The 71,901-nt window shown below is 45.1% G+C and overlaps 1 protein-coding gene across 4 annotated transcripts; it reads left to right on the forward strand.

Annotated features, from left to right (window-relative positions):
- The first annotated feature begins 1,714 nt into the window (after positions 1-1,714).
- On the forward strand, positions 1,715-38,890 carry Snx19 (sorting nexin 19). Of its 4 annotated transcripts, XM_006242747.5 has the most exons (12): positions 1,715-3,012; positions 3,304-3,906; positions 5,152-5,290; positions 6,270-6,370; positions 6,479-6,598; positions 7,928-8,058; positions 8,950-9,046; positions 9,513-9,693; positions 12,065-12,194; positions 33,954-34,138; positions 34,982-35,069; positions 36,102-38,341. In XM_006242747.5, the coding sequence occupies exons 1-12, from the start codon at positions 2,218-2,220 to the stop codon at positions 36,232-36,234; spliced, it is 2,703 nt and encodes a 900-aa protein (XP_006242809.1). In that variant the 5' UTR covers positions 1,715-2,217; the 3' UTR covers positions 36,235-38,341. The 4 variants fall into 4 exon arrangements, 3 of the variants coding, with proteins under 3 accessions (XP_006242809.1, NP_001101601.1, XP_063121423.1); NM_001108131.1 differs by having other exon boundaries at positions 2,359-3,906; positions 36,102-38,890; XR_005487808.2 differs by lacking the exons at positions 12,065-12,194; positions 33,954-34,138; positions 34,982-35,069; positions 36,102-38,341 and having other exon boundaries at positions 1,715-3,906; positions 7,928-8,042; positions 9,513-9,564.
- Positions 38,891-71,901: the final 33,011 nt, after the last annotated feature.

The following is a 71,901-nucleotide window of genomic DNA, read 5'->3' on the forward strand; positions in this document are numbered from 1 at the left end:
AGGTCTCTTGAGAGGTGAGTGATGGATCAGCCTCCCCCACCACAAGCACACACTATTCTGTATCAGGCACGACTCTTACCTCCTCCCAATGATTAATCTGTTTGGAGACTAAGATCTGTCCTAAGTCCCCAGGCAGAAGCTCATAGCCGTCCAAAAGACAAGTGCATTGGAACGTCCATCAACTGTGCTTCAGAATCAGGAAGACACTCTTGGCTACCTCAGAGCTCCAGACCATCTGGTCAGGTGGCACAGCGCCCATTTACAAGGTCAGTTCGTCGCTACCCTGCACTTTCCATCTCGTGATGCATGGGAACTTTTTTCTCTGAGCTACAAAGTGAAGTCTTAATGTGGCGCCATTAGTCCCTCAGCCGTTTAATTCTCTGCTGTAATACTCCAGTGGGCGGCAGGGATATTTACTTCTCCAGAGCATTACTGTCAGATAACTGTTCCCAGGGACAACATGATAGTTTGGGAGGATGTAACAGGCAGTATGCAGGTCTCGTTTTCCTTTCTACTGGGAGGAGGGTTGCAGTGAAGTGATGTTCACCATGGAAACATGGACTAGTGCTTTTTAACTTCAGAGATCACCTTGCCTGCTTAATAGACACTTTGATCCTAAATTATATTGTTGGCCTTAGAGGCCATTAGTTGTCAACCACATCCACTTGTAAATGACGGTTTCTTTTGTATCCAAATGAAGTTTTTACCTCAACACCAGCTGTGGAGATGAAAAAGACAGCTCTCTAATACCTCTCTTGGTGGTACAGGGTTGTTTTGGTTGGTTTGTTTGTTTGGGGAGTGTTTTGGTTTTTTGTCTTTTGTTGTTGTTGAGAGGTTTTTTTTTTTTTGTTTGTTTGTTTGGTTTGGTTTGGTTTTTGAATTTGCCTAAATCCTTCAAGGCTACCAGAAGAGGACAGAATGATAAAGAACCACACGAATAGCATTCATCTACGCATAGCCTGTGTCACTTTTAGATGCCGACTCTCTTTGAGGGTCACTCTTTTTGAGTAGACAGCTGGCAGATGTATTCAATGCCAAACATGGGCAGAGGCATCTTCCAACCATTTCTTGGGAAGAAAAAGAAGGCAACAGACAGAAAACTCTTCAAGACTCAGCACAAAGCCTACCTTCTTAACGGCATCCCTTAAACTATTGCAATTCACTAAAATCATTCCCCAACATACTTAAGATTTTGCAATTCACTATATCTTATATGGACTCGCCTTACCGAAAGCTGATTTACGTCAAACTCATGTTCCCAGTTAGCTTCAGGGGCCCACTCTTCAATCCAGTGACTAAACATAGGAAATATTCTCTAGAAACCTGCCCCCACATCTTAATACTTATCTTTTACTACTCCGGAAGACTGAATGGAGGAAAGTTGGAGGTGGGGGGCGGGGGGTGGAGGTGGGATGTTCTGGAGGAAGCAGGGAGAAAAATCCATCATCCATCGAGCTCCTGAAAGTATGTCTCCCAGGGAATTAAAACAAAGTTCATTGAAACTGAAAGTTTCCCTAAAAGGCTAGAGATCTTTACAAACAACACTTTATAGAACCTGGGAGAGTATTGAAGACTTCCTATCCGTTTTGGTGCTGGTGAGTACCGGCTCTGGGCTCTCAGGTTGGCAGAGCGGTGTGCGCACCAGCCGTCACCACCAGGGGGCGCCCCTGACGCTGATTCACCGGGCCGCTCTCCCAGCGTACCCCGCTCCCGCCGGCCCTGACCCGGAAGCTGTCGCCGGCTGGCAGCCGGCCGGCGGCTCTGTCCGCTTTGGAGTTGTGAAGTGCAGTACCCTGGGCTGCCGGAGCTTGCTGTGGCTGCTGGCCGCGGCGGTCGGAAGGAACCCCCAATGAGTTCGTTCCCAGGGGCGCAGTCTGGGCACGCGTCCCCCGGCGACCCGATCTGCCCGCTACTGCTTCGGAGTTCGTAAGTGTCCGTGGGCCGCGCGGGGCTGCGAAGAGACTCACCGCCTGGGCCATGATGAAGGCCATCAAACTTTTCCTCATCTCATTTGGAAGAGGCTAGTTGATGGGTTCTGTGGACAGAAGCAAGCAGGAGAAGCAGGGCTTTCTCTGTCGCTTTGCAGTGCCCGTAGTATCGAGGGTCCAGAGTTCACTCAGTAGCATCCGGACTTGTTCTTTTCTCGGACAGTTCATGCTCTCATCAAAATAAAACAGAAGGCTGTCATCTGTAGAAACCCACCGGTCCACGAAGGCTATGAAGGCACAAACAGTGTCCCCTGCCCAGGGGAATATCCCCGAGTCCAGTTATGTCAACAGCAATCTATGGAGTAGCCGGAAGCTAATGGTCGTAGGAGTCTTGCTGGGCTGGCTACTGGTCATCCACCTTCTGGTCAACGTGTGGCTTCTGATCCTTCTGTGTGCATCGTTGGTAGTGCTGGGAGGATGGCTGGGCTCCACTGCCATTGTAGGGGCTTCAGGTCAATTGCACCTGGAACGATTCATTTCAATTACCACCTGCCCTCCATGTCCCGAGGCAGAAAGGCATCTGGAACAGGAGATTAACTGCACCATCCAGATGATTATCCGAGACTTCGTGCTATCCTGGTATCGTTCTGTGAGCCATGAGAAGACATTCGAGGCGGAGATGGAGGCATCCATGAAAGGGTTGGTTCAGGAGCTTCGAAGGCGGATGAGCATAGTGGACAGCCATGCTCTTACCCAGAGGGTTCTGACTCTCTGTGGCTGTCACCTGCAAAGCTATATTCAGGCGAAGGGGGCTACTGCAAAGGAGCAGAGCTGTCCAGTTGAGCCCTCCCAGCTGTGGGATGCTTACTGCCAGGTTACAACTCCCCATCCTGCCATGAGCTGTCCCACCACTGAGGTCACTTACGCACGTGGCATTGTGAATTTGATACTAAAAGAGTTAGTGCCCAAGCCCCACCTGGAGACTAGGACCGGACGCCATGTTGTAGTCGAACTCATTACTTGCAATGTAATCTTACCGCTGATCAGCAAGCTATCAGATCCTGACTGGATCCACCTTATACTTGTGAGTATCTTTTCCAAGTACAAACAGGATGCAGCACAAGGAACTAAACCCCCCAGCTCACCCTGTGTCCTAGAGCAGCCCTCAGTGCCCACATCTCTGCCATTGATGGTTGAAGTAGAGAGTCTGCCAGTAGGAAAAGCATCTTCTCCAGTAGCAGCCCCAGTACACTTAGCCTCCAGTGAGCCAGCCCCCTCCCCAGAGATTGAAGAAGGCCACGAAGCTGTAGAGGGAGAGTTGCCTGGGATGCTTGAAGAGAGAAAAGTAGGGAATAACTCATCCCATTTTCTACAGCCAGATATCCGAGGCCCCTTGTTCTTGTGTGAAGACTCAGAACTGGAGTCACCACTGTCTGAACTGGGCAAAGAAACCATCATGCTGATGACCCCAGGCAACTTCCTTTCGCACAGGATTCAGGATGCTCTGTGTGCCCTAGACGATTCCCAGGCTCTGGAGCCTAGGGATGGCGAGGGGTCTGAGTGCATGGAAGGAGCAGAAGCTGAGGAGGCTCCAGGAGCAGAAACAGAGACAGGCACGCTGGTCTCCATGCTTAATTGCCCAGAGATCCAGATTGACCCAGCAGACAAGGAGGCGGAGCAAGGAGATGACGCGTCTCTTACAGCCTTGCTGGAAGAACCGGAAAAACCCTGTCTCCAGCGACCTTCGTGCTTAGACAAAGGTCTCGGCAGTGGTGCGTGCTCCCTTGAGCCTGCTGTGCCTCCACTGTCACTTTCTTCCTCTCCCCCTGGTCCTCTCAGCTCAGCCACCTTCAGCTTTGAGTCCCTGAGCAGTCCTGATGGCCCAGTTGTCATCCAGAACCTTCGAATCACTGGCACCATCACGGCCCGAGAGCACAGTGGGACTGGATTCCACCCGTACACGCTGTACACCGTGAAGGTAACAGGCTGACGGCTGTGGTCGCTCACTCTGGGGATGGGGTTTAGAAATGGAGTCCGTAAACAGAATGTCGGAAGGGCAGATAAGAGTGTCCCATGTTAATTAAATAAACGTGTGAGTGATTTGAGCTCCTTTCAAAACCAGGGTCGGCTCTTACGGTAGAACCACACCAACAGCCCAGGAAGCTCGGTGTTAGAACACTAGGGATCAAAGTTTTCATTGGTTCTCAGACCTGCTTCCACGGGCTGCTTTAAACCCAACTTTTTTATTTTATGTGTATATTTTGCCTGCATGTATTGTAAGTGCATTGTGTGCCTGAGGCCTGTGGAGGCCAGAAGAGAGTTCTAGATCCTCTGAATGGAGTTACACACAGTCCTAAGCTGCCGTGTGTGGGTGCTGGGAACCAAACCCTGGTTCTCTGCAAGAGCATCAAGTGCTCTTAACTGCTGAGCCATTTCTCCGTCACCACACATTTGTTTTTTAAATGAAACTTTCCAGTTAACCCATCAGCCCACAGCCTGGCCTGAGGGGAGATCTGCTACTCTAACCGTTTTTCTCCAAATCATCTTTGCACAGTCATTCCCAAGTGAATGAATTTCAGTTCATTTTCCAGAGTGACAGTTAAAAAGATTAATCGTCCTAAAGCAGCAACAACAACAACGACGACGACTAAGAAAGGAAGGAAGGAGGGAGGGAGGTAGGGAAGGAGGGAGGGAGGAAGGAAGGTAAGAAGGGAGGGAGGGAGGAAGGAAATAATTATTCCAGGCAAAGTCATGATTTACGCTTATCTGATTTTTCTTCCTAAAACTAGTACAGACTATTAGTGACTAGTTGTCATGACAATTTACTTCTGATGAGGTCTCTCCGGTAATTCAGCAGTCGTCACTTTCGTAGGTATTATGTAGGCATAATGTCTTCTGCTCTATAATGGCTTTAGGATTAGAAAATGTTACAGAGTTTCTTTGGGGGTGGGGACTTCTGGATAGAAGCAATCATAAGAAACAGTGGCAAGTCTTTCTGACTGAGCAAGGGGTAGCAGGAAGTACAGCTCATTCGGCCTTGGAGTTTGGATTGTCAGTTACAACTAAGGACGACCATCAGACATCAGACACAATGGGTTCTTCAGCATAAATGAAGCTTTTCCCTTTTTCCATACTCTACGATGACCGTTGAACCACTCATTAGCCCCAGAATAGATTCCGTAAACCTCACTGGTTGTATGAATAATTCTGTTTCTTTTCACAGTATGAGACAGCCCTCAGTGGCGAGAACAGCAGCGGCCTACAGCAGCTGGCCTATCACACCGTAAACCGCCGCTACCGGGAGTTCTTGAATCTGCAGACCCGCCTGGAGGAGAAACCAGATCTACGAAAGTTTATCAAAAGTCAGACGTTCCCCAAGTTCCAAATGCCAGCCTGCATATCACATCTAGCTGCTCTAATCTGCATGCTTGGTGGCCTGTGGGTTTGTGGGGAAGAGAAGGAAGCACTGACAGTGTCCCATCCCCAAGTTTCCTTGAGAAGCCTGGGGTCTAGAGTTGGACAGCTGGGATGGAATCCTTCTGAGGTTGTTCTTAGAGATACATGTTGCTCTAGTGTCCCCACATAGTTTACACTTAAAAAGCAGACACATTTCTACCTGTGCTCGTAGAATAATGCAAGGAGCTAAATCAGTGTTTCCAGGTCTGTGGATTATCCGTCTTAAATAACCCAGAAATCCTTCTCTTCAGCAACCAAGCCTTTGTGTGCTGTTTGACACATCCACCACTCAGTGAAGAATTTAAAATGTAATAGAACTTAAGTACAAGTAAGCTGAGAACCAGCTGTGTTGTTTTGGTTGTTGTTTTTAGTTACTAATGATAAACAAATGTTAAATGTAAATTATGCTTTCTTATGTGATTACATAGCTAATATTGGGGCAAGCTCTAAAACTGCCTGATTCTCTTCTCCACACTTTATGTGAGTTAGCGCTTGTAATCCTCTAACAGCCTGAGGGGTAGATAGTGTCATTCCTAATAGAAAAGCAACAGTTACAGGTCCTGCAGCTTGCCTAAGGTCATTCTCACAGCAGGAATTGGAGCCCAGCCTCATGCTTGGGCCATTGGGCTTAAGAGGCCTGGTGTAAGTAACTGTAGTGTGGTGTCTTCTCTTCACATGAGGAGAGTAGATCGCTGCAGCACAACCCTGAGGACAGTTGGAAGTCCTGAAGTTAACAGAAACCCAAAGCCAAAGCCTAGTGAAATACATCCAGTGATTGATATCTTTAATATTTACCGCAACAAGTAATTGATTGTTTTCCATGAAATGTCTCTGTGTGGACGCTAAGTGGATGAATTTGCTGTTTTGATTTGCTTTGCTTTGTAGACGTGAAGGGTCCAAAAAAGCTCTTTCCAGATCTTCCATTTGGAAACATGGACAGTGACAGAGTAGAAGCCCGGAAGAGCCTCCTGGAGTCATTCCTGAGGGTCAGCATCTTCCCTTCTGGCCCTGCTCACATCCTCAGCCCACACGCCCAACCCAAGGCTCTGAGACTGGGCGCCTGGGATTTCTTCTAAGATGTTTTTCTCTTGCAGCAACTCTGTGCCATTCCTGAGATTGCCAACAGTGAGGAGGTGCAGGAGTTCCTCGCTCTGAACACAGATGCTCGGATTGCCTTTGTCAAGAAGCCGTTCATGGTCTCTCGGATAGACAAGGTAACAGCAGAGCCACTGTGCTCATCTTTGTTCCTGCCTGCAAGTGTGAGGTGTGCATTAGAGTGGACACTGCTGAGGAAATCAGAAGGGCTTAGTAAGAGGGAGCCCAGAGAAAGAGACGATAGAATATGAGGACTAACATTTTCAAGACCTGTATGTGTGTGTATATATACAATGATATGATATTGTTCTAATGGAAGCATTAAGGCTAGGAGTGGGTCTCCTCATCTCGGCTGAGAGGGACAAGAAAGATGAAATTCCATATGATAGGTATTAGGGGACATCCTTCATGGAGAAGAACCCAAACCAGAAAGATCAACTAGGTAAAACCCCAGAGTTCTGAGCACATGTGTCCATTGGCTCTTTCCTCGTTTCCTTATGAGGAACTTTCCTTGTTATTGCCTGGTTCTTTGCTTTTGGCTTTTTGAGACAGATCTCATTAGAGCCTAGTCTGGGCTGGAACTACCAAGAGTTCAGCTGCTCTCAAACTCGTCATCGTCCTCAGCCTCTCAAATGCTGGATCACAGGCAGGTGCCATCACATTCAGCGAGGCTATTTTGAGCAAGGCACTGTACTAATTTCCAGTGAGGCCAATGTGGAAGGCACAGACTAAGGCCCTCCCATCAATTGCAACCCTTGCGGCTGGAAGGAAAGTTGTCTTACATGTGTGTGCTTGTGCAGCTAGTGCATTCACCCGTATATAGGTGATTCTTGTTTTGTTACAGATTTGTTTTTCTTTATAGCAATTCCAGATAGCTGAACCACAGGCCTGAGGGACTTTTATTCTTTCTGTACCTAAATAAGAGAATTGCTTGATTTGACTGCAAACCCGGCTTGTTACTCAGAATCCTTGCAACATGCTTATGTTATTTAAGCTGCTAAACTGTATTTTGTTTTTGCCTTTTATCATCTTCATTTTTCTTTCCTTGGGTACCTTCTTTATTTCTACTAATTCACACTTTGCTGTCAGTAATTCAGAAACTAGGGGCCCCATTTTCACATTAAAAAGTAAAAAAAAAAAAAAAAAAAAAAAAAAACCTAATTAAAAGTATTCTGTAGCCTGAAGAACTCTCTTGAGTTTTTCTTTCTTCTTCTTGTCCCTTTGCCTTCTTGCCCCTTGGTATGTCTTACTCTGTAGAGAACTGTTCCAGACACAGAGACAAAGTATTGATGCCATTGGTTGGTGGCTGATTTTTTCAAAGGCTCAGGCTCTGGATGGAGAGCTCTTTTCAGCCTGTGGTAAAGCACAGAGGATGACTGTGCTTCTCTCTAGCACTGCCCATCAAGGATGTGCATAACCAGACTAATCCTGTGCCTCCAACCCTGCAGATGGTGGTGAGTGCTATCGTGGACACCTTGAAGACAGCGTTTCCTCGCTCTGAACCCCAGAGTCCCACAGAGGAGCTGAGTGAAGCTGAGAATGAGAGCAAGCCCCAGACAGAAGGCAAGAAGGCTAGCAAGTGAGACGCCCTTCAGTGGCCCAGGGCTCCTTGATCCCCAGTCCTCAACCAAAGCCCCCTTCCATTCTCAAGCCCTAGAAGAGAGGAAGTGCTTTCCACCCACCAGCTTCTTAGCAAAGCCAGAGTCTGGCTTCCACAGTGCTCTACCCCAGGAGTCTGAGGTGCTGGGAAGGCAGCACTACTAAGCGTTTGCTCCCACTCACGAAACCCTGGGCCCAGATCACTGGAAATTTTTGACTAGAAGGGAAAAGTGTAGAGGCTAGATACTCTTCTTTTTGTAGAAATTGAGATGTTTCTTTCCTACTAAGAATCGAGGCTTATAATTTATGTGTTTGCCATCATTTCTGGAAATTTTGGCTCAGAGAGTACTTGTCCAAGCACTAAGCAGGAAAGGGCTAGGACGGAAACCTGCAGGGTGTATTTTAGTACCTGTTTGATTGCTGCTGCTCTCTGCCACATTCCCGTCCCAGCTGGCCTCTGGAAGCACTCCACACCAGCATGTGGAAGGCAAGGAGGAAACAGCACCATTCCTGAAAATTCCGTGTAAATGTGGCCCATTGAGGAAAGAGACAGAAAGAGAGAGAGAGAGAGAGAGAGAGAGAGAGCGCCACGACACATGACAGACTAACCACTATTTTACTTGACAAAAGTCCTTTCATAGGTACCCTATAGACACAGTAGAATATGACACTGCCTTTGAAGAACTGCCACGTATATGTTGTTTGGTAGATTTCATTTTCTAGGTAGTTCTGAGCACACTAGGCCCCAGCCCTACCCCAGAGGAAGCATGGATGTTTCTGTTTTAATATGTTGTCATTACTTGACAGCTTCTCTTTTTAGGGAGCAAGATCCTGAATTGCATTCTGTTCTGCCTTTGTTTTTCTCTGCCAGGTCCAGACTGAGGTTTTCATCCAGTAAAATTGCCCCCGCACTGAGTATAGCTGAGGCACAGGACAAGATTCTGTACTGCCTCCAGGAAGGCAATTCGGTAAGAACCTGAACCCAGAGAACTAGAATTTCAGCCTGAGGTTTTGATCCTGCAGACATAGTATGTAGAAGGCATCTCTAAAGTCAAAGAAGAATCAGGTGACCAGGTCAAAGACTTAGCTGAGTCTTAAAATTTTATGGTAAAAGCATTTCCTCTGAGTGCTTAGAAATTCTATCAGGTCTAGATTGGCACGTTGGCTTCTTTAGGTAATGGGTTTGAGATAATGGTAACAGGATAAAAAGGGAAAGCAGTTCCTAGGTGAGGACAGGTGATCCATCCGTGTACAAAAGTGATTATCCCAGAACTTGCAGCTTGGGTAAGGTGTGGAAGCTTTCCTGAGGTGGCCATGGGTTAGCAGGCTCTGTGCATGGGACTTTTTCAGGTGACAGACAATGGGAAACCCAAATGCTACCTTTATTCCAACTTGCGCATTCTTGCTGACCTTTGCCACTTGCTGTTTGTTCAGGAGTCAGAGGTCCTGTCCATGTCTGGGATGGAATCTTTCATTGAAAAGCAGACAAAGTTACTGCAAATGCAGCCAGCGGAAGTCCCAGATAAAGAGCCCCAGCAAGTCCCCAAAGAATCTGTGGATAGTGGTTTGCTGGATAAAGCTGTGGTATCCCAAGAGCTCAACAAGAGTGACCCAGGTGAGTGGCAAGACCTTTGCTTCCACAGCAGAGAGCAAAGGAGGTGTCCGCTAGGATCAGCATCGGCAGACTGTAGTGCTGACCTCTGCTCCACAGAGATCCACGTGTTGAAGTTCTCCAGAGTTGGAGGTGCTGTGTTCCAGAAATGGAGATGGATTTTTGATCTAGTCAGGCAGCAGGGAAAGATTGGCATGTATAATATCAGTGTGTTATTGCTGGCATGAGGCTACTCTTTTTCTAGACAACTCCCTCTGCCAGTGTCTGTGGTACCACTTTCCTGATGTCTGTCTGTCTGTCTGTCTGTCTGTCTCTCTCTCTCTCTCTCTCTCTCTCTCCCTCTCCCTCTCCCTCCCTCCCTCCCTCCCTCCCTCCCTGCTTTCTCCCATTTTCTCTTACCCTCTCCATCTCCTCTCTTTGTTTCTGTCTCAGTCCCTTTCGGGGTTCCTTAACAGCATTCTTGAAATTAAGTTTGGGTTGTGTTCTTATTCTGGGTCCTCCAAGTGATCACTTCTGGACTGTCAGCTTCTGCCTTTGATGTGTACTCATGATGCCTAGCTACCAGATGGCATGCATGCATCTACATGGATAGACCACAGAACAGCTGAAACACGGCATCATCACATGGATTCATCTTCTCCCACATCTGCCCTGCTTTACTTCCTGTCATTGCAGATGAAGCTTTCCACTTCCCCAGGCACACAAGCAGAAGAGGGGAAGGGCCTGAGTCCCACTTCCAAGCATTTTCTTCCCAGATGTTTCCCACAGAGGGAAAATTCTAATGTTTAGTGACATAGAACTTTAAAAAAAAATTTTATTGATTAACTAAAACAGAGACCTGCTAAGACTAATTGATGATAACATCTTGAGGGAAGATTTTGTGGGATGAAGAAGAAAAACTAATTTCATATTTACTCCCAGATGCTCAAAAACAAATCACCTGGCCTCTGCTATGTGAACCTCAATTTAAGTATGTGACACAGTGGGACTTCTAGTTAGCTATAATTGTCAACATGACACAGCCTAGATGAAAACCTCAGTTGGTTGAGGAATTGCCTAAGTCAGATGGCCTGTGGGCAAGTTTGTGAGGTCTGGTCTTGAGTACCAATGTATTTGTGTTGTGGAGTTTATCATTTTCTTCAACAGGACCTTGTGATTCTGTTTGCTTTACTTTTACTGCAGTGACTACATATTACCACAGGGTGGCAGCTGCAGACAGATGGCTGAAGACTGGTGGCATTGAGGAGGTGGTTTCCTGAGGGAGGAATAGTCTGCCTTTGAGCAAAGATCTAGAAAGCAACTCATATTTTCCAGACTTGACATTCACTAATTTCTTTTGTATTTGGAAGACTTTAGGGGCCACAGATGAACTCATGTTTATGCTGGGCTGGGCTTGAACATCTATTCATTGCACCTATTTACATACATGCATACATCACAGAAAAAGAAAATATGTCCTGGGCTGAGTCTAAAGTGAAGTGAGATTCAGTGTTAACAGATCTGCCCAAACCCCAAAGTGGTCTGTGTTCTAAAATACCCTTGGAGGAGAAAAGTTGGTGCAGGCTGGTCCAGAGGATCCCCATTGAGCCTAGACTAGAAGAACATTGATGATGATAATGACGATGATAGCATCAATCAATCATAGCAGAAATGAATGCCAGACCCCCTAGTCATTGCGGAACATCAGCATATCCTGGGACATCGGCATGAGGTGGGGATCCCGCACAGATTTAAAGAATAGATACTTCTTTCCAGTGAGTAGATGGTCAAGATAGTTCAGCCCAGCATAAACATGAGCTCAGCTGTGGTCCCTCAGGTCTTCCAAATGGGAAAGCAATCCGGTAAATGTCATGGCATTTTACTGGAGGTGTGGTACTCTTCCTAGAACCACATGTTATCGCAAAGTCAGACTCTAGCCTGCTGCGCCCCACCCCACAGCTCTGTGTAATGGAGGTGGCTCTCTAGGAGAATAAATCCCAGATCTTTCCCTTGATCAGCCCAGCTCTTTCCATTGTCCACTGTGGGGGTGAGTGGAAGGCACAGAGCCTTGCCAGTTCCAGTTAGTCAGCAGTTGTGAGCCCCTACTTAGAGTAGAACAGAGCCAGCATCCTGGAGAAATACAGGGGAAACCGATGCCAGATAGGTAAAATAATTATGTACAAGACCTGTCCTGACAGAACATCAGAAACTAGTTGTAAAATCATACAGAGCACATCACTGAGTGATAGATAAAAGCATTTCTTGATTTACATTGTGCGAAGGGATCTCTCTAAACTCAAGGATAATGGCAAGAAGCTAGAGAAGACCTGGCTGCACCAAAGCTCTGAAAGACGAGAGGTCTCTTCCTGAGTTACCTATGATGCTTTGTTCCCAGGAACAGAGACAGAGTTAGCTGACACGGCCTTCGATCTGATCCTCCTGCTGTTAATGGAGCAGTGGAAATGGCTGTGTACCGAAAACATGCAGAAGTTCCTCCGCCTTGTTTTTGGAACGCTAGTTCAGAGGTAAGGTTGCTGAGCACTCTGTCACTTTAGAGCCTCGTTGCTAAGAAATTGGACATGAAACTTGCTTCTGTACTAGGAAGATTTTACTATAGTATTTAAAGAGCCTGCGACCTCAGCATTCTGGGGATGTGGGGAAGAAAGCTTTGTGTGACCACCACCTTGTCTAGAGTTTGAGTGTATATAATTCTCTGAGGTTTCTGACCTAGATAGCACAATGAATTACAGACATCGCCTCTGTTCCTAGTGCTTTACCTCAGTCTGTCTACTCCAGAACATCAATGTAACACATTAGAGATTCCTCACATGAGACACTGATTATCTCAGTCACCACTATGCATTGGTGTGACATTAGGAAAAGAAATTAAAGCCTTTCCCCTTGGGTCATTTAATCAAAAGTGAGCCCAATTCTCTCCCAAGTCTTCTGTCTCTCTATAGCCTATGGTTTCTGGCCTAGCTGTGTCTATTGTGTGAGTTTAAATCTGGATCCCTATGCTTTGTCTGGATGCTGTTTCTTTGTCTGTATGTCCATAACAAATGGCTTCTGCTCTGACTGTATCAACAGCACAGAAAGCATCACATGGGGAAGGCATGATGCTTTGCAGAAATCCTCAACAGAGTTCTACAGGATGAAGTCACTCACTCTAACTGACCCCAAATAATACAGTACTGAGTTATTCAGTAGCACACATAGGCTGCTTGCAGTGTTTATGGTGGATATTTGTTTGATAAGGTTTCTTTCAGCCTACTTTCTGTTTTTAACTTTATTACCATAGGACACATAGGCACATGAGTTACCTTTGGGTCAGGGCATGAAAGAATACATAAGATTAAAGCCATGCATTATCTCAGGTAATGTAACCTTGATTCCATGGGAAATCCAAGGCAAGGAAGGTTGGTTGGTACATCGTTCACTTAAATCCAAGTTTAAAAGGTGGAGAATATAGTTTTAAGTCTCATGTGACCTCAGAGTGTATTATTATTAACTCAGCTGCAAGGACTAGCAAAAGTTCCAGCGTCTTAGAACGTAAAAGATAATCTCGTAACAATATGGAACCACGCTCTGGCTCTGGGCTCAGTTTCCCAGTTTTATATCCCAGGCCCTGTGTCTGTCTTTCATTGCTGGGCAGTGGACATTTCTCTTGATTGTACATAGTGCTGACAGGACGGTAAAGCAGAGAGAGAAACACAGACTTGTAGCTTAGCTTTGTCAGGGCCTTACAGAGAGCCTGAAAGATTTATGAATAGCTGAATGCTTCTATGACTGACTTCTTATCCATCTTTAGGACCTTCCCTGTTCTCATGCTTGACATAATAATAAACACCTTTTCAGATCCTGAAGACCAGATGTCATTCACTTTTTTAATGCCATCTTCTCTCACTTTCCCCTGAATTAAGGAGCCCCCTTCTCTACTCACTCTTGTTGACAGTGGTACTTGTATTATATAAATTAGCCAGCTTCCCCAACGTCATGATTCACAGTAGGTTTTCTTGTTCCCAGGAGACATTTAGCAACACAGGGGGAGGTTTGGGTTGTCACAAAGGGAAGGAGGGTTGAAATGCCCCTTGGAAGGTATCTGGTGGGTAGAGATGCTGCTTGCTTTCTTAGTTACATAGAACATCCCCTGCTGTACTCCCCCACCCCACCCCTCTGCACACACAGTGATGACATAGTCTTCCCACAATGCCTCTAATGCTAAGATTGAGAAATAACTCCTTCACTGTTATCTTAAGAGCCACGAGGACCTGCACAGGTGCTGGGCCTGTTACAACCTCTTGAAATATCTGGCTGAATAAACATTTTCCCTCTTGATATTTTGTAGTTGTAACTCTAGTTCTGTTGTGTTTTACTCTGTTACCTGTGAGTGTTGCTAATTGGGCTTTTATTTCTCTTCACCCTTTATTGAACTTCCCTGTATTGATCGTAATGCTTTCAAGAGTGAAAACGTCCTCAGTAATGTAATCTGAAGTCTGGTAGAGTATGTCTAAATGGCATCTTGTAATATGTGAGCACTGGGGACCCCATTCCTCTGACCATGTACATGGTGAGTTGGCTTATGAACCAAGAAGCTATTCGGTAGGAACAAGACAGCATAGAAACATGAGGAGAAATTGGAAAAGAGATTGAAATCCATAATTTAGAAGTTAGAAGAAGTTAAGTTGCAGTGTGAATAACCCAGAATATTAAAGGACTTGGGCCACTCCAAACTCAGAACTCAGACCTTTATCTAGTTCCAAGGAGACCACTGAAGTCTTGCTATCTCAAAGGGAAGTTTGATCCACAAGGCACACCCCCAGGGATACATACACAGAAAAGGCCAGCCTCATTTCAGCATTCAGGGCAAGTGCAGTACCTCAGCTGGGGCAAATGGGATAGGAAAGGTAATGATTTGCTAGTCTGAGCTTTCTCTTGGCCCATTGGTAGAAATTTGTCTACGTAGTCTTATAACGTTCAACTCTACTTTAAAATACTGTCATACTGTCCAACTGGGATTCATTTCAGTCTTCTATCTTCAGTCATTTTTTTAAGTATTACTAAAGGCTGGCCAATAATGTACAAAAAAGACACGGGCCCTACTGTTTTAAGTTTTAAGATGTAATGAAGGTGAGCACAGAAACTCAGGTGTCGCCTTAGGTTGAAAGTGAGTGGTAGCAGAGCCAGCATTCAGCCCAGTGCTCAAAGCCTCGTCTGCACTGCCACAGGCTACCCCCGTGTTTTATACCCTCAGCTTGGTTTCCCCATCTGGAAAAGGGATCAATAATGCTATTTTCCTTTATATATACTAAAAAGTATCCAAGAATGATATTTGTTCGTCAGACTAGGAAATGATTAAAACATGCCTCATGTTTCTAATGGCTCCAAATTAGTCCCACTCTGTATTTAAGATCTCCACCTCACTTGAGTCTTCTGTTCCCTACTACAGTCATCATCACGTTTGTGCCTTACTGACCAACACAGAGTATCCAAACAATAGAGGCTTCATGAGGCCTTTGAAGCTGATTTAAACCAGTGGGTTCTTTTGTTAAAACAGCAACCAGCTCCAGAGTTAACTCTGAAGCAGAGCACCTGTGCCCTAGTCCAAGACATACAGACATATACCGTACTTAGTTTCAGTCATGTTTTCTAGATTTACTGTTCCTGATGAAAAGAGTATGAGAGTCAAACTACGTACCTTCTCTTTCCATCCCTCCACCTGGACACTTCTGTTAGCCCAGTTAGCCATACAGACAGCTGTCTGACGAGTGCACAGTAGTGACGCCCGTAAGTGACTCTACCTGTAATGGAACCCAAGAGGATGCACCTCTGAGTGCCCCTGACTACTCAGCTTTTCACTTTCCATTCTCCGGGATTCTGTTGTTTGCCTCTGTTTTGTTTTATGAGGTGAAGATACTATTTGGAAAAGCAGGAACATTGCCATGTGTTTGGTAGCAGTAAATGGCCTGAACAAAAGAATCTTGTGGCCACCCTAGAGAAATCTGTAACTCTGGTCAGTACTATTGTTCACGCAAGCTCGGTTGTTGTTGTTGTTCTTCAGGGAGCTTCTGCCAGAAAGGTCTGCTTTTTATCTACCCACTTTCTTCTTGGCCATTTTACTGTCTGTTAGTGCAAAGTTTAGAACTGTGGTGGTTGGCACTGTACCGCACCCTTCCATAGGCTAAACTTAAATGAGAACCACCTCCTTCCCTGTTTAAGACCCCTTTTTACTTACAAATTGTTTTCCCCATCTTTTTATTGTGTTTTTATTTGGCTCTCAGAATGCAGTCTAGCTTTATAATGGTCTAAAGACTTTTGTAATAGGAGGAAAAAGAGGGGGAAATCATGGTCTTTGAAGAATGGACCATTCCTCTCCATCTAGAGGCTTCAAGGTTTGACTCCTATAACCCACAGTCTTCCATTAACAAGTCCCCACATGTGTAGTCACATGAAGAAAACAGGGCTCACTTCAGAAGTTAGTATTTCAATGGATAATCTTATCGGCTTATATCTATTTACAATGTAGCAAATGTCTATTGAGAGATTAATTCACGCAGACATTAAATGTGACATTTTGAGCCTGTTTTACAGTTTAATCCATTTAAAGAGCTCTGTGAAAGGCTGTTACAATCTCTGCTTCTAACCTGGGGAATCTATGGTTTGTAAGGAATTGGGGTTCTTAAATCAAACCATAAAGTTCATAAAGAACACATGCATAAGCCAGAGTACGCTTTCCACTTTCCATCTGTAGTGACTCAACTTTCAGGATCAGATCTTTGCCCCATGGCTTTAAGGATAAGAACCAACCTGAAAATCACTGTTCTGAGTGGCAAACATTGCCTAAGAGGAGATGATCACATAGTCTATAGACTCCAAACTGCATGCACATTTCTCCAAGGAGCAAAGATAGCACCTCTGACTTCTGATGATAACCTCCATAATTGTCCCCTGGGCAAACCGTACTCATTACTTTTAAAAAGGTGTTTGTGTGGTAAGCAAAGAGGCTGGGAATTTGATCTCTACTGGAGCTGCACGAAACACACACCCGACACACCTACCCTGACCCCACTACAAGGGATGGCATGTAAGGTCCTAGTGTCCCATGACTGTCACACACATTTCTGTCTGAAACCTTAAATACTGGAGCCATATCCTTTTGCTAGGCACTTTGCTAGGCTCCTGCCCTTTATGTGCTTTAAGAAACATGGTGGCCATCACTGGCCACAGATGGCTGCTGTTGCTACTTTACTTTTTCTGAGCACTGTGCAGTCTTGGTGTCCAGGAGGGGAGAACCACCTAAATGTAGGTGCTGTGCCCCCTTAAAATGTCCTCACTTCCCCCATGTGGCGTCATTATCTCCATGCAGACACGCTTCCTTCTGCTGCTTCCTCACTCCCTGCTCCCTCAAAAGACCTATATCCAGAGCTGCCCTGACTCCAGGGACTCCCGCCAGATTGTAAGCACACTCTCGCTAGCTGCAGAGGCGGGGCAGGGAGACACAGAGTAAATTCAACCTCATGACCCCTCCTTCTGAGCCAACATTGGAGGAGTTCTGCTCTGTGCCAGGCTTATAAATCTCCCTTGATTGTTGATGGTGTGGAGAGAGTGGGGGAGGAAAGCTCAAGAGAAGTTAGATGCCCAAAAAAGGCATCGTTAAGTCAAAGGCAAGTGTTGCACGCATGCGTGGCTGACCTGATGTCGGCTTCTGTGTTGGGAACATCCAATTATGTAACAAGGAGAACTCCTTATTTGGGAGGAAAGGGGAGTGAGGATAGCAGTCTAAGCCAGGGAACGAATGAATCCAGTTCGTGCAAACATCTTGTGTCTGAAAACAGAAGAAATTTTACAATTCCCTGTATGCATCAGAATTGGATGTAGGAAACTGGAAAAGTACTCAGAACTAGTCTGGGTTGGAGGGAAGGAGAGATGGACTGTGCCCCATTGATGGTAGAGGGTTTGTGGCAGGAAGACCCAGCCAAGGTAAGGGGTAAAATTATTTTGGAGCCCTGATGTAGAGAAAAGGAATGAGAAGAAGCTGGAGCTCCCTGCCGAGATGCCCAGAGCCGTGCCATGATAAAAATAGGAGCCAGGCCAGCATCGGAGTACGTGAGTGCCATGTCCACGGCTCTGCCCTCCCTGTGGCCCCACAGATGGCATCAGACCCTGTGTCAGAAGGGCAGCAGACACATTCCTGGCGTCTTTGTCTACATTTCTTAAAGTGAGAGTGAGAGAAAATGAATGTGTGTTTGTGCAGTGGGGACATCTGGAGATGAAATTACCTGACATGGTAGAGAGCAAAGTTTCAGTGACCTGGGAGGAGAGGAGAGTAAAAGTACATGAAGTCACTAAGTACAGCAAGAAAAAGAAAAGGACATGACAGTTGAAATCCAACAAGCAGTAAACTGAGGAGAAAAAGTAAATATTAAACAGCAATTTCTAGGGCTTATGCTAGGTCATGGAGTCCTCTTAGGAAAGCTATTGCTCAACAAGCCATCTCTCAAGAAAGTGTAGAAGGTGGTGGCAGAGATGGGACCATTGGAGTTTGTGGGCTGCCCAGTGGGATACCCATGTGTGTGTGTCTCCCAACGACAGTCAGTAATGGCTGATGTGAACACTATTGCTACTCTTCCCTTAGGTCACTCTGAAGTCATAGGTGTTATCTAGGTAGAACTCTGCTCCAGCTGACTTTCTTGGTGCATATTTAACAGCCCAAGGGGCCCTTGTGACATTAGTTACTTATTAAGGGAAACCCAAGGCCTGCCACCCAAAGAACACAAGCAGTTACAATAGGAAAGAACCTGGCATTTATTACATTCTCACTAGCAGGTCAGCCTACTCCTCACTGTATGTGCCGATGTGCAGTTCTACCTGATAGACATCCCACTCACTGCCTGAACAGTTCCTTCCGCACATGCTGCCTGCCTCCCTTTTGTACAGCTTCCTCACAAAACACAACCTGCTAAACTCTGCCTCACTACCCGCCAGGATCTTAGTCCCTCCTAGTCTTTAGTTTTCCCCAGACTGGTCTCTGGGTCAGATGCATCTGATGGTACTACATACATCCATTTCCATCAGCAGGCTCTGACTTTCCTCTAAAGCACTCCTGGGCCAGAGGTTAGTCTGTCCCAGTCTTTCTTTTCTACATCCTGTCCACAACTAGAGAAAGAATATCAAAACAGTTCAGTCACCGGGAGACAAGTGCTATGTCTCTTTACTCTAAACCTCACTCCTTCCAGTTCAGCTCCAGTGTCGTGCATTGTGTCACACCTGACTTCTTCCTGTAACAGCTTCTCTTAAAAAAGCATATGCTTTTGTGGGAGCACCAGATCCTTTAACTCAAGTAAGTCTTCAGTTTCTTGTATTAGGTCATTTCTGGCCTACCGTATCATTGACTTGGGCTGATTTTAACAGTGCTGAAATTAGAAGTTCTGTGCAGGGATAGCTTCCCTCAAATCGTATCGTGTCTCCATGATTGGAAGGAATACCACGCCTCATCCACTAGGCCTGTTACAGGGAAGCCCTCTGTGGCTGGGCCAGGAAGGACCCCAGCAGTTTTGTCTACCATATACACTGTCTGCTTTGCATTTGGGGGATGTCACTTGCTCTAAATTCATATTATGTTAAAGACACCTATTACCTGAGAATCTCCACTTACTGTGGTAATAAATAATATTTCAATATGTTATAATGTAATATAAGATTGTAATAGATGTGCAGTAACTTGAGTTTCTGTTGCCTGTGGATTGTGTGTTCTTCTGTGTATTTTGTAGTGTTCTTAAATTCTCATATATTCCAATGGAAGTACAGCATAATTTATAATAAAATGAAGGAGAAAACCAGAATATTGGGACATTTAAACCCAAAGAGACTGTCATTTCTCAAGCCACATTATTGGTACTTGGTCCCTACCTGCAACTACAACTAGGAAGCTGACAGTCTGAGGTTTTGGCAACAGCATTAGACTATGTAAGATTCTTGAGGGCAAAGATTCTGCTTATTCAGAGTTGTGTCTCGAACTCCTACTCTGACACACTGAAGACACTGCCTGAAATTACGTTAAATGAGCAGATGTGCAAGATCAGATGCAGTTTCATTTGTCTCAGTACGTCTCATGACTAGTGAGAACTCCAGACACCCTCAGCAGTGCCAGGGGACAAGAGGCACGAAGAAACAAAGTCCTCCCAGACTTTTCCCATAAAATATCTGCAGCTGATAAACTGAGCATCTCTAGTACCCAGAGCTGCGGTTGGACCTGCTCTCAGACTCTCCTTTAGGTATCTCCCACAGCAGGACCATTCTCCTTCCTGAAACAGCACAGTGCCCTTGCTCATCTTGGCCCCACTGTGAGGACCCACTGATGCTATGCTCTCTGGGAGCTGACCCTGATGTTGCACAATGTCTGCTCTCTACCCCCATCCACATAGAGAGAATGTAGGCATTGAAATCAGGCAGACTGCCTCACTCGCTGTGTGACTTAGGGAGCAAGTCTTACTCACTGGCCGGAGTTGCTGTGTGACTTAGGGAGCAAGTCTTACTCACTGACTGGAGTTGCTGTGTGACTTAGGGAGCAAGTCTTACTCACTGACCGGAGTTGTTTGGGAGAAAGCTAATGTGGAATAATTTTAAAGAGGAAGGTATGTTTGGAGCCGGACCTTATCAGACAGGTATTGTTTAAGCTAAGTAGTATTTCAAATGGTGCAGCACGTGTAAATGGAGCACATTACTTATACTTTTAAATAGAAAATAACTCATTAATTTTAAATGTTTTTAATCTAGTTCTCTGAATGATGCATGTCTGTGGCTTGGAAAATGAGTGCCAAAGTTCTCCCTCTAAGCACCAGGTGGCACTGCAGGTTAAGAAATACCATTCCCTTCTGTAAGGAAGACTTAATTTCGCAGAGTAGTTCTGCCCGGGTGATGATAATACCTAAGTGTTGTTCCATAATTGAGAAGCCACTCCACGGTGTGGGTGACATCAACAGGCTGAGTGTCCTTCATCTTTCACATCCCCTCTTCTCCCTGGACCTGGTGGGTTCCAGCACACTGTTCTCTGGTGGCCTTTTGAGTGGATTCCATCCCTTAAGAGTTCAGTGCTGGAACTGTTGCATTCAGAACAGAATGAACTAGAGGTCTTTGGTAATAATGAGTCTGTCAGACATCTGAATTCTGGAAGAATTTTGTCAGTACTCTGAGATAGCCCATACTTAGGCCCTTTGGATCCTAAAGCCTTAGATATGCATGCATGAGACTGCCCTGGTGCTAGGAGCCTTAGGAACAGATCATACAGCCATGGGAATTTCATGTTTCTTTCAGCCAGGCACTGAGAGCCCATGGCTCACGGCTGTTAGCCTGCCTTAGAGAAGCAATCCATATTAATGCTCACTTTTGATCCCCTTCCCTCAGATTCAGCCTGGGGCTCCCACATGCTAGGCAAGTGCACTGCCACTGAACTGTACTCCATTATGAGCCTCACTCTGTCCTTAGAGTTGCCATCAAATGCCTGTCAGGGAAGAAAGTTGGACAGTGGAGCAGTGAAGGAACAGGTGTGCACTGCCAGTGAAGGAGCAGGTGTGCACTGCCAGTGAAGGAGCAGGTGTGCACTGCCAGTGAAGGAGCGGGTGTGCACTGCCAGTGAAGGAGCAGGTGTGCACTGCCAGTGAAGGAGCAGGTGTGCACTGCCAGTGAAGGAGCGGGTGTGCACTGCCAGTGAAGGAGCAGGTGTGAATTCCAGGGATGTGCTTCAGTCTCACTCCAAGGGTATGGCAGCAACAATGGGCTGCGGCTCTCAGGGAGAAATAGGGTTCCCTGTGCCTCAACCTTCTGCGTAGTGCAGCATCAAGATTAGCCCCCAACAGCCCTTCCTTTCTTCCTGGTGTCTTTTCTAGTTTTACACATTATTTCCCTATGCTTTCTAACTATAGCAGATTCACACAGAGTGCCACCATGCAGAAGCCCTGGAGCTGCTATAATGCCATCCTTGTGTCCTTAGTATCTTTCCTTGGTGTCAGGATAGCCTTCAACTTGAGAAACTTTTGAAAAATCATCCTAAAGACAGGAAAGCAGAAGCCAGGGCCATTAGATGACACCCACACCAAGTGGTTTCCCCATGCTGCTCACTTTTCTTCCTCTCCTGCTCTCCTGCTAGGATTTCCTGTATTTTTCTCTTGCACATCTGTTTCTCCTGTTGATCCATTTTCTACAAGACTGATATTTTCCAGCCTTCTGTAGCCATTTTCACAGCCTGTCTTGAAGTCTTGTGTCTGCATATTTAGACAGCATCCCAAGTAATTCTCTTCCAAATCTTGGCTGTGCATACTCTGGTGCTTCTAACACTGGTGACATTTGGAAGCAGGACCCCTCCTGATAAAGAGCTCACAATTACCTAGCTCTTTTTCCTCTGCCTCCTTTCTTCTTTCCCTGCAGTAGCGACTACACCCTCAGCCAAGAGGGGAGCACCCCTGTGAGTTAGTTACCAGGAACAGTAGGGGTCCTGGTTGTCAGGACAACTACTAACTTTCTGCTTCTTCCTTCCTTTGTGTCTGGCCTTTCTTCCTGGTACTCCAGTGCTAAGGACTTCCCACACCTCGCTGCCCTTTCCCCTTGGCTGACTCAATCTTCCTTTGAATGAGTGGCCCTTTTTACCTTCCCACCTCAGCCACCTCCCTGTCTTTGCCCTCCACTGAGAAAGGCAGGCTCAGGATTACAACCTGAAGATTGAATGAACCAGACCTGCAGTTCACATGGGGCCAAAGAGGGGACATGAGACATTGTGGGTCCTCTAGTCTCTGTAATGAAAGTGTCCTTGTTTAGAAAACTGAGATTAAACTTTGAGGAGATTCTGACATAACTTTCACTCTTCACCTAACAGGCTTCTCTGCAATCTGGTTAGTTACTCTACCAGTGGCTTACTGATCTTGTCTGTTTTCCTCAGCCTGCTGGAAAGGAGGGAACTGAGGCATGAAGTGCAAAGCTCACTGTCTTCTGCTGTCCTATTCTCTGGGTCTGATAGGGTTCTTACTCTGTCACATGTACAAACACAGCATCTTCAAAAACATTTTCTGTTTTCATTTTTCTCATTTCATCTTGGTAACTTTTTGAAGATGGAGTAGGAATTGGTCCTGTTTTAAAAGCCAGTCAGAGGTGTTTGATGTTATGCTGTGGTTTCTAACAAACGGTGGCGGGAGAGGGCTTGGCCATCATCAGAGGCAGATTTATGTAATACATCTTCAAATTAAAATCTTAAAAGTATCACAGTGTCCAGCTCTGGAACAAATAACTTCAGACCACCTCTTGCAGTCAGTCTTATTTCTGCCAGAATCTACAAGTGTCTCCTTTCTGTGCCGTATTTATTAGAAAGGGAGCCAGCTTTTGATATTTGTCTGTGTCCCCACCCCACACCCCTCTGGCCATATTCTTTTCTTCTTTCTAATTTCAAAAAACAGTTTGGAAGCAGCTTGGCGTTGTTCCGTCCATCAGAAACGCTTCCTAAAGCACATGGTGACTTAGTCATCATAGACATCTCTCTCATGTTTGACTTTCAGTCCTTTCTGTCCTTGGGGCTTATTTGCCAAGAAAACCAACAGAAAGAGGCATAGGCAGCTGGCAGCTGTCTCCCTTCCCCAGGATTTATAGTGTGTAGAAGAAGCCATGGCTGGGCCACTAGCCCTCGCCTTCACCCCTTGTCCTTCTACTGTGATGCATAAGCACATGTGACTTGCCTGTGGCGTAGATTTTTTATAATAAATTCTTTATTCTAGATCACCTAACTTATTACCACCATATTCCTGACAACATCCACCTACAGCTGGTGTACTGGCACACAGGCTAACTTGATTGGTGATTGAGCTTTCAAAAAGTTCATTACTAGGAAAGTAGATCTAAGGTCTATGGCCAAACATTTATGCAAACACATAAACAAAGCATTTTTATATTGTATACAGTCTACTGGAGTTTTGTTTTGTACGGGTTGATTGGTTGGTGGTCTGCTCTGGGAGTTTGTTTGGCTTGTTTTGGTTCTGTTCACCACGGGTTCACCATGTAGCCCAGGCTAGCTTCAAACTCTTGATCCTTCTATCTCATTTTCCAAAGTTCTGGGATTGCAAGTCAATGCCACCATGCCCATTGCTTGCTTTTTTGCTTGTTTTGGGACAGTCTCACTTTGTAGCCTAGGTTGGCCTCACTGGGATTCTCTTGCCTCAGCCTCAAAGTGCTGGGATTACAGGTTTACACTGCCATATTCCTTCTTGTGTTTTAAACCTGTCACTGGCCCCCACCAGTGTTTTGTGTTGCTTTGGTCTTAGTGGTTTGTTTTTATTTGTTTGTTTGTTTTGTGGATCGTTTATCTGTATGTCTGTTTGTTTAAGATGGGGCTTCATGTATCCAAGGAGACCTCAGATTCAATATGTAGCCGAGGATACCCATGAAGGTCTAATCCTGTTGCCTCTACCTCTTGAGTGCTGGGATGACAGATGTAGGTCACCACACCAGGTTTGTGTTTGGTGTCATAGTCTGCAGTAACTCACAGATTCTGACCACAGACACCAGAAAGTATAGAAAAGAAGTTCTGCCGAAAGCCATCATTCAAGGACAAGAGAGGAGTTGAAGACAATAGATAAAGTAAAAACTGGAAAAGCATTGCTTCCCATGGAAAATCAAAGCAGATGAGAGAAACTAGGATTCGCAGAAAACAAAACAGAGTGAGACTTTAAAGCATACTGCTTTATGAGCTATTTAAGCAATGGAATTGAAATATTGGCACCAGAAGTATTCATGAAGGTTATAGACTAGAACTGGGTAGATATTGGACAGATCACTATGTGTTTGTCACTGCTTTGATAAATGCTCCATGAGGTAGCCTAGTAGGTAAGCTAGACTCCTGCCCTCCAAACTGTAAGGCTTATTCTTTGGAAACATACAAAAAGCTGTACTCCAGTACAGAGGTTTGGTGAATGTGTGAACAAATTGCACACACACACACACACACACACACACACAAGTCTAATGAGGGGAAACAAGAATCAGCATCAAGTGAGATGAAGATTGATACTGAGATCAGATCTAGGTGAACACTAAGAAATGGAGCGGGGATGTAGACTGAGTAATGCAGTTCAAGTGGTGATGGAGCTGATGGAGCAGTGGCCGGCACACTAGCATACAGGAGCTAAGGTGTGGCTCAAACTTAGGAAAGAATGGCTTTTAAAGAGAGCCAGTAATGGATTTCAACGTCATGCCGATTGGGATAGCTGGACTATGAGCTACTTACACTGAGAAAGTGGTTATTCAACAAACAAATGGTGTGTAGTCTATGTTGTATCACTTCCGTTTTGGTTTCTTTGAAAGGAAAATGGTCTAATAAGAATGAACAAACATGATGAGGGTAGACTTGAAGTCTACAATAAAAATGGAAATAATAATAGAGAATTTAAAGTATTTTGTATGTTTTGGTTTGTTGTTGTTCTTGTTGTTGTTTTTGCTAAGAATTATACCTATGCCAGGCATATAATAGACAAGCATTCTTCCCCTGAGCTGTGTTTGCAGCCTGGAGATACAGCTCAGCTAACCTGGAACCTGTGATCTCCTCACTGGTCCTTGTCAGCAATCCCTTCTTCATGTACCACTACAACTGGCTTTATGTATCCATGTACCTAACATAGGTAAATCCAGTCCATGAAACTGGATGAATTTATATCTGCCACTAGAGATCCAAGATCCATAAAAAGGATGGGTTGTGATCATTTGGAGATGAACTGCAGATGACAAATGTCTTGCCTTAAAAAAAAAATGGTTACAGGTTATGGCTCCTAACATTCTATCTCTGGAAGTTTCTGAAGCACATTATGAAATAGATGTTATCTGAACATTCAGGAAAGAAAACAGTGAGTTCGAGAGAATGGAATAGACTCTGTAGGGAACATGTTCTGCCTGGTTATGGTAGCTTCTTTGACAGGATTATGAAAGGAAATAGTGTCTGAATTTTAACAGCTAGCTGTTTCTTATGATATGTGTATAGAAAAGATGGGCATACTAGACACACACATATAGATGGTGATGATGATGGTGGTGATAATGATGGTGGTGGTGATAATGATGGTGATGGTGATGATGATGGTGGTGATGGTGATGATGATGGTGGTGATAATGATGATGATGGTGATGATGATGGTGGTGGTGATGGTGGTGGTGGTGGTGATGATGGTGATGATGATGGTGATGGTGATGATGATGATGTCGTCATCCGGGGAAGCAATTTCTAGTGATGGAGCAATTGTTCCTCCCGGTCCCCTCTTCTGTGTTTTTTTTCATAAATAACTTTGGAAGCAACTCAACCCTAGAGGAATGACAAGGCGAATACTGCTGACATTGCTGGCTTAACTGAAGGCTATGAATGTTTTAATGTACATGTGTGGACTGCAGATGCAGGATCAGTTAGTGCCTTTGTGTGTGCCTAAAAGTCATGGACTTTTGACAGAATTTATCCAGATCAAAGAAGGTCTGGCTGCTAAGCAGGTCACTTCTCAGGCAAGCTTGGTTCTGGTGAAGAAAGGAATCATGAAGCAACACAAGTCCACAGGATGGAGTCTTTTTCTCCATCACTCAAGACATCATGAGGTGGCTGATGGGTGTCCTGCTTTGAAGTTAAAGGAGTCAAGTGTGTATAATGTATGGAAGAAACGTAAGAGAGGAGTAAAACTGCAATGCACCCTCCTTAGAGATTTACCCAGAGGCTAGAACCAAAACAAGTGACTGGAATTCACAGAGACAACATTTTAAAGGTACTTCTAATATTCCAAAATTATACTTTTAATTAAGCTTCCATAGAATCACAATGCTAATGGATGGCAGAAGTAAAATAAAAGCCAATTTCTAGACTCAACAGACAAGCCCTGATTGTGCCTTGAACTTATAGAGAGGGCTATGCTTCAATGGAAGTTGAATAGGAGTAAGTTCCCTATCAGTTCTTAAGTTGTTTGTTCTTTTAAGCCACCTATTATAAAGGTCTTTCACTGTTCCCAGCATGGACATGTGTAGAATTACTGAAACTGAGAAAGTCACCTCTATGGAGGACCTTGCTTAAGATCCTCAATTTTTTAATGAATAATAGCTTAGCATTTCTAACTTGTAGATTCCTAATATTTAAAAAATAAAACAATAACTGTTAGGGGATAGAGAGATAGCTCCAAGGCTAAGAGCATTTGCTGCTCTCCTAGAAGTCCTGGGTTTGATTCCCAGCACCCACATAATGATAACTCCGATCCCAGAGGATATGCTGCCCTCCTGTGACCCCTACAGGTATCAGCCACATATGTGGTACATAAGCAGACATGGAGGCAATGTACCTATGCACATAAAATAAATTAAAAAATATGTTACCTGCAATTCTTAATTATTAAAAATATTTTTTTTACTAAAACCATTGCCTGTTTGCCCTAGATATCAAAATACAAAACCAGATTCTTAAGTTGTAGTGTTAAGGTCTCATTTTGGTGGACATGACTTAAAGATGTGGCCCATGAAGCGTGGATCTGACCACAAAAGCAAAGGTCACCGAAGGCTTGTGCATACTCGGTAAGCCATTTTAGATTTCACAGTAGGTGCATGGAGGAAGATGCTAGGGCTCCTCACCCTCAGACTTCATTTCCTCCTGATTCTTCTCCAGTGGAGGACAGGAAAGGACGCTGACCTAAATCCACAGTCAGGGCAGCAGAAGTGAACTTTCTCAGACAGCTGAGGAACTTGGTCTGGCTGGGTTATCAGACTGAGGGCAGTAAAGCTTCAGACTGATGCGGGGCTTGTGACTAAAACACAAGGAGGGGCCGTGGCAGGAAGACAGGCTGAGACAGGAAGCAGAGGGAAAGAAGCTGCTTTATCAAGTGTGAAATTGACAAAAGCAACTTACTTAATGGAAAAGGCCCTGAGTCCGCACTGTGCCTCCCCAGGGCCTGCTTCCTCTCCCGCTCTATAGATCGGTGCTGCTAAGCCAGTGTGCAGCGTGCTAAGTATATAATTTGCAGGTACCCTGAGGTGGCTGATGTTTCTAGGAAATTAAAAATGGCTTGGGATGCCTCAAAATTCCTATTCCATTATACTGTATTATTGTATTAAAACTTTTCTAAAAACTTCTATCCACAGTAAAGGAACAAATTCTATATTGAAACTGAATGCACATGTATACAGACATGCATACAGGTACACATGCATATTTATTTTTTTCCGTTTTTTCTTTATTAACTTGAGTATTTCTTATTTACATTTCGAATGTTATTCCTTTCCCAGTTTCCGGGCCAACATCCCCCTAACCCCTCCCCCTCCCCTTCTCTATGGCTGTTCCCCTCCCCATCCTCCCCCCATTACCGCCCTCCCCCCAACAATCACGTTCACTGGGGATTCAGTCTTGGCAGGACCAAGGGCTTCCCCTTCCACTGGTGCTCATTGCTACCTATGAGGTTGGAGCCCAGGGTCAGTCCATGTATAGTCTTTGGGTAGTGGCTTAGTCCCTGGAAGCTCTGGTTGCTTGGCATTGTTGTTCATATGGGGTCTCGAGCCCCTTCAAGCTCTTCCAGTTCTTTCTCTGATTCCTTCAACGAGGGTCCCGTTCCCAGTTCAGTGGTTTGCTGCTGGCATTCGCCTATGTATTTACTGTATTCTGGCTGTGTCTCTCAGGAGCGATCTACATCCGGCTCCTGTCAGCCTGTACTTCTTTGCTTCATCCATCTTGTCTAATTGGGTGGCTGTATATGTATGGACCACAACACATGCATATTTAATCTGTATATACTTAGGCACATACATACATGAGAAACAAAAGTATCCATATATATACTCTTCTATATTTTCTACTCTGTTTCTAGATTTCTTAAAATGTTGATACAAGCAATAACACATGTTCTCCAATGCTGTTCAATCACAATTTGAGGGATATTGTGCTAAACTGCCAAGCTTTTAAAACCACTGTGAAAGTAGCCTGATATATTGGCTATGAAAGACCTAAGTCTAAGGCGGTGATTCTCAGCCAGAACCATTTTATTCTCAGGGGACATGTGGCAATGTCTGGAGATGCTTTTGGTTGTCATACCATCTAGTTAAGGTAGAGGATCAGAGATATTAGCTCAATATTCCCTAATATGCAGAATAGCCCCTCACAGTGATGAGTTAGCAGTCAAACCATCAGGGAGTATTATGCTTGAAAACCTTGCTTCAGGGTCCTAAGGTGAGTCACCAGTTTCAATTGACTGTAGGTCTATTTCACATGGTAGAAAATGTCCATACATAGAAGGACAGGTCCTTAAAGGTAATCTCTAACCTGGTCATTTTCTTCTCTTTTTCTTTGAACCAGTAGATAAAGAGATCTGATATTTTCTTTCGTTTACAATGCACTAGAAATTTTTGTTAGAATATTACTATTATACATATTTTCTATTTCATGAAAATATTCACTTTCTCATGTATTTAAGCCACATCAATCCAGAACCTCTCTCACTAAGCCTGCAGCTCTGTTAGACAAGAAAAGAGAGGCAGCTCAATGACTTCCATTAGACAGGGGCTCCAGCATCTTCTCCCTTCTCTCTTGAGACTTGATTCTGCTGTTTGGATGGGAAGTGACCTTCTACTCACCTTGAAGTGCCATCCTAAGCCCTGGTATTAAACTGTCTCTGTTTCAGGCCTGCTCCATTTCTCTATTTGTAGCTATTTTGGACCAGGTTCTCCTGAGCATAGAGTAGCATGCATTCCTCTATAACTACAAGCCCTAATTTTCACACTCTCCTTTAATACCTGGCCTAACAGAAGGCCCTCCAGTGTCCCAAATGTCCCAGTGCAATCTATTTGTCCTTTTTTGTTATTGTTGCTTTGTTTTGTTTTGAATTTTGGTCATGGTATTTACTATTTTGGAGTCTCCCTCCCGTTCAGAAGTGGCTTGACAGACTAAGCTTGTGAGTGACAGTTGGGGTTGAAGCGATAAAGGTGGAGTGACAGAAAAAGACCTCTCTAAATGAAATATCAGACCTGGAATAGTGACGGCAAATAAAACCGGTGCTGCTGAGGCTATTCTCTACCGTTTATTTCAGTGTGTTTACTTCATGTGTCTTGTGTTACATAAACAATGGTATTTGTGTTAATAAATAATGCAGCAGAAGTGATTTCTGATAACCTGTGAAGAGATGTGTGTGTTTATAGCCACCTTGAAACTTAAGATTTTGGTTAGGCAAAGGGTAAGTGAGCTGGTAATGGTGGAACATTCCCATAATCCCAGCATCACAGGCTGAAGGTAGGAAGATGACAGGTTCAGGTCAGTCTGCCTTACATGAGGTTAGAAACCCTACTGCTGTACAATGTCCCATCCCTTTCTTTAAGGGAGCCGTACAATACGTATCTTTTTAACCTGTCCATTCTGCTGTTAAGAATAGGAGAAGACAGGGCTGGAAAGATGGCTCAACACTCAAGAGAGCATCATGCTTTTACAGAGGGCCCAAGTAGGTGGCTCACAGCTTCCTGTAACTCTAGCTCCAGTGGAGCCAAAGTCTTCTTATCTCCCTGTATGCCAACATGCATTTATATATACGCAGACACACATGCACACATAATAAATAATAAACTATGTTTCAAAAAGAGAAATGTTAAAAGACTAGGGTAACATGGAATATAGAGAGGAAATGAACCAAATAAGGAAGGGTCACAGGTCATGTGATCTTGAATGAACCAAATAAGGAAGGGTCACAGGTCATGTGATCTTGAATGAACCAAATAAGGAAGGGTCACAGGTCATGTGATCTTGAATGAACCAAATAAGGAAGGGTCACAGGTCATGTGATCTTGAATGAACCAAATAAGGAAGGGTCACAGGTCATGTGATCTTGAATGAACCAAATAAGGAAGGGTCACAGGTCATGTGATCTTGAATACTCTCGTGTTTCTCTTCCCTGTGGTAGGTAGCTCAATCTCTGACTGAGCCCAGTGGGATGTAGAAGTTAAAGTTTGATAGAGAAATGGAAGGAGCTGGAGAGAGGGTTCAGGGGTGAATTGCCTGGCAGCTCTTACAGAGGACCTGGGTTAAATTCCCAGCACCACATGGTGGCTGGCAGTGGTCTATAACTACAGCCCCAGGGGATCTAACCCCTTCTTCTGGACTCCACAGGCCCTGTACACACATGGTACACAGACTTAGATGCATGTAAAATACCCACACACATAAACAATCTCCAGACAACTTTTAAAATGAATGATGTATGAAACTTTAGAGGAAAAAATACAAATAAAAGAAAGGGACCTTGGGAGAGAGAATCTCATCCCTCTTTATTTTCAAGAATCTCCTGGTGTTTGCCTCTATCTAGACACCAAGAAAGGCAAATTATACCACATATCTGAATCTACAGGCTTTGAAATACACCCTGTGTAGTATTGAATGAAACACGTCTCAGAGACTGGATTCAATGACAGTCTAGACACTGAAGCAGCAATAGTACATGAGGAGCATGACATTTAGGCAGGAACAGTTATGGTGGCAGTCTTCTCAGTTTGCACTTAGCTGTTTTTCTCTGCTGGACTGAAGTACCCATTCAGTCCTCCGGTTCAGAACACAGGATTTGTTGCCTAGGACCAGGAAGTGAAATGAGGCTTGGAAAAGCAGGACCACAGGAAAAACCTGGAAAGAGGAGAATTTGCGATTGTAAATCATCAATGCTGGTAGAGTAGATAGACCACTTTAGAATAGAGGAGAATGCTGGGAAGAACAAGTGTTTAGGTCACATGTGATCCATGTGATCTGAGATCCACTCTAGAACCTTCTCCCTTTGTAGACCTGAATCCTTCTGTTTCAGCCAGTTTGCCACAGGCTTGCTTCAGACATTGCTAGGGCTGACTTCGGGGCCCTCAGCTGATCAGCTCTGTGCTCCAACTTTGCCCTGCCTCCCAGTGACTGCGTTTCACTAGCTTGGAGCTTCCAAGCCTCACTGCCAGTTCCACGAGCTGAATTTTACCTTCGTGGACTTTGATTCTTCTTCCCTACATTCCTAGGATTTGAAGAATCATAGTCAGACTTGTATCTGTTCATGCTTTATGACATACTAAAAGTTGTTTGTACCCTACATCTGAACATGAAGACGCCAAATTCCTGTAGAAGAAAGCAAAGCAGACATCCTTGCCATAATGGAATTTGAGTTCCTATCCTCATTGGATAAATTATTATACACTCAAATGTATCCAACTCCTGTTCTCTGAGACATGGCCAGAGATGCCTCAGGTACTCAGGTGCTTCCTCATGTGAGGAAAGGTTCCATGGACGCAGAGGTGGCTCGGAAGAGTTTGGATTCTTGTGTATTACTAGCCCCAGAAGACAGAAATAGAAGCAAACTGCTCATTTCATGCTCATGATAACACAAAGCTGAGCTAAACTTCATCCTGGCTAACGAGTCTTCTGCTCAGATTCCCCAGTTTTCTCTAAGTTAGCACAGCTTCGCCCATTTCCTCCAGTCTCAGATGAGAGCAGCACACGTGAATCACCTTAGTAACAATTGCGTAAGTGTGTGTGGCTTTCAGTGAAGAGGGAGGCCTGAATCACTTTATCCCCCGAAAAGAACCTGATCAGGTCGCTGCAGCCAACTCCCTCGGGTACTGCTCTTCTATAAACAGGGACAGGAATTCTTCTTGCCACCAGATCCCTCTCGTCAGGCGGCTTAGGAGCGCTGAATGAAAAGCCCCGTGGAAAGGAGCTAGGGCCCTAATAATAACAGATGCGGTCCTCTTGGCTATTCTGGGCAGGAGCGGCTTTGTGCCGCTCTTGATCTCTATCGAAGCTTGCCATTCTTGCCCTGCTGTTACCTTTGGACTTCCTATTCTTAGAATAGGTTGTGAGCCCTGGGCTTGGGGGACTGCAGCCCCCAGGACTGGAATGCCCAGCTTGAGTGGAATGCAGACAGTCTGACAGAATGGAGGTTAAATAAAGTTTGTCCTGTCAGCCCCTCTGCTCTTGGATGGATGACAAGTAATTTGGATATAAGAGCAATGGCATGAGCTGCCACGCAGTATGGTTCTAAACAGCCCTCTGGACATAAGTAGAAGTGGTTGGTGGTCCTTCAATGGTCAGCATAGTCATGCCAGTCCCCAAGGAGATACATACTCAGAGGCCTCAACAGTGACCATTTGTCACTATGAAAAAATGCAGAAACAAAAAGAATAATGTTGACACACCTTCTAATTTTTGTAGCTAAGCTCCAGAATTGGCTTATCTGCTCCTTAGAGTTACTAACTCATATTTGAAATGAAAACAAGGGGGAAATCTTCATAACCATGAAAATAGATGTCAATCAAACACATCTTGAGCTGTAAGGTACTCTGGGGGATTTTTCAAGTAGTCTAAGACATAGGACTCCTGCAATAGTGGTAATCTGTTAGAAAGCAAAGCTATAAACACACGGTAAAGGAATTCATATTCGAGAGTGAGACATTAGCTACACACCTTTCCCACAGCAGCAAGTGCCAAAGGAGACATCAGGAGGAGAGCTCTTCTGGCTTGGCCTCTCAAGGGGGATTCCATGTACCGGTGTTCAGATGCAGAGAAGAGAGGCTAGAAGCAGCGTGTGGTGTAGAGCATCCTGAACACAGGTCAGAGGCCTTGCAGGTCCCCTACCATACCAGAATGGCAAGGAGAAAAAGAAAGGGAATGTGTGAAAGTTACCAAAGCCTTAACTCTTAGGCAGTGTCTACAGGTTACTGAGGCCACAGTGATTTTCACTAGAGCAGTGATAAAGTTGGGTGCAGCCCTGTTCCAACATGGGGGCCCTTTAGCATCTTCCGTGCAGTGCCTAGTATAGTATTATCATAGTTACTTATCTTGAAATGATGGGATCCCAGTGTTGAGCTGGCTTGGTTTCCATTATGAAGGCTCGTGCTGGCAGTGTCCATTTATCAGGACAACTGTAAGAAAATACAGTGAAGACCCTAAAGCTTGTACCAGCAGAAATCCACTTCTCACCCTTGACTCTGGGTGAGGGAGGGTCCAGGCACTGACAGACTCAGTCAAAGATTTTGATTCACAGACTCTATCTCCTGCCAATGTCCTTACATGGTAAAAGGTGAAGTATTTGTTTGGAGGTTTGGATCTTTTTAGAAAGGGCCCTATATTCATATTCACAAGGGCTGTGGCCCATGCCCTCATTACCTCAGAGGCCATGTGCACAAATACTGTCCATTCACCATTGAGATTATAAAATATGAGTGTGAGAAAATAAGTAGACACACACCCATTGTCTAGAAAATGCTGGGTTTTCTGAGCTTTCTTCTCTCTTCTCCCACAGGTGGCTAGAAGTACAGGTGGCTAATCTAACATGTCCCCAGCGCTGGGCACAATACCTCCGCCTTCTTCGGGAATCTATCTGGCCTGGTGGAGTGCTGCCCAAGTTTCCACGGCCTGGAAGGACTCAGGCACAGAAAGCAGCTACTGAGAAGCAGGCTTTGCAGAGTTTGATGGGTCTCCTTCCAGGTAATGGGTCCAGTGAGATGGTGATCATGGTAATGTAGTCTTCCTCCCTGCCTGCTCTGTCACCACTGCCTGACAGCCCTCCCCTTCTCCAGAAGAGCAATCAAAGTCCACACTGCCTGACAGCCCTCCCCTTCTCCAGAAGAGCAATCAAAGTCCAACTGAGCCATTTCTCCAACTGATGGAAAGGTGGTCTTGGCTGCTACAATTCTCCTGTCCCTCACCCAAGTGATAGCAAGGAGTGGAAGGTCACTAATGAACAGTCCTGCAGACATGTGGCTTTAAAACTTTGGGACAGTTCCAGACAAGCTGTTACTGCAGCGCCAGGTATCAGCACCATTCCCACCAAATGGAGATGTTGGGTTCTCTGCTGCCATCGTGTTTGGGGACCAGAGAAGAACATGAGTCTCCTGCAGAGCTCACACTTGATGAACTGTGTCCTTAGCAAAAACACAGACGGGTGTTTGTCTTCTCTTGAGTCGCTTTTCATGGGCAGGGAAAGCAGTTTGTTGCCTGTGGCTGTTGTAACGGGAAGAGTAATGAACTCAGCCCTGAACAATCAGTTTGAGTTAACTTTTTCCAACCTAAACAGTGACGTGAAAAACACCCCTGCACCTTTGTGGCAAATTATAAAGCCATTTTGAGGCTCAATGTCAGTTACACACTCCAGAACCATGTTTTTCACAACTTTCCTCTGTTCTATGGGGTTTCATTTGGCTGTACAGCTTAGGGCTACGTCAGAAGTAGCTGACCTGTGATATGGCAAAAGTTCTAGAAGATGCTCTTCTTTGATGCTAAGGCTGAAGTGGTGACACAACTGTCTCATTTGTTTGTTTCTTCCTTCAGATTTTTTAGTAGAAATCTTGGGGGTGCACAAGTGCCAGCTGAGCTGGAGTCTTGTCTTGGAATCATTCCAGCAGCCCCTCATCAACAGGTAGGCTGGAACACACATGCCTAGCAAGCATAGGTAAAGCTGTCCACTGTCGAGAATAGTAAGGTTGGTAAGCACAGAGCCCATTATCAGAACAGGACTGCACTTGACGTGCTGGCCAAAGGGTTCAATAGCCTGATTCCGCACACACTCGGAGAAAACCAGGCTGCCAGCTTTGGAGTGGATTGGTGGTAGTAAGCAGCTGTGTGACCAGCCACTATTTCTACTTGAAAGAACTCAGTGCAGACCCAGCATGAGCTACTAAAAATGCCCTGTTAACCTCCAGGCAAGAATATTCCTCGTATCTAAATGGCATAAAATGCCATACTGTTGATACAGTTACATCAGCAGTTAAGCACTATGCTGAAGAAGTGTGATCAATGGTTTTCCCCAACATCTGCAAGTCCCTATGGCAGGAACCTACCCTGGCTTTTGCCATTCAGGTTACGTGGCGACTTGTAGCACAAGTTCCCAGACTCACAGCAAAGCTGTGGTTAGAACTGAGATCAGAAATTGTCATTGTTTAAGGGGATAGTAAGAGCAGAATCATGTAAAGGGACTAGAACCTAGAAATTTTCAGAAGAGATAGCTTCCATTTCTAAGGCTTTGGGAAGTATCAAGTGCCCTTGCAGCTGCCCTCCCAAGCCTACACCAGAGTGTTTGTCTAATCTCTCAGCTCTCAGTCCTCAAGGATTCAGTTCATTGAGAGTAAATTCACAGGAATGCATCATCACAAGCAGGAGTCAACTGTAATCTGACATCACAACAGTTCTCAAGTTCTACAGAGTAGTGCTACTGTGCTGACGTAACTGTAGACAATGTTATTTCATGTAGCCTGTTCTCAGGTACTGTCCTTGATGTACTGAGCTGTAGTGTTTGGAGTGCAGTAAAGACTGATTCATGGCAGCTGCCTCACAGACTCTGCAGCTTCTGGTGACCTTGAGGCCTCTTTGAGTTCTCTATAAGATGGGAGCTGTCAGCTTCGCTAGAAGGCAGGCCCTCTTCTCAACTGGTTGTTCTATGCATTCGTTTCAGACATTTGATTTACTGCCTTGGAGACATTATCCTGGAGTTCCTAGACCTCAGTGCCGCTGTTGAAGAGTGTGCCCCAACCACCTCTGCCTCAGATTCCCCAGGCAGCCTCAAGAAGATGGCGGTCTCCACTTAGCCAGGAGTTATTCACACCATCTTCAAAGACTTGAAAAGGAGAACTATTCCACTTCCAGAGCAGCTACGATGCCTGTGCCCTCTGGAGCTAGGCTAGCTTAGCTGGCCCCCGTCTCAGGGACTCAGCTGCCCTACCAGGCCTCCCTCAGTAGCATGTGACAGAGCTGCATAGCCTCCTTGCATGTGTAGCTGTTTCCACAGTCTTTGGCGTGTGGATTGCTGTGAGGAGGTCTTGTTTCCTTGGGAACAGAAGCTATGAGGCAGAGGCTTTTCCTTTGCCATCTCGCCATCGTGGTTTGCCAACAGCATGGCCCTACGCGTGCATGCACTTAATCCACAATGTACAAGTGGTAGGTAATACAGAAGAAAGACTGTAGCCAGATTTCCTGGGAGGAGAAAATGGTCTCCTGAGCTCTCTTTTCCTACCTGGAAACTAAACATTCGTTCAGGATCACTCCCTCACCCTGCCTAGTTTCCCAACAATTCCAGAAGAGGGAAGGAAAGTATGTCTCCAGGGACTTGCTATTTTCTAACACAGAGGACTTCTAAGGGGTTTCAAGAACACTGTTTCCTTGGGTGGCTATACTTTTCCTGTCCTTCTGGCCTCAAAGCACGATGTCAAACTTCTGGTAATTCCACTCCACCCTTCACACCCTTTCCTGCGATGGGATTACACAGCAGATTTTCTTAACTTTCCTCCCAGTCCATACCCAAGAGCAAATGCGTTTTGAATTTGTAACTTTCCCTCTATCAACAGCATCACATGGCAGGTTACGTATTTGGCCTCAGTATTTCCAAAGAGAAGGGAAAGTACTTGTTCCAGGGCTGAGGGTGTACAAAGAATAGAAGTCAGGGGGTCTGTGGGGATCCTTCCACAAGACTTTGGCAAGAATAATATAACAGACTTGCAGGAAACAGATTGTAGTTTCTGTTCCTTAAAGATTGAGTTAGTCCTTAGGAGTCCAACACTAAAAGCAGAGCGCTCTGTGTCCACTGGAAAGAAGGAACAACTGAGAGCAGTTAGAAGGAAAGGGAGTTGGAGGAGAAGTCACAAGAGAAGCTGCTGCCCGGGAAATGCAGGGCAGCCATAGGAGACCATAGCCAACCCTCAGCTCAGTAGACCTGTGTAGCTCTGGCCTGGCTACACTAAACTACGGGATCCACGTGAATTAGGGTTATGGAGAAAGCCGGTGAGAATTGGGAAGGCATCAAGAGCCAGCATCAACACAGACTCTGAAGTATGTGATGAACACACAATTAAAGTTGTTCATAGAAAAGGGGTTGTGAGACTGTGTTACTCTCCTGCCCTGAGAGATTCCTAACTGGACATTGTAATGTGACTGGGAGGCTTGCCATGCTGTTCTTACTTAAAAGGAGAAAACAGTGAATGAGATAAAGTTTCATTGCCTCTTCTGGTCTTGAAGCTTGGCTTGATGTCTCCACAGTTCTTGAAGTATCCCCTTCCCTAGGCCTGCAGAGACAAAGGTAATTCAGCATGTTGTCCTCTGAGTGCCTGCTAGGGATATGGTTTCCAGGGATACCTTAGAGCTGATCCTGTGGCTCCTGGAGTCAAGGCTACTTCTGTATTGGTGGAATGAGCAACCCTGATTTCTGAAAGTCTTCTCTCCCAACGCCCACCCCTTCACATGGCCGTAGCCACCCGTGTGCATTTGAGTCTGCTGTCATTTCTGGTGCACACACCCACAAACACTGTTACTAACCCAACGCACCATGAGTTCCTGTGGCAGTGAAGTCTAAGGGGTCTTTTCATTCCTGCAGCCCAGAGAACATCCTTATGTTTCATTTTATATAAGAGGGTCCATTTTACTCCTCCTGCCCTCAAAGGATAAACTATCCTAAAGAAAGAAATAATATCAAAACCCATCCAGCTTTGAAAAAGACCTGTGAAGTTTGATAGCAGCTTCAGGCCACAAGATCTCCATCCTATGGGAGAGAGCCACTGGCGTTAGAATGATGCTCCAGGCTGGAAGTGGAAAAGCAGGGAGAACTGAGCCCACATTGGTCCACTTCATTTCTTTCCTGTTTGGCCGTTTTAAGACTCAGTTTACTCATTTAAGTCAGAATATTAAAATCTGAAATAAGACCAATACCCATTCTGTCTTGATTGCCCATTTGTAGAAAGATGAGGGCTGAGTGGATACTGAGCTCTCTCTGGCAATTTCTAATTGCCGTCATTGCTGTTAATTATTGAAGTTCAGGAACTCTGTATGTAATTATGTAATTTTATATAAGTACAATATATAATAGCCCACAATTTTTATTTCTAAGCTTTTGGATTAGGTTTTGTAGAACCTAGAAGGAAAACACTCTCCTAAATCTAAGCTTAGGAAATGTGAAATTTTTAAAATTAATGGAAGTTTCTAGCATATAACATGATCTTTTGTTGTAAGGGTGCCATGGAATTTTCTCTATAAACACTGTTGTACACCACATCTCTAGAACATTTCCCTTGTGGATAACACTATACTCAGTAAACAGCAAGCTCCCCTGTTCCCTGGAGGGCGGTGGTATTTGACAGTCGCCATTCCACATTCTGTGTATGTGCATCTATAAACTGCAAGTGAGTGGAGTTGTGTAGTGTTTGCCCTGTAACGGACTTATTTCTCTTGGCATTATGGCCTCAGGTTCATCTATGCTTCACCATGTGAAAAGTTCTTTCTTAGTCTTGACAATGTTCTATCATACGAACATGCTCCATTTTCCTCCTTTGTCCGGTGTGGACATTTAGGCTGCTTTCATTTCTTGGCTATTGTGAATGCAATGGAAAGGGGACTGCAAGTATTTCTATGGATCCCCAGATTCAAGACACTTTCTAGATGTACGTACTGCAAAGTAAGATTGCTAGATGATATAGTTGTATTTGAGTATTTGAAGCATCTTCACACTGTTCTGTGTAGCCGCTGTATTTCCACCAAGAGTGCCTAGAGGTGTATGTGCAGTCACACAATAATGCCTCCCTCACATGTGGGGTGCCACTCCACTGTGGTCTTCATCTGTATAACCCTGATCTTCTTGAGTCCTCTGTTGTTTTACTCAGTCCATTCCTTTCCCAAAATCTATATATATATATATATATATATATATATATATATATATATACATGTGTGTGTATATATATAATTATTTAATTATATACAGCTTTCTTGAACTTCAATAAATAACAGCAAGAATGGCATTCACTTAATCCATTCCTTTCCAAAGACCAAAGTCCAAAGACTGGAGCGATGATTTGCTCTTTGGATCCTTTGCTCTTAGCACCTAACAGCTGTTAGGTCCTAGATGAGGTGACAATGTAAACACAGTCCCTGGCTTGTGAGTTAGGGTGTTCTCGACAGGATTGAAGGTGCTAGGAACATCGTGTTTTCTTCCATAAAGTCAGTGCACATAAGATAATGAGTCCCAGGGGCTCACTGATTCAGCAACTCTGGGACCACACAAGAACTGTTTTTGTTGTTTGTTTTTCTGCTTTCCCATCTTAAACAGTTGAGGTCTGCCCTGAGACTCCCTGATCCATGCTTACTATGCTCCTGACAAGGCATCCAGACCTACCGACTGAAAGGATAGGGCTTCTCTTTCCAAGAATGAGGGATCCATTCAGGAGCCCCTCCCAGGATTCGTACTTAATACCCAACCCTCAGTGCCAGTCCATGCACATTAAGAATGGTTGGCTTGTGGTAGTACTTTACTTCCACAGACAAGGCATGTGCTAAATGAAAGATAAGAGTTTATCAAGAAGCAATTGATAGGCATTGTCTCCCTCAGGAGTCATTCTACCCATAAGTCTCCACCAAAGTCTAAGAACTGGCATCTGTTGAGGTCATTGCTTGAAGTACTGCATATATCATTGTTTACCCAGAAGTCAACACTGTGAGATTAAGTTCTGCCATGTTCTATTTTATAGATGTGGTACAGGACACCTATGTGGACACATGACATACTAGTTACTTGCCAGGAAGTGACAGAGCCTAGAAACGAATCTCATCAATCCCTCTCCAGATACTGTACTAAGCTGCCTTTTTGTCTTACAAAGCAAGATCCAATCAGGTTCTCATTTTCTGAGGCCCCTCTGGCCTACTACAGTAGCCAGGAAGCTTCTGAAAAGCATCAGAAAGCAAATGTTTCAGGCATTGTGACTGCGTCCTAAGCTGTAACCACTCAGTTCTTCACGGTAGCATGAAAATCTCCATCAACAATTCATAAGTAAGTGAGCAGTGTTCTAGTAAAGTGTGAATTAACACAGGCAGCTGGCCAGACAGTCCATGAGCAGTAGTTTGCACATCCCATCCAGTGCATGAGAAGAGTGCTTCTCAAGCTGTTGCGCTTGCAATTCACCTGGAATCTTGTTTCTTTCCTTTTGCTAAAAAATAAATGCAAATTTTGACTTGGTAGTCTGGGATGAGACCCAAGAAAATTACAAACGAGATGAGATGTTGATGACACACTTTCCACCCCTGGACCGGGGAAGCAAGTGAAAGGCTTCCTTCAGAGACCCTAGTAGCACCTGTCCTGTGTCCTTCCTAACTCACTAATATGACTTTCTCCAGCCGAAGGCTAGTCTGTCCTGAATAGGAAAGGATGGGCACCAGGGAAGGGCTCATCATTGCCAAAGAGAGGAGCTATGATGTGCTTGTAGTTGAAGGCCCAGCTGGATGACCTCTGCCATAACTTGGCCTCCTGTGTTTCCTTTCCCACTGGAAATGCCAGAACTCACAGGACAGTCATTCTCACTGCCTTTGTGGAAAAGAGAATGGAACCACTGAAGGGTAAAGTTCAGCTAGCAAGCCTGGGTCACTTTGGGCGGGGGGGGGGGGGGGGGGGGGGAGAACCTAAGGATTTCTCAGGAGAGCATCAGGAGGGAGGAATTGTCGCAAGCATCATCTCAATTCCTAAATCTTACCTGATCATCCCCATTGCAGGGACAGCACTGACAGTCTTTTTACTTAAGTACTATCCTGCAAAGAACCAGAGATCAGCTCCCAGCACCTATGTCAGGCAGCTCACAGCCTATAACTCTAGCACCAGGAGATTGGCCATCATCTTCAGACTCTGCTGGCACCTGCGCTCACACATGCACATTCTCCTGTGCACACATATACACATCATTTAAAAATCCAAACCCAAAAGGGAGTTCATGCACCATGAAAGAAACAAATAATCAGTTAGGACCCATTCCTGCAGCAAGGCGGCAACAACAAATGGGCAGATTCTGTTCTGAGGTGGCAGAGGCACCAATCACCCGGCAGGTCCACAGAACTCCTCTCGCTCTAACTGAGGCTTCTGGTCACCTCCCCAGTACTACTCACCCGATCAAAGGCCCATGGCAACTCTGCCTCTTTGGAAGCAGAACAAGATTGTAGGAGGACAGGAGCAGCTTCTGTTATCTCCTCATCAATGTGGCACTGGATTTCTCTGAATACTTCCTGCATTCTGCCTTTACCTGCAGACATGTCTATAGAAGTAAGTGTTACAGGTTTTGAAGTGAGAGTAGTTGGGGACTGGGAGGTAGAATGAATGGGAAAGAAGGAGGAACTGAGTTGAGATCCAAATGTAGAGAACATGGCTTGCTTCTTGAGAAAGTTCTCTGTGTAGCCCAGGATAATCCTAAACTGATGATCCTTCCTCCTTTTTATCTCCAAAGTGCTATGATTATAAGTGCCAAAACCCATCTCCCTAAGTAAGATTATCTACTTAACCCAAGGTAGCCCCTGTGGTCAACAATATTTAGGAAATAGAAACTAATTTTAGTATTAAAGTTTTACTGTAGTAGCCAATGTGTCTACATGTGGATAAGCCACATGGGGCCTTTGCTGACAGCTCCATTACCCCATGTCTTCACTGCCCTTGCTTGGTACATGCAAGGGAGAATTGGCTAAGATTACCCCAGAAACTTTAATTCATGAGGGAGAAAACCAAGCTCAGGAGTCTCTGAGAACAAATAAATGGACTAATGTGGAACTGGAGAAATGACTTGGGGGTTAAAAGTGCTTGTTGATCTTCCAGAAGACCCAGCTCAGTCCCCAGTGCTCTTGTGGGGCAGCTGACAGCCACCTAGAAGTATAGATCCAAGTGGTCCAATGACTTCTTCTGGCTGAGATAACTGTATTCACACACACACACACACACACACACACACACACACACACACACACACACACCCCGTACACAGAGAAAGAGACATTCATATACATAATTAAAATAACATGTTAAAAGAGAGAGACTTTTTAACAAACTGTGACTTTCCTATGAAGGTTAACTGGTTTGGAGACCCGTACCAGTCCACTGACTCCCTTCCCTGTGCCCCTTGCTGTGGATTCGTTCTGTCCTCATGGCTACTAGAAAGATTAGCCTTGAGGCTTTGTATACAGTGCCTGCATGTCATATCTTGCCACCAGGAGAAGTAGATCTTGCTGAGGAAGGTAAATCTCTTCTACAATTCACATCCTTTATTAGTGTCACTCCTGTGAACTCCAACTACAGCAACATGAGAGCAGGCTAGCTCCTTTTCATCTTCACATGCTTGTGGTGAAACAACCTTCTATTATTTTGGAAAACAATTACTTCAAGTAGAGAGAAAATATCTTTCATTAAGGTTCCCTGGGCCAGTGGAAGGGTCACAGGTTTGTTTGACTCTAGGACTTTTTCTTGGGAACAGACTCTATTCTGGAGTTGGTTGAGTCAGGAAGTAGGTTAAGAAAGCTTTATAGAAATTTTGAGGTTAGCCTTAAAAAACAACCATGCTCTCCTCTGCCTCTTTCTAGCCTCTGTCCTCTTACCTTGCTCTTGTTTCCACTGCGGAGATGACCTGATTCCTGTCCATGCTCCATATGTGCCTGTGGCTTCCCCTCCAGGACCAAGTCAAGTCTCATCTTCTCCAATACGCATTGTGGGTCTTACAGCCAAGGCTGTCTCTCTCCTTCTAGATTGTTTACGTTATCTCTGTGGTCAACCATATACACATATTGACTTCCATAACATTATTTGAGAGCAGTGAGCACAAGTGTCTCTTTAGTTCCCATTGTATCCCTGTATCTGTTTGTATGCCTATCTGTCTATCTGTATCTAAATATATAGCTATTGCATAGTTGATACAACATAAATACTATTTACCTGGAGATTATGTTTATTAACCCTAAGATATAAAATATGTGAATAATTCCAAAGAAGTAATTTTCAAGAGAAGAAATAGACACAGAAACAAAAGTGGGTGGCAAATGTTCACTGTAAAGACCTTATTATGTCCTCCTGCCCAGCAAATATCAAATAACAGAAGTGCATTCTTGTGTTTCCCAAGAACCTGCACAAGTTTAGGATGTGCTGTGTAAAGTGGCCATATAGGCCACGCAAGGTTCAAAAACTGTAGTCCAGGCTGACCGCAAAGTTACCAATCCTCTCACTTCTGTCTCCCAGAGCTGAGATTACGTTCATATGCCACCATCCTGCCCCACCCCCGCCAAACAAACAAACCAAAAAACCCTAAGTTCTTCAAATGAATGGGTCCTACCATGAAAATGTTTCTTAAAAGTCAGCGAATCATAAAATAGCCAGCGTCCTCACTGGCGATCGCTTGTAATTTACAAATTCACTGAGATTGGACAGTCCATGTCTACCTAAAGAAAACATTGTCCTCACCTCATACCCAACTGGAAGGAAAGCCTCTACCAAGAAGAGAAAATAAAGACAACCCCCTCCACTTCCACACACTGTCTGAGTTCCTTAACATGGTGGAGCAGTGAACAACAATAAAAGATTTTACCAGTCCTACCTAGAGTGGGCTCCACGTGGCGTCTGCCAGGTATTTTCATGTCAAAGAGAAAAGCATCTCAACCACCAAGCCCCCATCTCCACCCTACACTGCCGCTGCCTCTGGCTACTCTCTGAGCCCAGCAGCAGGGCCCTCTCGCAACTCCCTTGCTGTGGACTCTGCTCACATTCCTAGCATCTGCCCTCTGTGATTATAGTCACGACCCCCAGTAACCTGTTAAAACCAAAACTTAGTAAGCTTGTAATTGAGCAATTAGACTTATATTAAATTCTCATTCCACAAACCATCCGCATAATAAGCTCACAACCAGTTGATAATGGTATGAACCTAGATAAGATAAATTGTCATATAAAAATCCATCCCTTATGAAATATTCATAACTACCTGTGACCCTTTAAGGTCACACAGATCTGGGTCTTCCTTCTCCTCCTCCGTCTTGGTTCATCCCCTTCTTTTTCCTCTCTCCCGCCTTACAAAACACTGTCCCTGCCTTACCTTTTTTCACTGCCCAATCCCAGACCTTGCCTTGTTTTGTGCTTGCCCTCACCTGCATATAGACACCAATGACAACATGGCCCTTGGGTTTCTTTGGCTCACACACCTTCTCAAATGGTGTCTAAGCAACATCCGAGGTACCAACAGGAAACCCTTCAAAGTTGAAGTATGGTTTTAAGGGAAAGAAACCATAAATTCCTTACACACATGGATGTTTGATATCTTCCATGCTGTGTTTGCTGCTGTAGCTTTGTATTCAAACCCAGATCAAAATGAGGCTACCGCCATACACTGAAAACTGAAGGACCCAAGCCATCTGGCCACCTGTGTAAGGTCTGTAGGGACAAGGTCACCTGTTTCTAAGTCTGCAGAATCAGGTGGTCCATAGCCCCCTAGCCATAGTAGGAAAGAGGAAAGGTCAGACGGAGGAATGAAGAAGAACTTTCAGTCAGTCAGAGAACCAAAGCAATATTGGTTTTCATAAAAGGAATCTTGACACCTCAGTGCTTGGTTTCTATGCTGGAGTACACTTGCATAAGGCGTTTGTCTGCTATGGAGTAATGCCTGTCCCTTGTTCCAGGGCACATTTACACAGCACATGATGGGAAATCGTATGGAGCCAAGGCTGATTCTGTATCCACCCTTGGGGCAGGTTGGTCATTCTCCAGTGTAAACCTCCTTGGGATTAACCACTTATTCCAATGGAGAGCTCTGGATAATTAATACCAGACCTGCCCCGGCCCACACTGAATGTCTTGCATATGGGTGAGGACCCATAAAGTTTCCTCTGCCTATTTATATGAGGCAGAATAATCTTCTGCTGTAATGTGTGAGTGGAGAGGGTGTTACTTGCCGAGATGCCTTTGTGTGTGGTGCCTTTACCTTTATAGGGCAGAGTAGTGATGAGCATGTACCAACCCAGCAGTAACACCAGAGAGCTTTCTGCTTGCTAACAACAGAACTGGATCCTTCTTTTTAGCACTCTGGAGACACGGAGGCAAAGGCTTGTGTTTCTACACCTCTATACTCTATAGCTTGAGGAATGAAAGAATGAGCTGAATTGTTTGTGGTGTTGGTGTTTCTGTGTTTTCCCCCTCCAAATAATAGGAATTTTCCTGCTTTAGTTCCCTTCCTAGTAGCCAGCCTTGAGCTGATGGTTCACTCTGTCCAGTTCCTCTCTAGGTTCATTTCTGGAGTAGTGTTCTTAAAAACTAGGCACATGGCAACAGAGGGGGGAGAATGTACAAGTTCTCCCTATCTCTGTCATCTCTCCTTACCTTGTACAGCCCCCAGATTGAATTTTTCTCAGCATATTTTTTTCATGGTTGACTTGAACACCTCATTATCTTTTTGATCATTTACATGGCTATCCAGTTATTGAGATGGCCTTTCCCTCAGTTGGGAGTCTACCCGAAGGTGGGCCCTGTGAAATCAGAGGCTCTGCCAAGGTTAAGGGAAGTTGCAATGAACTCTCTCCATCATGCACACTGTTCCCAAGGCTGCAGTTTAGCTCTCTTGACTTTTACTTCAGATTGCAAAGCTCAGGAGCTTTAATGACATGTTGAGCATTCTGCTAGGAGGACTGTTTTGATGCTGGACTGGGTACCATAGCCTTTGGAAACAATGATGAAGATGCTTCTGTCCCTGCATCCTACCCCAGTTATTAACACAGGGTGAGCCTCTTAGAGAAACTTACCAAAGGTATGAGGACTCGGGTAGAACACATGTGAAATCAAAAATGCTCTTCTCTGCATCCCTCCTGTGTGCCTGCTGATGGGCTACGTCAATAAAAAGATCCTTTGAGAGTGTCTGCAGGTACCTGCATGAAACACACGCCGCTGTCTTCACTGAGACGTATCCAGCTGGCAGAGTTCCTTTCGAGTCCGCCTTCAGACGGTCTACAGTGTCTATCTTCCCTTCTGGGTTGTAAACTCCTCACAAGCAAACTGATGGACAGTCTTTCCAGCACTGAACAATATGCTTGGCTTCCTCCTTCTTCCTTTTATATTCTGTCCCATAGAAAATTCTTAGACTCAGTCTTCTGCCCTCACTCAGGCTAATGATGTTGGTGACACACTTTGTGCAACATTACTGTCCTATGGCAATGGACACTTTTTTTCTTTCTGCTGGACTTAGAAGGCCCGGTGCCATCTGGAAGTTTTCTTCCCATCTTTTTACAGATGTAAGAGCCCCTGTGCGCCCATGGCCCCTTCTGTTTACTTGAGACAGCAAGAACACCCTGTTCTGAGCAAGAAAAGGGGGTCGCATCAGGTGCTGCTTCCCCTAAAACTTTCTTCTGCTATGAAAAGAGGCCACGCCATCTTTCCCTCAGAAGCAGGGCTCTCAAGTGAGTTTCACAGCTTCAGTTGCTTCTCCCTGAAACTTTCTGAGCTCCTGAGCTGTTGCCACAGTAGCCACTAGCCTCTGTCTCCGACGGGTCAGCCTGTCTGATCCGAGGTGGAGATGGGTCTCAGGCTGACAGCCCTTCCCTCTGGTCACCTCATAAGCACATATCCAGCTGCAAAATCTCTCCATGGTGAAAGAATCTTGATACCACTGGAGGGTCAGATGGGCTCAAATAAGGTGCAGGTTTATTTTCAATACTGGACTGACCACAATCCCTTGACCAAAGAGTTTTCTAAACATTATTTTATTTTGTAATAAGGCTTTCTGGTGTATTTGTTGCTATCTAATAGCTACAAGTGGTTCTTCCTGCTCTCAGGAGTACCCAGCACAGTAAGCGGATACTGGTTTCCAAACCGGAAGAGAAGCATGTCCTTGTCAAAGGAAAACAGATGATTACTAGAACCCATGAGATTCCTGTACATTACCCACATTCAGCTCTCGGATAACACAAAAGAAAAGATGGGCCATTTGAGAGGTGAGCTCAAAAGCAAAGCCTCATATCGTGCTTTGTGGTTGACATAGGACACACCATGGATCTGTGATAATTCCTACTTAGCCCAGCCCTTCCAGAAAGGGAAGCAATGGCATGGGACAGAATTGTCCCAGCCGCCATACTCCCAGAACTAAGACTCAGATTCAAAATATATTTACAAATACCTCGGCCATAGAGCTAGTCTCTTCTCTGACTAGATATAGCTTAAAATATCCCGTTTATTTGAGCCCATGTTCCACCACATGGCTGGTTACCTGCGATCAGGTACTATGCGTGCAGCTCATCACATCTTTCCGGCCAATCACCCACCTCCTTCTCTCCCAGAATTCTTTCTCTTCCCGACATCCCACCATTTCCTGCCTAAGCCATAGGTCATAGGCCTTTTAGTTGATAGGCGATATACCCCTGTAATACACAAGATGTTCTCTCTACAGAGAAATTTGTTTTCCTGTTATCAGAATGGCCGACTTCACTGGTGCCAGGGACTATGGACCAGTAATCTCACCATCCCAGTCTTTGATTTCTTACATACAAAGAGGTTGCATGGGACCATAGCAGTCCTTGTCCCATCTGACAATGTCATTAGAGTTAGACCCAGTCCAGTCTGTGGAACAATGACGGTAGTCTCTGAAGTATGTCATAGGATGAATAGATGGTGACTGTGTTCAGCTTGGCTTTTACTTGAGGTTCTCTTCAATTTCCTATGGGTTTCAGCCTAGGGAAGGAAGAACAGAAGCACAAGGAAAAGTGAAGGAGAGAAGGAACATCTTTAGGAGGAGTGTGCTTGACTTGTCTCTTCTAGCCTCCTCAAAGGAAAGGTTCTGTCCTGCACTTTTCTTCTCTGAACCTGATACAGACCTGGTGATTTTCGATGCCATAGTGATCTGAAGAAGTCACACCCTCAAATGTTCATGAAATGCAAGGACCTTACCTCCCATTGACCTTTCCCAGGAGGGAGGGGGTGTGGATCCATGGGCCTTTCACCAGTATTTTGTACAATTATCCATATCATTTTATTGTTTGTTCATTCTTCTGAGGTATATACTTCACATGTGTATAGGGTTTCCTCATTCACAAAGAATTTCCTCTCTAACATCCAACTTAGAGCTTACTAACGGCTCTCAGGTAATTTAAGAGTTATCCATGTCTTCATTTGTCTAAAGAAAAATCCGAAAGGCAGTTTATCATTGACACAGGCTTGCTATACCATTGGGCAGGGATTGGAGACTTGAATGGGCTATGCCAACAGACAGTCAAGGAGCACAGTAACTCTGCCAGTGGCTAGCCCTGGATCCCTGGGTAAATTGTGTAGAGACCCTGTAGCTTAGATTCCTTATCCGTGAAATGGGAACAAGTATGATGTTCTCTCACAGAGACAGGCTGGCAAGAGATCTCAGTGAGTTAGTGCATGTAAGGACAACACCTGGTAATGGTGTGTAATGCACATCCATTATTATCACTGACAAAACTACGTCTGGAACCTGAGCCTTCCATGCCCTAATGCAATGATGGATGTCCCCGCTGTCCCACACCACTGTTAGAGTAACAAGTAGATGCCAATCTCAGCCTCCACCTTCCAGGGAAGAGCAACTCCACAGGCTTCCTGCTCCGTCAGTCCAGTCGTAAGGGCAGCACTCGGTTGAGCCACTTTGCGGCTTATGTCTCTGCACAGGTGTCAACCTTCCTCTGGTTTTTAGATTACAAGCTAGGCACTCTCTTCCCCTATGACTGTCAGCTGAACACAGACTGTCCTAATTCTCTGGGGGAAAGGATCTTCGATCCTTACAGCCTTGTAACTCATTGTACAGTTGTATGCCAGCTGTTGACCTCTGCTCTTTGGCCTTTTCTCAGGCCGTATTTCCATTGTAGTGACCCAGAGCAGCGGACCACTTGAATTTTGGAAGATTTGTAGGTGTCTTGTTTCCATGTGCTCTCCGTCAGTATGTGGGCTACATGGAGTGCAGAAGGTCTATCTTCCACAACAAAATGCTTGGTGAATAGCAGGCACGCAAATAGCTCCTGCTTCATGAGTTGGCTGATGGGATAACAGAGACCTCTCAAAGACAATCATAGGGCCCCCTTCTCTGTGTTACAAGTTCAGAGTGATCAAAGACCATGCCTAGATACATTCAATACCACAGTGGCTAGGCTCAGGGAGGGCTTTCAGGACCTGGACATGGAGAAGAGGTTCATTTTTCCTGCATCCCAGCATTGCTGCAAATCCTAGACTGTGACCCATGCTTGTTGTCAGATGCACACTGAGCCATAGACAAGCAGGCCAGACCCAAGGCTCCTGCTCCCATGCGGTGTCTGTACACCTTGCAGTGTACCTTGCAGTACCTGATCTCCAATTCAAAATGAGTGAAAGTCTGTCAGGGTCACCTGGGACCAAAGCCCTGTGATGGGAGGGTCTCTGGTTGAAGGACAGCTCAAATCCAGGCGTTAAAATAACCCAAATGGTGATGCTTTCTGATCAGATTCCTTTCCGTGTCGGGTTTGTGATTCTTGAGCCCGAGAATGTCCTTCTCGGCTCAGGTTTCTCTGCTGTCACGCTAGTCTCAAGCCTGGAATGTGAGCACTGGCCATTGAGATCTGATGTAACTATGTCACCATCCCAAAATGGAGAGACATTATCTCATAGATGGTAGCAGCAGGCAGACACCAGAGTGCTGCTGGCAGCCATGGCCTGGCACTCAACCGTGGGCACCTTCCACATCGTCAGTCCTCAGGGACCGTGCCCCATACTCCAGTCTGTGCTCTGTGAGTGGGAGGCTTGCACATCATCATCCCTGGGAGGATACAGGGCTAGAATCGAGGCATCCACATTTTTGGTAGCCACATCGTTGTCAGATGATCCCTGGTCGTAAGACCCAGAATCACCTGAAGCCTTGGACAGAACGCAAAGACAGCCATCCACACAGTAGAAGACATGCTTCATCCTTTCCAAGCCAGTCCCAGGGACAGGGCTGCTTGACTCAAGGGCAAGTGGGTCCGCTGACCTATGAGGTAACCATCCCTTTCAGCACTTGGAGAGGATGAAGCCTCTGGGGAGCCCATTAACCTCTCTTCAAATAGTAGCATCAGAGTCCTGGTCACTTTGACCCTGAATGAGACTTTGGATTAAGGAGCAAATCTGATCTAACATTGGGAAGAGGGGGACCTTCCTGCTTCCTTTCTCCTTAGTCTGCTTCCTCACTTTGGGTACCATTACTTCATTGTGAGACAGCGTGGCTCATTGACCAACTAGGCCATATCTACTCTTCCCTTCTTTGCTACCCACTCTTCCTTAACTAGATGGGCATTCTCAAGATATAACTTAAACTGCTCCTGTGCATCCGGATGTACTTGAGTACCCCCATCTGCTCCTCATCTCTAGAACTCCTTCAGACCAGCACCTTCACGTGCCACACCCTCTACTTGCAATAGGATCTCACGGGTGCTAGACAAATGCTCCCTCTGAGCTGTACGCCCCCACTCCCTGAATATGCATTTGATACTTAGCCCACACCTCCGATCTCCATACACTTCTGCCTCTTATGTAGATTAGTGTGTGTCTTTAGAGCATCCTCCAGTATGGACTAGGGACGCAGGGGTCCCCAGAGCTTATTAGTTTGTTCACCACTGACTCAGGAACGTCTCTTCATCACACTAACTCTAATTGCTTCTTAGAATCAAAGCCCAAGACTGATTCCTGGATATGGTCTCCTTCCCAGATCTCCCTCGTTTCCTTATCATCTTCAAGCAAATCAAGCACCACCCCCTGACTCAGTCCTGTGCTGGGAATCCTTCCCTGGATGCTAATGGCTCATTCCTCACTATTCTTTCCGCCTTGCCACCACCTTCTCAGAGACCACTGTCCTGACTAAAGATAGCAAGCATCCTTCATAACTATAATACTGACCTGCCTAATTTTCCTTCATAACACTTATCAGCACTGGGTTTGCATAGCTACATTACAATATATTATATCATGCTACATTTTGCAAAATTTTTAAATTAAAAATACTGTTTTGGGGGACAAAGCACTACATTATATGTATGAATTAGGAACTAGATAAATAATAGTTTTTAAAATATATACATTATCCTCAGCACTGCCTTGTGTAATGAGAACACTTAAAATGTATACTCTGGGTAATTTTCAAATGTGTAATATGCTTTTATTTCTGAGGGCACCATGCTGTGTGATTGATCCTGTAAAGGTATGTGAAATTCTCTGTCATGAGGCCGACATCTCCCAAATTCTCTAACCCCTCAGCCTCTAGCCACCATCACCTACTCTGCTTCTGTGGTTTGAGTTTTAAAATGCTTCCTTTCAAAAAGCTAAAATGATAAAGGTCCTTAAAATTAGACCAACTCCCAAACACCCCAGAAAGGGAGGAAAAACGGAAAGGAATGCTTGGAAAATCATTGTCTTCTTTATCTAACAGTAATCCCTCCCTATTAGGTGGTCTGGGTATATTTTGAATTATCTGTGTGTTTGCATTAGAATAGATTTTACTATAAAAAGATCAAATTAAATAAGAAAATAATGGCAACAGAATAAAACGCTGCCCACTTTGCCTTCCCAGATGTTTTGAGAAGTATTCTGGAAAGGGAACCACTGTAGTTATTTGTACCACTGTCCCTGCAACAGTTCAGTGGTGAACAAACACTGCCAGGATACTGTTTCCCCATTCTTCCTTACCTCTCTGTTAGGCCGGACCCTGCAGGACTGTGTGCATTTGGAATAGAGGGTAAAGCCAAGCATATGATCAAAGCGAAGTTGTACTTATGGCCACAGGTCTCCATTTGATCTCCCTAGGGACTATGAGATACTGGTGGGGGTCTTGTAGTTAGTAGGATGCCCCTGAGGGATCCCTAAGGATGACTGGCTCAACTACACTATCAACAACCATCCTGAAGAGTTTCTGTTGTTTTTAATTCTCCCAAAGGGGTCTAGAGAAGTCCCGCAAAGGCAAAAGCCTTCTCTTCCAGCAGGCCTTCAAGGAGAACTGCCCAGTACTTTCCTGGGAAGATTGTGTTTGACAGCAGTGAAAACCAACAGTTTAACAGCAGTAATTTCTTGGCAGGACAGATTGGTATGAGACTTGTCCCCAAACAAAATAAGCCTTTCAGGGAAGTATATTTCAAGCCTAGCTCACGTTCCCAAGTCACTGAGATTCTTCTATGGCTGACACAGGAGCCGAGGCTGAGCCCCCGCCAGGGGCAGCTAATTACTGCCAATAACACAGAGGGCCCCTCAGTTCAAACAGGGAACTGAACAGGCCATGGAACACCTCCCGGGGAAAGGCTGGCTCCTCCGCACTGGTCTTGTTGGTGGCTCCAGAATGCCACAGAACAACACTCTCCTCTCTTTCCCTCTGCCTTGCTTCTTTCTCAGCTCCTTTCCACCATGTTCCATAGTTCCTTCCTCTCCACCAACACCATTTCACTGCTGTTATTTGCCACCTGGAGGAACTTTCTAGGCACTTTGCCACCAGAGAATATAAGATCTCGTGTGGGTCTGGAAACTCATCGTAGCCTCTGACCTTCTGCACCAAAGTTGTTGCAAAGCCTTAGTTTCCAGGCTTTCTTCTACGCCAGCCAACAAAAATCAGAAACCACTTGGGAGGTTCTTCAGTCACCAAGTCACTCTGTGTCTCATCGTTCACCAGTCCACAAGAGGGCGCGCAAGAGCATCCAAGAGCACCCGCGATCACCACAGCTGTAGCACTAATACCAGGAGGTGGCGCTATTGGCTCAGCCATGGAGTAAGCCCCAGCTGTGACAGCTAGCTTGAGGACAGAGCTTTTGTGTGTGGAGTCATGGGAAAGTGAAGCCAGGATAGGCTGCACCTGTCCCAGACTAAGGTCACCAACGACCCTGGGAAACAATAACAAGTCCCCAGCGCTGGGTGTGAAAAAGAAGAGATCCAAACAGCGTCTGAGGAGGCCCAGCGCTCTTGGGCTCATATTCTGGCTATGAGAGGAGACCCTTCTTCCTTACAGCGTCTTCTGCCTTCTCTGCATCCAGCCTAAATCTATAGTGTCAGATGGCTGGGAGTCAGGAATAGAAAAGGCTAAAAATCCTACTTTGGTGAGTTCATCCTGGGTACAAGGATGAGGATGCTGGGGGCCTGGGATGAGGAGTCAGTGTCAGGTCACCCCCTGGCACTTACCAGAGAAAACCTCACCGATGCATCTGGGAGCTGCAGAGGGCAGAGTTGGGCACTACTGGCTTCCTTGGGAAGGATTTAGGAAGGGCTTCTTAGACATGGGTAGGAGGAGATGAACACCCACAGAGATGGGGCTCTAGCATAAAAGAACTCAGCTAAGGAATGAATTGGGGCCCAAGAACCAGGGGGCTGAGGGCAGCAGGTGGTCCCTGACAGACTTCCTCCCCTACATGCTTTATATAATTACAAACAGCAACAATGTCCCTAGTACATGCATCCATTTACAAGTATGCAAAGAGATGCTCTTGTGCAGATACATGAGTATAGGAGACCTGGAGAGGACACTGCAGCTGTGTCCACTTTCTGTGATTGACCTTGACTTGATGTCAACACTAGGAACTCTTCTCTCTCTCCCCTCACTTCCTTCCCCTCTCTTTCCCTTCCTTTCTCCTCTCTTCTCTTTCTTCCCCTACCAAGAAAAACAATAAACATTACGTGATATCAATTTATTACTATCCAGAGTTAACACTCTGTCATCTGTTGACTCGGTCAGATCAACATCCACATCCCTTCTTACAGGATAAATAGTCACCGTAAGTAAGTCCAAAAATAAGGCACATGTCATTGATTCATAAAATCTTAGGCTTCAGTTTTAGTGAGGAGAAGCTGAGATCTGCAGAATTTAGATGGCTTTCTAAAATCATTGGTGAGAGTTGGTGTTGGCTCTCATCCAAGCTGTCTTACCCAATGGCTCACTGACCCACCACACATGATGTGCCCCACTCCGTTCACTCAGGAGCTTACCACCTTGATGAGGAAGAGAAGCTGACTATCACTAGCAATCAGCACGTTCTGTGCAAGACTCCATGCTGCATGACCCACGGGTGAAGAGACGAGAACCCACAAGCACGTGCTGCCTTAGAGTCAGTAAGTGGCTGGTGTCGCTTTCCTCGATACACCCTACTGCCATGCCAGTGTGAGCACTGAGTGGTTATCCTCACAGATGTGGCAGACACTGTGCTATCAGGACTAATGTAGCAGAATAACAGAAGTTCATCTTCACCGTTCCAGAAACTGCTAGTCAAGGTCAAGGTGCTAAGGGATTCAGCTTCTGGTGAGGACCCATTTCCTTGTGAACAGTGGTCTTCTCGCTGTGTCTTCATGTGCCTAAGGGGCCAAACAAACTCTCTCTGGCCTCTTCTAGGAAGGCACTAATCCCAATCTTGAGGACCCCACCTTCATGATCTAATCTCCTCCCAAAGGGCCCCACCTACCAATACCATCACTCTGAGGGGCTTAAATGTCAACATGTGAATTTGAGGAAGATACAGGCATTCAGTTCACAGAGGTACTGCTTTACAAGGTCACTTACTGAGGCACCGTGGCATCTATGACAGTGTGGCAGGGAGGGTCATCTGGGAGCGTCTCTGAGTTGGTACACCCAGAGTTAAAGTGGCTTCCTTCCCAAATGTTTGCTTTCCACACAAAGAAGCCTGTAATTTCATTCTTCGGAGTTTCTGTGGCAAAGATCCCTTGCCAGTGTGTTGAAGTTTATGGAGAGAATGTTTTTAATCAGTGAAGTGTATCGAAGTGGTGCACAGAGTTCCAGAAAAGAACAAAACCCACCAGTGAGGCAAAGAAGTCTTGAAGAGACAAATAAAGGAACCTGTGCTAAGCCTCACTGGGAAAAAGAGAAACCCCGTAAGGAAGCTGTGCTGGGGACAGATCCTGAGGAATACCATAGAACAAATAGCTGGTAGCCGACAGTCACGTGAGCACCAGCTTTGGATTTCCTCAGAGAATTTTGTAGGGAGAAGAGCCTAGGCACTTTCTTTCAACCGATAATGGTGCTCAGTTTGAAAGAGGGAATGCCTTCTCTGACAAGAGTAGCTAACATCCAGAAGAGTTCTCAGTGTATCAGGCTTTGGCTTCACTGCTCTTAGTAGTAAACCCTCCAAGGTTACTTTAACTGTGAAGTTTTCAGTCATGTTTTACACCCTTGTGGATGGGGACATAGATGCTTCAAACTAAAGTAACTTGTGTGTCTCAGTAAGAAAGGGGCAAGGCAGGGACTCAAACCCAGGTCAACTAGTTCTCCAGCACATTCCACATAGACACTTTGCTATATTGCCAAGTCCAAAGACAACAGCAAATGGACAAGAGAACCAGGGTCAATCTCCAATGTCTCATCTCCTAGTCTTCCCACCATTCTACTCTTACTAAAACACAAGCTCCACAAAGGCCAGCATCGTTATCTTCTTCAACGGTGGTACCTGAGGACCTAGCACATAGAGACATTCGGTAAACCGCTAATAGATAAGTCAACGAATCAGCAAACAAATGGGCAGGTACTGAAAGCATCCATACACGGAAGAACTATAAACACTGTGCTGGGTGTTAAAATCCTCCCTGGATGCTTCTTACCAAAGCGCTTCTTACCAAAGCTTGGATGTTCCAACCACTTCAGGTGGCTCCTCCTCCATGAAACCCCCTTAGTCTTTCCAGCCCCTGGCCAAAATGGATTCCTTGAGTTTAATGTCATGTACTATGAATCTTCTCTTAAAGAGTAGGGTTAGGAACTTCTGGAAAAGAGTCATAATACATCAGTAACTAACTAGCTAGCAACATTTTTAAATATATTAAAGTAATACCTATACACTACTTTATGGATAAAAGATCTGAAGTGAAGTGTAGCTAGCATGAAGTGAGTACAGAGAGTGTTGCCAGACGTGGCGCTAAGTACTTTATGTGCTGCCTACAACATCTCCGACTCTGTTTTCCTGGCACCAATGGGAAATGTATCATCCAAACCTATGTGGTTGGGTGATACCACATGACTAGTTCTGGCCAATCAGGCGTAGGTTGATTTGCTACCCACCTAAGGTGCTAAAGAGATAACCCTTCAGAGCTCTTCTCCTTCTGGCTCAGTCAGCTGGCAACTGCAGACTGTCTGTCCTGTCAGCTTAAGTCCCCAGTGATAGTGATGAGCACGTCCCAGTCTCACTCATGTCCCCAGCTGAACTGCACAACGCTTTGCTCCACAAAGCAACAAGATATGAAACAAAGCCAGTCAGGTTGCACATCTCTACATGACAAGAGCAGGAAGTAGATCCCAGGAGTTAGATGCCAGAACCCAGAACTCACATCTTCTTGTTCTTTCACCTAAATCCTCTTGAGTAGAAATAATATACAAACATATAAAGATAAGAAATTCTTTGTAAAGAAGGGAAGGGTTTTTCAGGGCACCGTGGGGAATCATGAGAGTCAAGAGGAGACAAGAGGATGCCAGGATGCTAGGAAAGGGTTATGACCACTATGGGTTGTGCTGTGTGAGCCACTGGCAGGGCTGGTAAGCCCACAGCTACTCGGTGCTTTACTTGTTGAAGAGGAACATCCTCACTCAATCTTGAGTTTGCTCGTCTCACAGAATAATTGTCAGCAGAAATCTCACACCCAACAATGCAGTCACTCTGCTCAGAGTACTGCAATGAGGGACTCTCAATGATGCCAGCACCCAGAACCTCTGCTCTTACAGGCTATCAGTAGGCCACTTACCTCATCTTTTCTCACAGCATATGGGCATTACCTTTGAGATAACAGGAAGCTGTGTGCCCTGTAGGTTGCTGCTCAGTGGTTTCCAGAAAGAAGACCTGATATCAAATAAATTCCAGCTCTAACACATACACATAAAACCATGTGGCACTTCTACAAATCCACACAGCTGCAGTTCTCTTTGACCTGTTCTTGCAGTTGTTGGGTAGAAGTAGAGTCTGGAAAATGCTCCTGAAAATTCAATGTATAGATGTGCTTTAATTATTTTTAATTTGCACCCAAACATATGTGTGGTAGTGGTGGTGGTGGTGGTGGTGGTGGTGGTGGTGGTATGTGTGTGTGTGTGTGTGTGTGTGTGTGTGTGTGTGTGTGTGTGTGTGTGTGTGTTGGGGCATACCTGTGTAGTTCTCATAGAGGCCAGATGGCACCATATCCCCTGTACTTGTTACAGATGATTATGAGCCTCCCAACAGCAGCAAACCCTAGTGCTTTGAAAGAGCAGCAAGTGCTTTTAAATGCTGAGCCAAATCTCTAACCCCCGTGATGTGTTATTGGAATTAAAAGACTCCGCCTCCCAGCATCTGGGAATATGCAGACTGAAATGGCCACTCCCTGTAACCAGGCGGGACTTCCAGGGGAAAGAAGGGGATACCAACCCTCACAAAACTTTTGACCCAAAATTCGTCCTGCCTACAGGATATACAGGGATAGAAATGGAGAAGAGACTGAGGGAATGGCCGACCAACGACTGGCCCAACTCATCTCATGGGAGAGAGCCAACCCCTGACACTACTAATGACTCTCTGCTATGCTCGCAGACAGAAACCTAGCCTAACTGTCTCCTAAGAGACTTAATCCATCAGCTGATGGAAACAGATGCAGAGACCCACAGCCAAACATTAGGTGGAGATGGAGGAGACTTGTGGAAGTATTGGGGGAAGGATTGAGGCATCAGGAGGGAGGCAAGGACACCCCAAAAGGACCTACGGAGTCAACTAACCTGCCACCATGGGGGCTCACAGAGACTGAACCACCAACCAAAGAGCATGCAGAGGCTGGACCTAGGTACCCTACACATTTGTAGCAGATGTGCAGCTTGGTCTTCATGTGGGTCCCCTAACAATTGTATGGCAGCTGTCTCTAACTCAGTTGCCTGCCTTTGGATTCTCTTCCCCTTGCTGACCTGCCTTGTCTGGCCTCAGTAGGAGAAGAGGTGCTTAGCCTTGCTGTGACTTGATGTGTCAAGGCAGGTTGGTACCCATGGGGGCTTCCCTTTCTCTATGGAAAAGGAGAGGAGATAATGAGGGAGGGACTTATGAGGGTGGGACTTGGAGGAGTGGAAGAGGGGCTGTGATTGGGATGTGAATTAATTAATTAATTAATTAGCAAAAAGAGATTCCACCTTTATTCATACATTTAAATTTTAAAATAAGAAGGGACTGGAGGGGATTGCTCATGCATGAATGGCACTGGCTGCTCTTTCAGAGGACCTGACTCCCAGCAGCTCCATGATGTCTCTCAACCATGTGTAACTCCAGTTCCGTGTAATCCAACACCCTCTTTGGGGCCCTGCAGGCACCAGGCTTGCATGTGATTCACAGGCAGGCAGGTGAGCAAAACACCCATACCCATAAAGTAAAAATATTTTTTAAGCATGGAGAAAATATATATTTCACAGACATTGAGATTCATTCAAACAAGAGATGGGGCACCAGACATAGAAAAAGAGTCACTATAAATACCTTAGCACAACTGAATTGCTGTGGCCTGATAAAGTTTGAAAATTAGCTTCAGGCAGGATAAACCTGCATCTGGTTTCTATAGCAGATTAGCTAATGTGGGTGAAGCTCTTGGACACTTGTGAAGAAAGCAAAATAGTGCTGTGGTTGTTGTTATTACACTCTTGGATGTTTCCCCCGAGATGCTCAGTGACGTTTAATGGCTGCTTGGCCAATCGCTGTATCTCTGCTTCCAGAATCCACAAAGCGGCTGATCTGCCGCTTCCTGAAAAGAACAGGATTAGCAGGTACTTGGCTCTGAAGAAGGACAGACACTGGGAAGAAGGAAGAAGCCAGAAGAGGGAGGCTAGGGGAGAGAAGCAATCGATAAGGAGAGTGAATAACGAATTCAGGTCTTCACTGGACTTGAGGACTCATCCAAGCTGGTATTTGTTTTAACGAGCAAATGAGGTCTGATTTGTTCCAGAGAGTAGATCTTCCAATTCTCACTCTAAACAGCCCACAGTTAAACAAATCTATTGGCCAATTAGGAAGCAATGTAACTTAAAAAGAAAAGGACATTTTCTAAGTGAAGCAGGTGTGTGGAACCTATAGCCCACGGGACACATGTGTCCCAGAATAGCTGTAAATGAAGCACAACAAAAGAATTGTAAACTTCTCTAAAACATCAAGAGGCCTTTTTGTCATTTTTTTTCCATAACTGAATTGTGTAATTCTCAATCCTGAGCTCTATAGATGATGTCATGTTGCAGTGCCATGCAAAATAAACACAAGGATGCTCTTGCCATGTGTACTCGTGTGTGGCTCTGACGTTACTGTGGCCTGTAACGCTGGCTTCCCATTCGTTTGCTTTCGAGTGCAGAAACAGAATTGGCACCGATCAAACATTCTGTGTGTTCCCGATGCCCTGGGAAGTGAAACATGGTGCTTATCAACGATGTGTTGTTAAGGTACCACTAGAGTTATTTAGAAAATGGCTTCCTATTTGGCTGTGTGTGTTTGTGGTGTATGTGTACATGTTCTCATGTGTGCTTACGTATGTGCAGGTTCACTTGTGTTTGTGTGGGTGGAGGCCAGAAGGTGGTAGCCAGTGTCTTCCTCAACTGCTCTGTGTCTTGTATTCATGGGATGGAATTAAGCTTTCATTGAGCCTGGTTCTCACAGATTCAGCTGGACTAGTTGGCTAACCAATATTCCCAACTTTTTACATAGGTGTCAGGAACCCAAATTGAGGTCTGCATGCTAACGCCACAAGCACTTTACCTACCGATTCGTCTCGCCAGCCCACTTGGATTTGATTAGGAAGGAAGCTTCCCTACCTCACGGTGCCACAGTCACTAACTGCTGTGCTGTGGTTGGCACTGCACTAACAGCTGGGCTGAGGAAGACCTCACCGTCCTTTTTATTTTTCTGTCAATTAATTTTTTGCAATAAAAGGAAGGATAGCTTCCGTTTCGCTATGCTTTTCCAAGTCCCAAGATAGCTTGCAACATTTCAAAGGACAACCAAACCCCTGAAAGAAGTGCAGATCAAAGATTAGCTGATAAAGGGAAATGGCTACAGTTCATGGAGACGAGAAGTAAAGCATTCTGCTTAATGTGTAGGGAATTCGTGCAAGTTTTCAAAGACTGGAATTTGAAGAGGCGTTATAGTCAAAGTCAGGCCACCAAATCTGGTGTGTATCAAGGACTGTCATAAAAACACAGCAGTGTCACTGGGAGTCTGTCTTCTCGAAGGTTTTTGTTTTGTTTTAAGTTAGAGATCAGATGGATTCTATTGAAAAAGCTAGTTGCAAAGCGATTACAGAATCCATCAACAGAAGCCTTGGGAGTTGAGCTGCCTGTTTTAAACTCTCCCCATTGGGGGATGGATGAGACAACTAATCTGAAAATACGGCCCAGCCTGACACGTTCATTAGACATACTGATGATAAATGTTAGTTCATTGAAGAAACAGCTTCTTTGAGACATGAAAAGGTAAAGCTAAATCAAAAAATACATGTGAAATCTTAAAAGGCGTGTTAAAGTAATTTCCTTTCACCTGCTATTTAGTATTACTGATGGTAATGAATGGTGTATTAGTTCCTTTGGGTTGATGTGAAAAAAAAACACTGACCAAAACCAACCTGAAGGGAAAGAGTTTATTTGGCTTACACTCCCATGCTTAAGGGAAGTCAGGGCAAAGCTCAAACAGCCACTTGAAGGCAGGAGCTGTAGCAGCAGCCATGGAGACATTCTGCTTACTGGCTTGCTTTTGGTTTTGCTCAGCTTGCTTTCTTATACAACAAGGGACTGAGTGCCCACACCGGACCAGGCCCCACTACATCAATTATTAATCAAGAAAATGCCCCACGTATATGTTCACAGTCCAATCCAATAGAGGCAATACGTCAGTTGCAGCTCCCTCTTCCCAGGTGTGTCGAGTTGATAAGCAAGGATAGACATTGCAGAGGGGTGAAGATGGGGGGGTTTGTGAGATTAGTAGATGATGCAACGGCTGTGCCTGACTCACGTTCCACCAAGTACCACTGTTCAGTATGTCAAGAAAATTTATTTACAAAAGCATTAAATATGGTAACGTCATGCAAATCATCATTAAGGCTGTGAACATCACAGGGACCAGGGGATTAAATCATCACCCATTCCAGGAAGTCCTGAGAAGTGTGGATGCTCTCTATGGTGACGTCATATATTTGTTCAGAGGTAAGATGGCCAAACTGAGACCAAATGTGGAAATTAAATTATTAAATTATGTGCAGATATTTTATGATTACAAAATGGTCCTTTGACTTGCTACCAAGTTCTTTATGGTCTCACAAAGAAACTTGCCAGAACTTGAAGACGAAAACTTATAAATTAATATTGTTGATAAATTTAACCCATCATTTAAGTGAGTTAAATATGCACCTTCTGGGGGGAAAACCAATTTATTAATACAGTGTTTCAAATCATGACAGCTCACCAAAATGAGTCGAACTATGGCAAGCTCAAATTAAGATAGACAACTATGTATTTTGATGTACACTGCTGTAAACAGTGAATAATATGTAACTCCGCATTTTCATTTGCTATAGTATGAAAACAGATCCAATCCTTTTTGCTGACAGACTGCAACCATTATGGCTCTCATGGCTGCTTCCAGGAAGGGCCTGTTCCAGTTGGTGCTGCCTATTAATGTAAAAAACAAAAACAAAAACAAACAAACAAACAAAAAAACCACTCACCTGGCTGAAGTTGACATCTGAAGAAACAGATTTACAAACTGACCAAGAAAGGGACTCTCTCCCAAATAGGTGTGATTCTGAGGGACTCACATGATGTGCCACAGGTTGTTCAGTGACTAGCAGTACAATCTTGAGATTCTTTAAGTCCAAAGGCCTTGCCCCTATTTCCCTGAGGATCTCTAACCATTTCATTAAAAAGCACTAGCTGTCTGCAAGCATCTTGCGAGGAACAGAAAGGATAAGGGCGCTACATTCCGTCTGATTCTGATAGAGAACAGAATTCACCGACTGGCTCCTCAGTAAAGACTAAGCAGGCCCTCCCACCCAGTTGGATATGTGAGTGGTTCACAGCCCCTACTCTAGTCACATAAATTTTCTTGTATACACTAGCAATAGAATGACATTAAATTATATAGAGACTCAAAGACTCCTGGTCTTTGATACTACTAAGTCTCTGAAGTCCTATTCTATTTTTATTTAAATTTTTTGAGATCTCATGGATTTCTTTTACTTTCATGTACATGGGTGCTTCTGTATATGTTTGTCTGAGCAGCATATGTCTGCCTTTGCCTGCAGGGGCTGGAAGAGGGCATAGGATCTCCTGTTGCTGGAGTTACAAATCATTGTCATCTTCATGTGGATGCTGGGAATCAAATCAATCTATTTAAATATATGAACATACAGTTTATATGTATATATACTTGCAAAGATTTCAAGATTCCCAGGAAAATGATCTATTCTATCTTTTAAGATTTATTTTGTTTTTATTCTTATTTATGTGTCTTTGAATGTATGCCAACATGCATGAGGAAATGAAGGAAATGAGAAGAGAGTACCAGATCCCCTAGATCCGGAGTTTTGAAGTGCTAAGGATGGGTGCTAGGAACCCAACTGCAGTCCTCTGTATGAGCAGCAAGTGCTCTCGAGTGCTGAGCCATTCCTTTAGCTCCAGTACCCATTTTCAGTTGACATGAATGTTGCCTGCCGGTTTTCAAATGGAAAACATCAAGCTGCAGTCTGGCTTTAACTTCAAGAAAATATTGATTATGTCTCTTTACTAGATGATTTTAAGTCTTATCCTCCCAGAGCCTGACATCCCTTGCTTCACAATCACGCCTCACCCAGGCCATTACCTTTTGGCAGCATCTACATTTGTGAGTACCTAATTTCAAGAACAAAGCACACTAAAAACTAGAACCAAAGTACCAGATGCAATTATATACAAACTATATCATTATTAATATGTGGCCCAAGATGATATTTCCTTATCCAGGGTAGCCAAGAGGAGTCAAAGATTGTACACCCCTGGTATAAAGTATGTCATCATTTAAAAATGGTGAAGGCCAACCAATTCTCAACAACACCGTGCATTTATCCTTCTCTAGAGTTAACAGTCTATCTTCATCTGCCTGGACAGCAAAACTCTTAGATTCTCTGAGATCATTTCGCCCTAGTCAAACTAACATAGTATGTCACCTGCCTGTGCCCCAAACACCGATATGTCATGCTTCACCTTTTACCCGATCTGTTGACAAGCTGTCATAGCGTTGATTGAAACAATCTCCTCCTCAAGGCTGTCGGGGAATCTGCAAGCAGAACATGCTCGCCTATGCTACTGTGGCACTTTTCACATAAATAACAGTAGCATAAGTGTTGGTGCAGCTCAAATACATGCCTGCCCAGTATCCTCTACATGCCTGGAAGACCGTGTTCATCATTTATGTATGTTTGAATCTGTAGTCCCCAAGTAAACAAACATTTGATGATTATATGTTGAATAAACAGAGGAATGAAGAAAGTTGGATAGATGATAGATGAATGCTTCCTTTACTCCTAAATCTACAAAGCAAAATCACTTCAATCTGCTTGGACATGATAGAAAATTCAGGAGCATTGTATCACCCTATGATGAATGTTTGGCTAGTTATGGGGCTTTCCACACAAAATATTTCTTCTACTGCTAATATGCTATCTAAAATTTCTACCATGGAAAATCTGTTCTTTAGGTTAAAATCAATGCCTTTGACTGTCCAAGATTGACCCAGAATCTTGTATAAAATGACATTGTACTGTTTATCAAAGTGACTGACCTAAGAAATCATTGCAATCTCCAATGTAGAGACTGTGCTCAAATGGCCCAAAATGCCTGGCAGGCTGTATCTTTAGATGACAAATACTCTATTGTTAGGATCAGAATAACCCTTGGGGCATCATTCTCTTTAGAACTGGGTTGTTCCCAAATGAACTCAAGCAGAAATTCTGTTATTATTGGGCTTCGTGGAAGTCAGTGTCCAGCCTCTCACCCACCAATCTAAACGGGAGGGAATGTGTTTTTGTTCTTCACAGGACTCAGATGACCTTCAACTGGTTCCACGTGGACTTGGAGGATGAAATGATTTCCCTAAACTAGGACTTAAATAGGTCTGTAAAAATGGCATTTTCTTCTGCGAGCCAGTAGAGGCAGAGTGGTGGAAGCCGCCTGGGGCTGCAGCTACGTGGAAAGAGAGCTTCCTTTGCATGAATGAGGGCTTCGGCTCAGTGCATTGCCCTATGCAGAGCAATCCAACAGAAAACAGAGCAGGTGAGAGCACAAGATAGATCTTGCGATAGATCTCCTGACACATCAGCAGTGGAAGGAACAGTGCAGTCTAGGAGAAGTTAACATGATCAGAAGTGTCCCGCGCTACGTCTCGCCAGCAGGAACGACGCGGCACACACAGGATCCTACTACAGAAAAGCTTTAATGCGTCTTGAGAGGGAGAGCATAAGCTTACAATGCGGAGACGGAGAGTGAGGAATAACCGTCCCTTATATAGGAAACTATCCTCGCCTAGGACGTGTCACTCTCTGACTGGTCGCTGCCAATTATGCCAGATGACGTACCAAAATGTACGTGTCCCTTTGAGTAGGGACGTTACCAGGTGCCTGCGTATTGCCCTTTTTACTAGGTGCGTTCTGCCGGATGCCGGTGCCATCTTGTAATGGAGTTTGTGAGGACAGCTCCTCACATATGTGAGGACAGCTCCTCGGACAGCTCCTCACATCTCTGTGAGGACAGCTCCTCGGACAGCTCCTCACATCTCCCCCTTTTCTGTTTTTTTTAAGCAAACAGGACACCCAGATATAGGAGGGTGAAGACAGAGGTCATATCCTCGTACAAAGTTGGCGAACCTGTACAAGAGAGATACCCTTAGGCTGTTGTTGGGACCCAGGGCACTCCCGACCCGTCGCACTGCCATTTTTCAAGGGAGGGAAAACTGGGGCAGAAACCCTCATGTAATATGACATGCCTTCCAGGGAGCATATTTGGTAGAACTTCCCTGTGCGATGCTAAGCTCGTCACCCCTCATGGGCTGCTCAAGCCGGACACTCTAATCCTGTGCAATGAACCGAGGTTCTAGGAGTGCAAGAGCTGTCCAGCCGGCGACCTGTTGCTTGAGCATGGTCAACCAGATATCGGCTGACGCTCCTTGTTCAAGGGCTACAAGCGCCTGGGCGATCACTACTTTGTCCTTTCTTGTTTGAGATCTCAATTTGCAAAGCAACCAGAGGAGTAACACTAATCCACAGCAGAGGATCACTCCAAAAAGTCCCACTCCCACCCATTCCTTGAAATAAGAGACTGCTGAGGTGATCCAGGACGACAATCCCTCCGTCAAAGACAGGTCCAGTCGGGTAGAATTTATTTGAATGATGGTCGCTCTCAGCTCCCGAAGTGTCTGTTCAAACTCCGAGGTCCAATTCTGTAACAGATGCTGTGAAAGACTCTTAGACAGATTAGCAGCTCGGGTAAATTTGTCATATTATATGGAGGTGACACAAAGGCCTGGGAGTTTTTGCTCACAGCCAAGCTGGGCCAGTTGCCATAGAATGTCTAATTGCTCTCGGACCAGATCTATACGTTGGTTGACAAGCATAAGGCCTCCCTATATCTGAGTATTGGCTGAGGCCTGTCTGTCCCGAGCCACAGAGATGGTGGCCGATAAATCGTTGATAGTTTGGGTTGTCTGTACTGAATTTGACAAGGCCAATGCCGAGGCAGTAACCGAGGGAGCGACTGCTGTCGTAGCAATAATGCCAGCAATAATTGCAGAAGTACCAAAATCTCTTTTTCCTCTAAATAAGGTCATGGTCCCCGGGGCATCAACAGGGATCGGGATAAAGCGAGGCATGCGGGTAACTACTGCGATATTTTATATGAGTAGCTGTCCAGACAGAGGCAGCAGGTTTGATGTTCCCCGTCCAGGAAAATGACAACCGTCCCTTTTCGCCCTTTCCTCCAAGTAGCATCGCTATGGGCGTAAGATCAGTGCAGCTACCATTAACCCAATGTAAGGCCACCACCATAGAGAACTGTGGCGTTAGCCACAATGTCCTCCTCACCAGTTCCCCATGTGGCCTCCCTTAACCAAGCAGAAGATTGATTATATAACATAATGCAAGGGAGATCAAAAGATGTTTTGTTGAATATGCCAAAACAAAGGCTGCCCTTAAGGGGAATAGTCCTATTTTCTTTTAGTCGTTCAACCTGTGGATCCTTAGGTAAATAGGCCAACCCTAAATCCCTGTTAGTGGTACATCACCGGCATCGGGAGTGGAAAGGTTGACATTATTCCCCATCGTAGCTCGCCCTGCACCGTTGCTGGCATCCATGGAAGAAGAGTGAGGAGGTGCAGGAGTCCCAGTCCCTTCTTGATCACTTGCTGTGATGCTCCTAGTAAGTCGTCCTGGGATCCATATGGGATTTTCATTGTCCTGTGGAAAAACACAGACAGCTCCCCTGGATCTTATTAAAACAGGATCCGGGCCTTTCCATTCATTTGTTAATACATCCTTCCATTTGACTAATTCTTTTGTCCTCTTGGGCTCTGAGCAATGTCGCTCAGCCGCTGTTTGTCCAGCTTCATCAAGATTTAAAAAATTTAAGGTAAAAAGGTCCAGAGCAGTGGCCACTCGGGGTGTTGGGGGGAGTTCTATCATAATTCCCCTCCTTTGTTTTATTAAATATGATTTGAGCGTCCGATGAGCACGCTCTATGATTCCCTGTCCTTGAGGGTTGTAGGGCAGGCCCGTCAGGTGGGTAACCTGCATCTGAGCACAAAACTGACGGAATTTTTGAGATGTGTAGGCGGGGCCATTGTCAGTTTTTACACATTTTGGCTTTCCCCAAGCACTCCATGCTTCAAGGCAGTGCTGAATGACATGTGTTGTTTTTTCTCCTGTAAGTGGGGTGGCATGTAGAATGCCAGAACATGTGTCTATAGATACATGCACATACTGAAATTTTCCAAAAGTAGAATTATGAGTAACATCCATTTGCCAGATTTGCAATGGCTGTATTCCTCTTGGGTTGACCCCGATGTGAGGAACTGGGAGGAACTGGCAGCACTGTTGGCATTGGGTGACTATATCACGTGCCTCTTTTCTAGTTATAGAGAAGCGGTGGCGTAAAGTTTCTGAGGTGACATGGAAATTGCCATGAAAGGCTTTAGCGGCCTCTAAAGGAGAGGCCAGGGCCACAGCTATCATTTTTGTGGCTTTGTCAGCCAAATCATTCTCTGAACTCATTGGGCCAGGGAGTCCAGAATGGGCCCATATATGAGTAATGTATACAGGGAATCTTCTATTTAATAGGATAATTTGGATTTTTCGGAAAATATCTGCCACATTACTAGTGGTTTTAATTATACCGGCAGTTTCAAGAATACTAACAGCATTAACCACATAGGAGGAATCTGAAACAATATTTAGAGGAACCTGGAATTTTTCAATGACCTCCATGACCACTAGGCATTCTACCACTTGGGGTGAGGTTTCAAAATATTGTCGTGAGAATACTTGGGAGTTTACCACATATGCTCCCACCCCTGTTTTTGACCCATCCGTATACACCGTTATCCCCTCCTTTAATGGTTTGTGGGATGTGATGCGAGGGAAAACAATAGGTTGTGATCTTGCGAAACACAATAGGGGGTGTTTAGGATAATGATTATCTATCTTCCCTGTAAAGGATGTGAGCAGCACTGCCCAATCATCAGAGGTAGCGGCTAGAGTTTGGACCTGGTAGGGTGTATATGGGATAATCAAGGATTGGGGTGGAGTCCCAAAATGACAGATGGCAGCTTTTAGGCCCTTAATAGCCAGATGTGCTACTGCGGCTGGATACCAATCAATAATCTTCACAGGGGAAGCATGTGGATGGATCCATAACAGTGGACCTTGTTGCCATAAAACGGCAGTGGGTAAATCCTTGGTATCTAGTACACAGAGTGAAAAAGGTAGAGACCAATCAATGCGTTGCAATTGGGCCTGTTTTATGGCATCTTCTACTTTTAGTAAGGCCTTGGTTGCAGCGGGAGTTAGCACACGAGGGGAGGTGATGTGGCCGTCCCCTTCCAATATTTCGAACAAAGGTTTTAATTCCGCGGAAGGGATTTTCAAAAATGGTCTCAACCAGTTGATATCTCCCAAGAGCTTCTGAAAGTCATTAAGAGTATGGAGGTGGTCTCTACGGATTTCCAGTTTCTGGGGTATAATCTTATCAGGGAAAATAATGGATCCTAGAAAATGACCTGTGTCAGCAATTTGGACCTTTTCTGTAGCAATATGTAAGTCCCATTGTTTAAGGGTTTTTTGTAATAAGGAATAGGCTTGTTTGAGTAATTCTAAGTCTTTATGACACATCAATATATCATCCATGTAATGGATTAACAGTAAATTTGGATAGGTCTCCCTGATTGGTTTGAGGGCTTCCTGAACATATAACTGACACATCGTAGGGCTGTTGGCCATGCCCTGAGGTAGGACCTTCCACTGGTATCTTTTATCAGGTTCAATATGATTAATTGATGGAACAGTAAAAGCAAACCTGGGCCTATCTGGGGGGTAAAGAGGAATAGAGAAAAAACAATCCTTGATATCTATTATTACCAAATTCCAATCTTTTTGTAGGGCCGAGAGTATAGGAAGGCCCCGCTGAATGGGTCCAAGGGATTCCATCTGATCGTTAATGGCCCTCAAGTCATGGAGTAGTCGCCATTTTCCTGATTTTTTCCTTATTACAAAAATTGGGGTGTTCCAAGGAGAGGTAGAGGGCTCCAAATGTCCCAATCTTAATTGTTCATCCACCAGTCCTGTAGCTGCCTGTAATTTCTCAGAGGTTAATGGCCATTGGGGAACCCACACTGTGTCCTCCGTCCTCCATGGTATGGGTCGTGCTGCCCCAATGGCGCCTAGGAAAAACCCAGGCCTTGTTTATGGGGGTTGGCGATCGGTTCAATGGGCGTGAGACAACCCTGTTCTAATCGCCCAAGGCCTTTCCCTTCCTTATAGCCCATCCTTGACATCATGTGGGCCACTTGTGGGGGGTATTCATTAGATAAGGTCAGTCCCATGGTCTGCATAACATCCCTCCCCCAAAGATTAACAGGCAGGGGAAGTACATAAGGAATAAATTGTCCCTGTCGGCCGTCGGCAGTTGTCCAAGTTAGAGTGGCAGAGCTGATCATAGGGCATGACTGGTAGCCTAATCCTTGTAGTGAGTGAGAAGATTTTGTGGTAGGCCATGATTGAGGCCACCATTTTGAGGAAATTATACTTTTATCAGCCCCAGTATCCAGTATGCCTTCGAATTTCTTTCCATTAATTTCTAAGCTCAATTTTGGGCGGTTGTTAAGGTGAACCACCAAATATGCCGAATCATGACCAGTGGACCCCATGGGTCCCTTAGTATCCTGTATCGTGGCCTGGAAGCACGGAACACGGAAGGAGTAATAACTGTGCTATTCTATCTCCTTTACTTATGGAAAAAACCCCATCGGGACTTGAACAAAGAATCTGAATATCAAGAGAGCGCTGAGCTTCAACAAGGCCTGGATGGACTATCAGTCCTTGTAGGGCGAGAGATCCTCTCCCAAGGACAAGGCCTATGGTTCCCGGGGGTAGAGGCCCCACAGTCTGAGCAGGAATTGGCTGAATGCCCATCTGGGGCATTAGAAAGAAGTCTGAGGCGGCACGCAGGTCCAATTTTGTGTCGCCTCTTGGGGGACCTCCTCTGCCAGGGTCGTGGCCCTGTGAAAGCGGTTCCCATATCTTTGAGGGCCCTGGGACCGGGGGCCCACCAGCCCGTTTTTTGACATCTCATTAGGTCGAGTCTCCAAAGGAGGGAGTAGTTTGCCTTTAATGTCTCTCACTGATCGGCACTGGTCAGCCCTATGGTAGCCTTTGCCACATCGGACACAGAGGGTTGCAGACCCCCTGTCTCTTTTTGTCATCCTGCAGTCTCTTTTTAGATGGCCTGTTTTCCCACATTGAAAGCATGATCTTTTATCCGTCCCTTTAACGGGGCGTCGCTGGAACTGGAGAATGGCAGCCGCCAGGCCTGAGTTAGTAAGGGGCCCTCCAAGTTCCCTGCAAACTCTAAGCCAATCCTGTAGCCCTTTATTTCTTCGGGGGGCTATGGCTGTTCGGCACTCCTGGGTGGCTTGCTCGAAAACGAGCTGTTCTATTAGTGGTGCTGCTTGTTCAGGATCGCCAAAGATTCGTCCTGCAGCCTCTGTCATTCTAGCTACAAAATCTGAGAAATTTTCCTGGGGTCCCTGAACGATTTTTGTAAGTTGATTATCAATCCCTCCTCTCCTGGACAGTGCCTTCCAGGCTCTAATAGCTGTGCTGGAGACCTGAGCATAGGCGCCCCAGTGGTAAGCAGACTGATCAGCTGCAAAGCGGCCCTGTCCTGTTAAGAGTTCGAAAGTCCATTCTTGTTGCTCAGGTATTAAGGCCGTAGCATTTGCTCTGGCCTGTGTTTGGGCTGCCTCATACCAGAGCGCTTTCCATTCCATGTATTGGCCCATGCTGGCAAGGGCTGCCTTAGCAATCATCTGCCAATCAGCTGGTGTCAATGCTGTCATGGCCAACCTGTCGAGTTGTGTTAGAGTAAAGTTGGCCGTGACTCCATACTTTCTAACTGATTCCGCTAATTCCTTAATCTGATTATATTCAACAGGGGCATGGACCCGTCCTCCCTCCGGAGTCTCAAAGATAGGAAATGTCATACTCAGCTTTCTTCTCACCCTCTCGGGGACTAGTGAGAAGGCGCGTGAGCGTGTCTCATATGGAGGAGGCGCCGTTGGTGGCGGCCGCGCTAGAAGGCTTCTATTACTTCCCCTACATTCATCTGGGTAATATCTTTCCTCCTCATATTTAGCTGCTTCCTCATCTAGCTCAGCCTCCTCCTCTGAGTCTAAGGTTTTATTTTCAGAGCTTTCAGAACTGTCGAGGTTCAGCGCTTCTAGCTCTTTCACAGGGTATAGGCTGGCTCCCCCTCCTGGTTTATGTGTAGAGGAGGAAGTGCTGGAATCTGAAAATTTCAATGCTCCCTTGTCTTTGGACTTACCGGGAGGGCACCTTTTCTTTCTTTGGACGTCTTTTCTCTTGCGCGCGCCCAACCTCTCACTACGTTCGGTTTCTGACAGACTTTCCCGGACTACCTCGAGAGTGGCCTGTCCTTCTACTACTGCTGCCTTACACGTTTCATCCTTTAAACAATTCTTAACCAGCTTCCATATAGCTTTGGTCCCTAGGCGCAGATCATCTTCCGCCAATTTTCTGTCAAGGTCTTTTCCAAGTTTGTTCCATGAGGCAATCGTAGACGAGCCTGAACAGGCAAACCAAGGCGCCACCCTCTCCACCTCCTTCACAAAGTTTTTAAGTGTTCCTCCTCCAATTTTGATGTTCCTCTGCTTTAACACTGTTTCCAAGGCCGTGACCACAGACTGTGAGGATCCCATGATGGGCCAGGAACGCCGGTGGCTTATCTACG

The sequence above is a fragment of the Rattus norvegicus genome, chromosome 8, assembly GCF_036323735.1.
Source record: "Rattus norvegicus strain BN/NHsdMcwi chromosome 8, GRCr8, whole genome shotgun sequence".
In the NCBI taxonomy this organism is placed as follows: domain Eukaryota; kingdom Metazoa; phylum Chordata; class Mammalia; order Rodentia; family Muridae; genus Rattus; species Rattus norvegicus.

Excerpts from the sequence above, each read along its gene's own strand:
- Snx19 (XM_006242747.5), top strand. The coding sequence starts at position 2,218 with ATGAAGGCACAAACAGTGTCCCCTGCCCAGGGGAATATCCCCGAGTCC. Across the intron at positions 9,694-12,064 it reads GCTCAACAAGAGTGACCCAG|GAACAGAGACAGAGTTAGCT; the intron begins GTGAGTGGCAAG and ends CTTTGTTCCCAG. Across the intron at positions 12,195-33,953 it reads TTTGGAACGCTAGTTCAGAG|GTGGCTAGAAGTACAGGTGG; the intron begins GTAAGGTTGCTG and ends CTTCTCCCACAG.